This window comes from Trichomycterus rosablanca, unplaced genomic scaffold (assembly GCF_030014385.1).
Source record: "Trichomycterus rosablanca isolate fTriRos1 unplaced genomic scaffold, fTriRos1.hap1 scaffold_173, whole genome shotgun sequence".
NCBI lineage: Eukaryota > Metazoa > Chordata > Actinopteri > Siluriformes > Trichomycteridae > Trichomycterus > Trichomycterus rosablanca.
Genome location: NW_026947001.1, coordinates 1 through 71,697, shown reverse-complemented (window position 1 = coordinate 71,697; position 71,697 = coordinate 1). Strand labels below are relative to the sequence as shown.

At 41.6% G+C, this 71,697-nt stretch overlaps 2 protein-coding genes, 1 long non-coding RNA gene and 12 other non-coding genes across 16 annotated transcripts in view; 5 read left to right on the top strand and 10 right to left on the bottom strand.

Moving 5' to 3' along the window:
• LOC134305961 (uncharacterized) overlaps positions 1-944 on the bottom strand; it is a 4,381-nt gene extending 3,437 nt beyond the window's left edge. For both annotated transcript variants that reach the window (XR_010008870.1, XR_010008873.1), the window contains exon 1: positions 930-944. This is a non-coding gene — a long non-coding RNA (uncharacterized LOC134305961). The remainder of the gene's footprint in view (positions 1-929) is intronic.
• Positions 945-1,094: 150 nt separating this feature from the next.
• Positions 1,095-1,808, bottom strand: LOC134305960 (serine/threonine-protein kinase pim-1-like). Its single transcript, XM_062990247.1, has 2 exons — positions 1,756-1,808; positions 1,095-1,615 (listed from the first exon to the last, which is right to left on the bottom strand). Exon 2 carries the CDS (start codon positions 1,535-1,537, stop codon positions 1,148-1,150), a length of 390 nt encoding a protein of 129 aa, XP_062846317.1. The 5' UTR covers positions 1,538-1,615; positions 1,756-1,808; the 3' UTR covers positions 1,095-1,147.
• On the bottom strand, positions 1,537-4,381 carry LOC134305959 (arf-GAP with coiled-coil, ANK repeat and PH domain-containing protein 2-like). The gene is made up of 9 exons (XM_062990246.1): positions 4,158-4,381; positions 3,834-3,885; positions 3,549-3,646; positions 3,067-3,302; positions 2,788-2,868; positions 2,476-2,574; positions 2,245-2,307; positions 2,015-2,109; positions 1,537-1,548 (listed from the first exon to the last, which is right to left on the bottom strand). Exons 1-9 carry the CDS (start codon positions 4,379-4,381, stop codon positions 1,537-1,539), a joined length of 960 nt encoding a protein of 319 aa, XP_062846316.1.
• Positions 4,382-12,931: 8,550 nt separating this feature from the next.
• On the bottom strand, positions 12,932-13,004 carry trnar-acg (transfer RNA arginine (anticodon ACG)). Its single transcript has one exon. It is a non-coding gene; the product is annotated as a tRNA-Arg (tRNA).
• An 820-nt stretch (positions 13,005-13,824) lies between these two features.
• Positions 13,825-13,907, top strand: trnal-cag (transfer RNA leucine (anticodon CAG)). Its single transcript has one exon. It is a non-coding gene; the product is annotated as a tRNA-Leu (tRNA).
• Positions 13,908-16,437: 2,530 nt separating this feature from the next.
• On the top strand, positions 16,438-16,520 carry trnal-uag (transfer RNA leucine (anticodon UAG)). The gene has a single exon. It is a non-coding gene; the product is annotated as a tRNA-Leu (tRNA).
• Positions 16,521-31,802: 15,282 nt separating this feature from the next.
• Positions 31,803-31,875, bottom strand: trnak-uuu (transfer RNA lysine (anticodon UUU)). Its single transcript has one exon. It is a non-coding gene; the product is annotated as a tRNA-Lys (tRNA).
• Positions 31,876-33,497: 1,622 nt separating this feature from the next.
• trnaa-cgc (transfer RNA alanine (anticodon CGC)) lies at positions 33,498-33,570 on the bottom strand. Its single transcript has one exon. It is a non-coding gene; the product is annotated as a tRNA-Ala (tRNA).
• A 577-nt stretch (positions 33,571-34,147) lies between these two features.
• trnak-uuu (transfer RNA lysine (anticodon UUU)) lies at positions 34,148-34,220 on the bottom strand. The gene has a single exon. It is a non-coding gene; the product is annotated as a tRNA-Lys (tRNA).
• Positions 34,221-39,095: 4,875 nt separating this feature from the next.
• On the bottom strand, positions 39,096-39,168 carry trnaa-agc (transfer RNA alanine (anticodon AGC)). Its single transcript has one exon. It is a non-coding gene; the product is annotated as a tRNA-Ala (tRNA).
• Positions 39,169-40,689: 1,521 nt separating this feature from the next.
• On the top strand, positions 40,690-40,762 carry trnaa-agc (transfer RNA alanine (anticodon AGC)). The gene has a single exon. It is a non-coding gene; the product is annotated as a tRNA-Ala (tRNA).
• A 6,119-nt stretch (positions 40,763-46,881) lies between these two features.
• Positions 46,882-46,954, bottom strand: trnak-uuu (transfer RNA lysine (anticodon UUU)). The gene has a single exon. It is a non-coding gene; the product is annotated as a tRNA-Lys (tRNA).
• A 203-nt stretch (positions 46,955-47,157) lies between these two features.
• trnal-aag (transfer RNA leucine (anticodon AAG)) lies at positions 47,158-47,239 on the top strand. The gene has a single exon. It is a non-coding gene; the product is annotated as a tRNA-Leu (tRNA).
• Positions 47,240-56,195: 8,956 nt separating this feature from the next.
• Positions 56,196-56,278, top strand: trnal-cag (transfer RNA leucine (anticodon CAG)). The gene has a single exon. It is a non-coding gene; the product is annotated as a tRNA-Leu (tRNA).
• Positions 56,279-69,492: 13,214 nt separating this feature from the next.
• Positions 69,493-69,564, bottom strand: trnae-uuc (transfer RNA glutamic acid (anticodon UUC)). Its single transcript has one exon. It is a non-coding gene; the product is annotated as a tRNA-Glu (tRNA).
• Between the last annotated feature and the right edge of the window lie 2,133 nt (positions 69,565-71,697).

Genomic DNA, 71,697 nt, shown 5'->3' with positions numbered 1-71,697 from the left:
GCATAACGGGTTCGCAGGCTGAATTCCCAAAGACCGCTTAAGCGGCAGGGGAGAACAGCTAACCCGTATAGTGCAAGGAACACACCCGGAGCGCTTGCATAACGGGCTCGTGGGCTGAATTCCCAAAGACCGCATAAGCGGCGGGGGAAAACAGCCAACCCGTATAGTGCAAGGAACACGCCGAACTCGCCGTCGCGATGTTCGGGGATACACCGAACTCACCGTCGCGAAGTTCGGGAATCGGGTGGTTTATCACCAAGCCGAAGCTGGAATGAAACCAACCCGTATTGTGCAAAGAACACGCTGAACTCGCCGTCACGAAGTTCGGGGACAGGTGGCCATGTCACCGACCGCGCCTCAGCACGATCGGGAAGCCGCACACCTGTTTAGCACACGGGACACCCCGAAATCGCCGTCGCGAAGTTCGGGGAACCCGTGTGCTAAATCACCAGCCAATCCTTGCTGTGGCTGGGAGTAAAACAAAAACGTCGACTTAAACTAAAAGAAACCAAACCAAACGAAACAGGGACAAAGGCGTGACAACCTGTGGCTGCATGGTGCCTGCTTAAATAAGCAGGTGCAGCTGCAGGTCGTCAGCCTTAATTAGGAGACCTCTAATTTAAGGCCTTTGTTCCAGAGGATCTGTAATTCCTGCAACGCCGGGGACCAAGGTAGGTTAGTCCCAACGCCGCAGGAAACCTTACACCTGGACTTAGTTCCTAAGGATCTCTGAAAACCAGTTGTGCTCCAGGATCATCTCGAGGCTGGGTCGCTTATTCGGATCCTTGGCCAGGCAGCGTCTGATCAGATGACGGCAGGCTGTGCGTGCAGTGATCAGGTCGTTACAACATTGTAATAGAAACTATTTAACATCACTTTAAAAAAAAAACGAAAAGAGACATGCTTCTTATGTTTCTGCATTTTCTTACCCATAGACACACCAGCTTTGAAGATCAGGTGTCCAGCAGCGATCTCCCTCTCATTCCAGAATGGCAGCTCTCCACACACTAGAACAAACAAAAGGACGCCCAGGCTCCACACCGTTGCAGCGCAACCATGATACTTACCTTCCTCGATCCATTCAGGTGGGGCGTATAGTATGGTGCCTGAATAAAAGTGAGAGAAACGGTTCACACACACGGCTTTCCTATGCGATCGCTGTCATCTGTGTTTCATAGCTACTGACCTCCGAGGTACAATTACCTGCAAAACGTCTGTAGGGTGTCGACTTGAGCAAGTCCCCACAGCCAAAGTCTATGAGCTTGACCTCTAACGTGTCGAAACTGACCAGAAGGTTCTGCTCCTTGATATCCCGATGGAGAACGCCACGATCACGGCAATGACGGGCGGCGAGAACCACCTGCCACATGATGACCTGAGCCAGATGTTCGGGAAGTGAGACGTTCCTGCGGTATTCGAAGAGGTCCATGCAGCAGGCGGGTCGCTCCAGGATCAAGACGTAGCACTCGGGCATGTCGAACCATTCCAGGAGCTCCAGGACGTGTTCGCAGCGAGGTGGCTCGGACACCATCAGCATCAACGCCACCTCTACAGGGAGACCGTTCTTCTCACCAGGCTAATATTTGAGCAGACATGGTTAGCATGGGGTTGGAATCTATAGTAAATAGGCAGAGTGGCGGTTACATTCGATGCTATTTTGCATTTTAATGCATCATGTCATTTATAAGATAAGGTTTTTTTTATATGGCTGTTGCATCTTTGCAATATTTCACAAGTGAAACAAATGTTACTTACAATGGTGATGAATCTGTCACAGCCACTCTTCAGCACAATCTTAATAGCAACCTATTAAAACATGCAAAACAAAACGATTAAAATCAGGAACGAATATTACGGGAACGTACTTTTGGCCAACAGTAACCAAAAGGGCCGTTCGCTTTTTAACTACAAGTTTGATGACATGCGTAGTCATTGTGGATCTTAAGATCAAAGCAGCTTTGTAATGATCGACAATTCTCGTGTAACTCTGAGCAGAGCCGAGTAAATATCTCACCTGTTTTCCATCGGCCTTACGAAGTCCTGCAAACACAGAACCGCAGCCTCCTTTGCCCAGAAGCTTTCCGACTCCGTACAGGCTATCGAAGCACTCTGTAAAACAGGACGTGTTGTTATTCTGATAGAAACTCCTCAGTAAAAGTAAAAAACTCAATAAAAAACTCAAGAGCAGCATGATTTAAGCTCTAGATAATATTTGTTCTATGAAAGATGTAAGGCTGGACAGACCTTTGGAAGGAGCGCTGCCTCTCTGGACCGAGTGCTTTCCTGTAGTCGTGCTCTTCTCACCAGCTGTTGTTCACACAAATGTCATTTAATCACTGTTAGTAAATGATCTCTAACACATCAGATGTACAACAAGTGTATAGAGCTTTACAGAGTCATACGTTACAAATGTTTCATCATTAAATCTTACCAGTTCACAATATCATTGAATGGTTCAGTAAAGCTCTGGCTGACCTGTGTGGATGAAGTTGCTGGAGGAGGTGCTGGTGCTCAGTTCCACCGGGCTCTCTTCGATGTGTGAGGTCCCTCCAACTGTACCTTCAATGCTCTCGACTTAACAGATGTGTTTTGTGTTAGTATCAGTGTTTTACATCGACTTTCAAACAATCACAGAGTGAATCTTTCCTAGAAAATTGTTCTAAATCAAACCTGAACTGGATTCTTTTCTAAATCACTGCACTCATTCACTTAAAACCTTTCACCTAGTAAATTTAGCTCTGAATAAAAAAATGGTTTTCTAGATGACTTGCTGTAGTGTGTACTTACCACTGCTCGCTAGAGAAGCATCAGAGAGGGAATCCAACACAGCAGCCGATTCCAGCACAATTTCGCCAAGACTCAGCTCAGCTGTACAGAGGCAAGGTCAGAAGTGGATGGTCAAGGGTACGAGGTTTGGGACGGAGCAGTTATCAATCAGAAAGAGTAGGAAAGTTGAAATGGAATGTGTCTGCATCCATTTAAATGTTAATTTTGGCCATTTGAAACTGGTTTGCTTTATACTTGATGAAATCGAGTGTTCTTGTTAGACTGGAGTTTCAAACACACCTGAGGTTCCAGAAGTGGATGGTGGACGTAGCGAGTCTCTCTCTGTGTGTTGGGATCCTCGTGATTCAGAGGAGCTACTGGATCCTTCCTGTTTTGGGCTCAAATCCACCACCTCATTTGATTGGGAAGTGATGGATTCGTCTGTTCTGTCACCATCGGTGTTAGCAACCATGTTCTGAATGGTTCTGATCCAAGCCTCTCTTCTCTCCTCTGAATCGGCCTGCAATACCCAGATCCTACACACACACACACACACGCACACACACACACACACACACCCTGAACATGGCACGAATCTACAGCACAACAAAGTGCTTATTCCACTCCGGTTTTCATGTCATTTCTATTAGAAAGAGAGTAAAATGTTCCTTTTTTAATTCTTCATCTTTGTATAGCAGAACTGTTGCACGTCCACGCCCTTCAGAGTGTCATAAATAAAGAAATCAAATGAATTTTCATGCCTGATGATACACTAGACTTACTTTGTAGGTGAAACCACCTGGAAGCAGCAACGGCGTCCGATGCTCTTGTAGTGTTTGGCCGTGCACAGGCGTAAATCAGCTATGACCACCATGATATTCTGCTGGGGGCACAAAAGGTTTCTCAAACATTTCTTTACCTCTAATGTTCCAGCAAAAACAACTCAAACTTTAGCAAACAAGTCCTTAAAAGTGATTGTTCAGGAACAGTTGCTCCTTTTTATGTTGATTTTGCAGTAGGCCACTATTGCTACTGATTTTACTTTAGACAAAGGACACGTGACTAACCCCGGATTTCTTCTTGTACATAAGGTGGTTGTTCTGAATCAGGAACCAGCGCCTGAAGGAAAGAAACAGAAACAAAAGGAATCATAGAAATAAAACAACTGCATAGCACTGAAATTCTGCAGGGTTTCACTTGTAAATGAACTTTATATTAAATCATTCAGAGTTGAATCGTTGTGTATTCTGATTTAACACGCCGTTGATCAGTCAGAGTCAGTAAAATGTACAATATTTAGGAAACGATTGCTATGATGATTAGAGGGGTTTAATTTGCCATTCATTTCTACCTAAATGATTGCTCATCGTGTGTTCTAGCTCTCTACAAACCTGTTCCATGTTTTAAAGACATTACTGGCCCTCTTGAACAAGTATCCCTCCATAACTGTCTGGTTCTCTGCGTCCACACTGCCCTCCGGTTCGGTCTCGCCACCACAGACGTCCTGAAAAGACGTCTGAGAACGAACTCGACCGAACGGCCAGCACAGACTACGCCAAAAGCGTCGCATTAGAGAAGGATGGTCGGTAGCACGTCTCTCCTGTTCAGCAGCCATCATGAGAAATGATGTACAAACACTGAAGGTTCAACTAAACTGAGCTCTCATAGAACACTCAGTGTCATCACAATGATGTCACAAAGGCAGAAGGTCTCAGTGCTGCAGTGCTGCAGGTGATGGTGTACATTTAAATTTCACCATTTGTTTATTTTTCATTATTTTACTCAAATGATTTTAACCCCCCCCCCCCCCCCCCCCCCACACACACACACACACACCTAATTTATGAAAAATGTCTTTCTTTGATTTTACTGTGTTAATTATTTCTTTTATTTGTGCTGTTAGTGATAATTACTGTAACCTTACACAACATGTGTATCAAATACATTTACATGAATCATTTTTAGTTAAAGAATAAATAATGAATGGTAGAAAACAGCTGCTGAAGAAACACTTTTTAACTTTTTTAAATGCCCCAATCAATGTTATGAAAGCAGTAGAGAGGAGATGGATATACTGCATATAAGATTAGGGTATTCAACACCAGCTCAGACTGAAGAAGTCATTCGGATTGAGTGACGAAACGTATCTCTACAACAAACTTGTGTCCAGATGAACTGATTCAACTTTGTGGATAATTCAAACAGGGACTTGAACCCTGGACCCTCAGATTAAAAGTCTGATGCTCTACCGACTGAGCTACCCGAGCTCTGCAACCAACTTTAATCCTCACAAGCATGTGACTTAAATTACAAACTTTAACATACGTTGTCCTGTAGAATTAATATAAAACGTTTTATTTCTGTTTCGGATCTCTTGAAGGTGATTATATAAAGTTTTAGGTGAAGTATGTTGCTGCTTACACACACAAAAAAAAAAACATCTCAGGAGAAAAATTTTGCAGGTAGATTACAAACAGATTCCTTTCTTTCACCTTTTTCCTGTATCAATTGCACGATTGTTTTCCAGTCCTTAAATGTTATGTGCATTTATTTGTGGCAAAATAAAAAAGTCCATAAAAATCAAATTGAGATAGCAAAGAACCTTGATTTATACTAAATAGTTCTTCAAGTAGAAACAGTTCTAGCAAGAACACAAAAAACCTAAAGAAACACTTCTTAAGACTTCTTAGTCTTAGTTTTTTATTATTTCAAATGCCATTCATTATTTCAAATGCCATTCATAATTTATAATAAATCACTGATTTGTGAGATATCAGCAGTAGTAGGTCATGTTTAACTGGTTTAATATTGTTTAAGCGCTGATTATCGGCTGTTTTTCGTGAGTATGTTGGGCGGTTTTCCATGCATTTTGGCGGACTTTGAAATGCGCAATCTGGCAACCCTGGCTGAAGCGTTCATTCATATTTTGGAGCGATGTATGTTTGTATGCTACAATATAAATAACATCTTTTACAAACTGCTGTCTATTTACATTGACATTTTCTCTTCTGTCTAAACCTTGAAATTGGGTTTGTAAAAGTAAGCGATACTGTGGATAATATATTTAATGAGCTGAACTAACAGAGAAGCGCTAACGGTGGTGGAAGAGTCTAAAAGGGTTTGGAACATAGTCGTATCATCATAGCAGTACAACACAGTTTTGTCCGTAGCATCTTAAACTTACCTTGTTGAAAAAAGTATGACCACATTTTCTAAACAAACACAGTATCCGCTGCTGCAGTCTCTACACAAACTTTGCTGCACTGAAATCGCAAGGACACATTTTATGGATATTACGGTAATGCACTGAAAACGCGTCCTACAGTCATGCAAGCACATACAGCAGTGTGTGAGTTTACACTAATCAGCCATAACATTAAAACCACCTCCTTGTTTCTACACTCACTGTCCATTTTATCAGCTCCACTTACCATATAGAAGCACTTTGTAGTTCTACAATTACTGACTCTAGACTGCTCACTCTGTTCTTCAATGGTCAGGACCCCCACAGGACCACCACAGAGCAGGTATTATTTAGATAGTGGATGATTCTCAGCACTGAGAATCAATGCAGTGGTTCATTATTCCTGGTTCAATCGATTAAGACTCCCATGAAGTCACCCAAATGTCAAAGCATCCCCACACAATCACACTTCCACCACCTGGTGGTATGATGGATGTTCTTATTGTTTCTTATTATGGAATACATTCATTCATTCACTGCCTGTTTTATCCTGGTAATGATCACTGTGAGTCTTTTTTTCAAAAAAACTTCAAAAAGTAAATAAAAAATATAACAATAATATCATTTCAGTTATATCAATAGCAGCGATCAAACTAAGAAATAAAACTCTGGTGCATTTTAATATTGTAGCATTATAAGTTCATGCATTTCTGTCAAAACAAAACAAAAAAGGTATGTAAATAAAACTGTTTAAGAGTAAATAGGGCGTTAATGACATTGTAACACTGACAGACTGGCCTAAAGATTAATGCTGCAACGAATTTCGCCTTAATTTTATCATTTCAGATTCCGAGTTGCTGCCAAATGATCATAATGTTTCTGCACTGGAGAATGCGGGCATCGATCCCACTACCTCTCGCATGCTAAGCGAGCGCTCTACAATTTGAGTTACTTCCCCTTACGAAAACCCCACCTTTACTAATGTGCTAACAGAGCATTGATGCTGCATTATAAAGTCAGGGTGCAAGTGTTTAAGCTCAGACTCAGCTTTATAGTCATTCTATTATATAATACAATATTAACTGTATTCATATTATTCAATCTTGTGGACGATTGAATAGCCTACAACAAGCACAAACCGGGTTTGAGTTCATAACAAATAATCCAGTCAGTTAAAAAGCCAACAAGAAGGCTGTACCTAATACACTCATACCAGAGAAAACACACCCTAACACGCTAGTGCCGTTACAGTGCTAAGAATGGTCCACCCAAAAAACATTATTTGGTCAGTTGGAGATCTCATATGGGGCTCCCTTTCTATTGATATATGATTTACAGCGTAGTGACAAAGTGTACAGTGCAACAAATGGGTTACAGATTAAGGAGTTAGTACAAATCTGGGTGAGAGTGGTCTTAATCATTCTCTGGCTAGTCAGGATGGCCGAGCGGTCTAAGGCGCTGCATTCAGGTGGCTGTCTCCCTGGAGGCGTGGGTTCGAATCCCATTTCTGACAGCATGTACTTGATATAAATTTATGTCATTAACCCACTACCATACATAATAATATGAAAAGATATAACAGTTCGTACAAATCTTAGTCCTAGTTAGTCTTAGTTTTCTATTACAAAAACTATCCTTTACCCTTTGTAAATTTTAATGGATTAACAGAGTGTTGATGCTGCATTAAGTAGGAGTGCAACGTGTTTAATCTCACATACTCTTTTCTATATTATGCGGTGCTTTTATATCATCACAGACTCAGTTTATTTAAAATGTTCATCCCAGCTTTTAGGACAAACTAAAAAAAATAATAACTGTCTTTGTACCACTGACAGACTGACTTAAGGGTTGATGCTGCATTTAAAGGGGATGTTGTGAGTTTCAGCTGTTCATCTTTTACAAAGCAGTTCACCAGATGAAAAACCAACAAAATGTCACGTACCGCTGCTTTAACCAAAAACATTTCAAAATTGAAAAATTACAAGTTATTGCGTTTGTCAATTTAAAAATAAAAAATGGTAAATTTTGATGCTGCGTTTCAGTGAGCATTGACGCAACAAGTTTCATATTACGTGATGCCTTAAACGATCATAATGTTTCTGCACTGGAGAATGCGGGCATCGATTCCGCTACCTCTCACATGCTAAGCGAGCGCTCTACCATTTGAGCTAATTCCCCCTACTTTGAACCGTCCTTACCCTTTGCAAATTTTAATGTACTGACAGAGCAGAGTGTTAATGCTGCATAACTGTCTTTGTACCACTGACAGACGGACTTAAGGGTTGATGCTGCTTTATGTAAGGGCCAAAATAGTGCAGTTCAAAAAGTCTCAGTCAGCCGACAGTGCCAACATGCAGCCATATTCGGGGATGAGATCTTTTATGAAGTACATTCTCTTTGATTTTGTTGGACTTGTAGGAGATTGTTCTGTTCTTGTTGCAGTGCTGCTGGAGGGTTTTCTTTTTAATGGTGGTGGTGGGGTGTTTGTGATTATACAGTGTATCACAAAAGTGAGTACACCCCTCACATTTCTGCAGATATTTAAGTATATCTTTTCATGGGACAACACTGACAAAATGACACTTTGACACAATGAAAAGTAGTCTGTGTGCAGCTTATATAACAGTGTAAATTTATTCTTCCCTCAAAATAACTCAATATACAGCCATTAATGTCTAAACCACCGGCAACAAAAGTGAGTACACCCCTAAGAGACTACACCCCTAAATGTCCAAATTGAGCACTGCTTGTCATTTTCCCTCCAAAATGTCATGTGATTTGTTAGTGTTACTAGGTCTCAGGTGTGCATAGGGAGCAGGTGTGTTCAATTTAGTAGTACAGCTCTCACACTCTCTCATACTGGTCACTGAAAGTTCCAACATGGCACCTCATGGCAAAGAACTCTCTGAGGATCTTAAAAGATGAATTGTTGCGCTACATGAAGATGGCCAAGGCTACAAGAAGATTGCCAACACCCTGAAACTGAGCTGCAGCACAGTGGCCAAGATCATCCAGCGTTTTAAAAGAGCAGGGTCCACTCAGAACAGACCTCGCGTTGGTCGTCCAAAGAAGCTGAGTGCACGTGCTCAGCGTCACATCCAACTGCTGTCTTTGAAAGATAGGCGCAGGAGTGCTGTCAGCATTGCTGCAGAGATTGAAAAGGTGGGGGGTCAGTCTGTCAGTGCTCAGACCATACGCCGCACACTACATCAAATTGGTCTGCATGGCTGTCACCCCAGAAGGAAGCCTCTTCTGAAGTCTCTACACAAGAAAGCCCGCAAACAGTTTGCTGAAGACATGTCAACAAAGGACATGGATTACTGGAACCATGTCCTATGGTCTGATGAGACCAAGATTAATTTGTTTGGTTCAGATGGTCTCAAGCATGTGTGGCGGCAATCAGGTGAGGAGTACAAAGATAAGTGTGTCATGCCTACAGTCAAGCATGGTGGTGGGAATGCCATGGTCTGGGGCTGCATGAGTGCAGCAGGTGTTGGGGAGTTACATTTCATTGAGGGACACATGAACTCCAATATGTACTGTGAAATACTGAAGCAGAGCATGATCCCCTCCCTCCGGAAACTGGGTCGCAGGACAGTGTTCCAGCATGATAATGACCCCAAACTGATGGACTGGCCAAGCATGTCTCCAGACCTAAACCCAATAGAACATCTTTGGGGCATCCTCAAGCGGAAGGTGGAGGAGCGCAAAGTCTCGAATATCCGCCAGCTCCGTGATGTCGTCATGGAGGAGTGGAAAAGCATTCCAGTGGCAACCTGTGAAGCTCTGGTAAACTCCATGCCCAGGAGAGTTAAGGCAGTTCTGGGAAATAATGGTGGCCACACAAAATATTGACACTTCAGGAACTTTCACTAAGGGGTGTACTCACTTTTGTTGCCGGTGGTTTAGACATTAATGGCTGTATATTGAGTTATTTTGAGGGAAGAATAAATTTACACTGTTATATAAGCTGCACACAGACTACTTTTCATTGTGTCAAAGTGTCATTTTGTCAGTGTTGTCCCATGAAAAGATATACTTAAATATCTGCAGAAATGTGAGGGGTGTACTCACTTTTGTGATACACTGTATGTAACTGTAATACCTTATGTGCATTTGCATCTTTGTTCCCGATTTGAAGGTATAAATCATGAGCTGTCAGAAGGGGAATTTGAACCCACGGCTCCAGGGGAGACTGCGAGCTGAACGACTGCTTGGCCATCCTGACTTACAGTGTATCACAAAAGTGAGTACACCCCTCACATTTCTGCAGATATTTAAGTATATCTTTTCATGGGACAACACTGACAAAATGACACTTTGACACAATGAAAAGTAGTCTGTGTGCAGCTTATATAACAGTGTAAATTTATTCTTCCCTCAAAATAACTCAATATACAGCCATTAATGTCTAAACCACCGGCAACAAAAGTGAGTACACCCCTTAGTGAAAGTTTCTGAAGTGTCAATATTTTGTGTGGCCACCATTATTTCCCAGAACTGCCTTAACTCTCCTGGGCATGAAGTTTACCAGAGCTTCACAGGTTGCCACTGGAATGCTTTTCCACTCCTCCATGACGACATCACGGAGCTGGCGGATATTCGAGACTTTGCGCTCCTCCACCTTCCGCTTAAGGATGCCCCAAAGATGTTCTATTGGGTTTAGGTCTGGAGACATGCTTGGCCAGTCCAACACCTTTACCCTCAGCCTCTTCAATAAAGCAGTGGTCGTCTTAGAGGTGTGTTTGGGGTCATTATCATGCTGGAACACTGCCCTGCGACCCAGTTTCCGGAGGGAGGGGATCATGCTCTGCTTCAGTATTTCACAGTACATATTGGAGTTCATGTGTCCCTCAATGAAATGTAACTCCCCAACACCTGCTGCACTCATGCAGCTCCAGACCATGGCATTCCAACCACCATGCTTGACTGTAGGCATGACACACTTATCTTTGTACTCCTCACCTGATTTCCGCCACACATGCTTGAGACCATCTGGACCAAACAAATTAATCTTGGTCTCATCAGACCATAGGACATGGTTCCAGTAATCCATGTCCTTTGTTGACATGTCTTCAGCAAACTGTTTGCGGGCTTTCTTGTGTAGAGACTTCAGAAGAGGCTTCCTTCTGGAGTGACAGCCATGCAGACCAATTTGATGTAGTGTGCAGCGTATGGTCTGAGCACTGACAGGCTGACCCCCCACCTTTTCAATCTCTGCAGCAATGCTGACAGCACTCCTGCGCCTATCTTTCAAAGACAGCAGTTGGATGTGACGCTGAGCACGTGCACTCAGCTTCTTTGGACGACCAACGCGAGGTCTGTTCTGAGTGGACCCTGCTCTTTTAAAACGCTGGATGATCTTGGCCACTGTGCTGCAGCTCAGTTTCAGGGTGTTGGCAATCTTCTTGTAGCCTTGGCCATCTTCATGTAGCGCAACAATTCGTCTTTTAAGATCCTCAGAGAGTTATTTGCCATGAGGTGCCATGTTGGAACTTTCAGTGACCAGTATGAGAGAGTGTGAGAGCTGTACTACTAAATTGAACACACCTGCTCCCTATGCACACCTGAGACCTAGTAACACTAACAAGTCACATGACATTTTGGAGGGAAAATGACAAGCAGTGCTCAATTTGGACATTTAGGGGTGTAGTCTCTTAGGGGTGTACTCACTTTTGTTGCCGGTGGTTTAGACATTAATGGCTGTATATTGAGTTATTTTGAGGGAAGAATAAATTTACACTGTTATATAAGCTGCACACAGACTACTTTTCATTGTGTCAAAGTGTCATTTTGTCAGTGTTGTCCCATGAAAAAATATACTTAAATATCTGCAGAAATGTGAGGGGTGTACTCACTTTTGTGATACACTGTACTTGCACGTTACCAATGCCAATTTTCCTCAACACCCCCACATGGCCTAAGATTTGAACTGCAAGCTGCTTGAGCTACAGCAACAAGGCGCCGAGGAACTAATACACAGAGTTTTGCTCGAGTCCAATCATAAAGGCCAATTCCCATACCGGAAGTCAAAAACCTGGGTAAAAATCAGGAATCCTGACCGCTAGACCATATGGGAAACTGCAAGGCTCAGCACCGGCTGACGCCAGAATCAGCCACTTCATTCTGCTCTGCCAAGTCTTTGTCACCTTGACAAGACCTGCATTGTTGGATCTGGGGTACAGAGAACCATACACAAGGAGTTAGAGAGACAAAAAAAGAGAGAGAATAGAAACCTTCGAAGCACGGCATACGAAAAGACAGTGCCGTGACACAGATTCGAACCGGGGTTGCTGCGGCCACAACACAGAGTACTAACCACTATACGATCATGGCTTCCCAGCAGTCTGCCACTGGTGGCTCATGTCGGCTGCCCCCTGATAGACTGCAGTCATAGTTCCAACAGAAAAAGCTGCTTGAGCTACAGCAACAAGGCGCAGAGGAAGTAATGGGCAAAGTTTTGCTCAAGTCCAATCATAGAAGGCAATTCCCATACTGGGAGTCAAACCCGGGCCACCTGGGTAAAAACCAGGAAACCTGACCACTAGACCATATGGGAAACTGCAAAGCTCAGTATCGGCTGGTGCCAGCATCAGCCACTTCTTTCCGCTCTACCAAGTCTTTGTCACCTTGACAAGACCTGCATTGTTGGATCTGGGGTACAGAGAACCATACACAAGGAGTTAGAACAAGGTGAGAATAGAAACCTTCGAAGCACGGCATACGACAAGACAGTGCCGTGACCCGGATTGCTGCGGCCACAACGCAGAGTACTAACCACTATACGATCACGGCTTCCCAGCAGTCTGCCACTGGTGGCTCATGTCGGCTGATAGACTGCAGTCATAGTTCCAACAGCATCAGCCACTTCTTTCCACTCTGACAAGTCTTTTTCACTTTGACAAGACCTCCATTGTTGGATGCATTGTTGGTGCTCCATACAAAAGGAGTTAGAGAGACAAAAAAAAGGCATAAGGAAACCGAGCCAGCCAGGAGTCGAATCTAGAATCTTCTGATCCGTAGTCAGACGCGTTCTCCATTGCGCCACTGGCCCCTGTTTGACTATGGTTCTGACGGTCTCTTGCCCGAGGAGAGAATAGAAACCTTTGAAGCACGGCATACAAAAAGACAGTGCCGTGACTTGGATTCGAACCGGGGTTGCTACGGCCACAACGCAGAGTACTAACCACTATATGAGCATGGCTTCCCAATGCTCAGCCACTGCTCCCTGATAGACTATAGTCACAGTTTCAACAGAACAAGCTGCTTGAGCTACAGCAACAAGGCAACGAGGAACTAATAGGCAAACAACGAGCACAACAGGGTTTGAGTTCTTAAAAAATAATAAATAATCTTAATAAATAATCCAGTCAGTTAAAAACCCAACAAGAAGGCTGTACCCAATACACTTATACCAGAGAAAACACACCCTAACATGCTAGTGCCGTTACAGTGCTAACAATGGTCCATCCAAAAAACATTATTTGGTCAGTTGGAGTGCTCATATGGGGCTCCCTTTCTATTGATATATGGTTTACAGCCTAGTGACAAAGTGTACAGTGCAGCAAATGGGTTACAGTCAGTACATTTACTGTACATAATAATGTGAAAAGTTCGTACAAATATTAGTCCGTGTGGGGCGAGGGTGGTGTCGATGGTACCCATGCTAGTCAGGATGCGGTCTAACGAGCTGCGTTCAGGTCACAGTCTCTCATTGAGGCGTGGGTCTGAACTTCTGACTGCTAGTGCTTTATACAAACTTATGTCTTTAACCCTCTAACATACATAATAATGTAAAAAGATTCAGCAGTTCGTACAAATCTGTGGCCATGTGGGGGTGTTGAGGAAAATTGTCTTTCATAACGTGCGTTCAGGTCAGGATGGCCGAGTGGTCTAAGGCGCTGTGTTCAGGTCGCAGTCTCCCCTGGAGGCGTGGGTTCGAATCCCACTTCTGACAGCTCATGATTTATACAAATCTACTTCTTTAGAGGACACAGTCATCAGGGAATACAGTTTTCATCAAAGGGTGAACATGGTCTGCAACAATGCTGAGGTAGGTGCTACGTGTCAAAGTAACATCCACATGGATGCCAGGACCCAGGCTTTTGATCACTGAAAATGTGAGAAACTGAATCATGTATTCATCCTGATCTTGCTCTGTTTATTGTTGCAGCTCTGCTGGAGGGTTATTTTGTTGGTGTTTGTGGTGGTGGTGGTGGGGTCTTTGTTCCCATTTTGGTTTATTTAGTATATGATGTACTTTACATCCATTTAAATATGTAATTAAATATTTAAATATCCATTTAAGTATGTTTATTCAGCGTCCATTTACATTGTTACAGCAGTATTTTACGACAAAAATGGAAATGTTCACAATATTTAAATGGATGTAAAGTACATCATATACTAAATAAACCAAAATGGGAACAAAGACCCCACCACCACCACAAACACCAAGAAAATAACCCTCCAGCAGAGCTGCAACAAGAACAGGACAATCTCCTACAGGTCCAACAAAATCAAAGAAAAAATGCACTTTATAAAAGACTTCACATTGTTCGTCCTAAAGGCTAAGATCAACGTTTTAAATAAACTGAGTCTGTGATGGTTCAAAAACAACGCACAATATAGAAAAGAGTACGTGAGCTCAAAGACGTTGCACCCTCGTTTTATAATGCAGCATAGAATAGAAGAATAGAATAGAATCTTTATTGTCACTATACACAAGTACAATGCAATTTCGAGTGGCATCTCTCCAATAGAGTAGCAGCAGTAGAAGAAAGACAGTAGTAGTAATCACAAAAAAAAGAAAGAACAATAAAAATCCATTGAGCTGTTTTCACTACGCGATGCAGATCCTTACACTCGGCGGCAGTGCAGCTTGAATACCACTCTGTGAAATTGCTGGTCAGAATACTTTCTATTGTGCTCTTGTAAAAGTTTACTAGTAGGTTCTGCCATAGTTTGGCCTTTTTCAGCTTCCTGAGAAAGAAGAGTCTTTGTTGAGCCTTCTTAATCAGGTGTGAGGTGTTAACGGTCCACGTCAGTTGGTCAGACACGTAGACTCTGAGGAATTTCAGGCTTTTCACCATCTCCACCTTGTTTCCATGGATGTGCAGGGGGAGGTGGTTTATCTCCTTTGTTCTTCGAAAGTCAATGACGATCTCCTTTGTCTTAGAGGTGTTAAGAGCCAGGTTGTTTAATGTACACCAATCAGACAAGTAAGCTACCTCCTGCCTGTAGGCCATTTCCTGATTGTTGGAGATCAGTCCAACTATAGTTGTGTCATCTGAAATTGTAATTATTCTGTTGGAATTGTGAATGGTGGTACAGTCCTGTGTAAAAAGTGTGAAAAGCATAGGGCTTATCACACAACCCTGCGGCGTTCCTGTGTTTAGGATGAGGGTGGAGGAGGTGTGGTTGCCAATTTTGACCTTTTGTGGACGTCCAGTGAGAAAATCCATAATCCAGGTGCACATTGAGGAATTCAGGCCCAGGTTCACCAGTTTGCTGACCAGTTTATTGGGGATGATCGTGTTAAATGCGGAGCTGAAGTTCACAAATAAAATCCTTTATCGTTCAGGTCGCAGTCTCCCCTGGAGGCGTGGGTTCGATACAGCTACAGGATGATCAAACCTGAGCTTGTGTCCCATGCCCAATCATGAGAATTGCCTGGTTATTTAAGTGGCGCAGCCCACGGGACTATGCAAGGCAGGGGGTGTCCTCTTCCCCGAGTCAAGCCTAGCACTAATCGTATACCTTGTTCATCCTCCTCCTGGAGGGTTGTGACCTGGGTTCTCTAATGGGATGGGGTGTGGTGGGAATTAGTGAGCGGGTGCTGTCGATGCTCTTTGAGCCCAGCAATGGTCCTTCCGCTTGATCCATATCCACTGGCTGCTTCTTTCGGCCGCTTCAGAGACTGATCTAATTGTTTGTCGTAGAGCCTGTCCATGGATGCCAAGTTCTTTCAGCAGCCAGCAGCATCTGCTGCCAGTTCTGTGTGGCGCAGTTTCTTGCGCTCATAGGCCTCTTCTGTTGAATTCTCCCATGGAACTGTGAGCTCTGTGATGTATACAGACTTCAATGAAGGGGACCAGAGCACCAAGTCTGGCCTAAGGGTGGTGCACAACAGGGTTTGAGCTCTTAAAAAATAATAAATAATCTTAAAAAATAATCCAGTCAGTTAAAAACCCAACAAGAAGGCTGTACCTAATACACTCATACCAGAGAAAACACACCCTAACATGCTAGTGCCGTTACAGTGCTAACAATGGTTCACCCAAAAAACATTATTTGGTCAGTTGGAGTGCTCATATGGGGCTCCCTTTCTATTGATATATGGTTTACAGCGTAGTGACAAAGTGTACAGTGCAGCAAATGGGTTACAGTCAGTAAATTTACCATACATAATAATGTAAAAAGATTAAGGAATTTGTACAAATATTATTCCTTGTGAGGCGAGGATGGTATCTGTGGTACTCTAGCTAGTCAGGATGGCCGAGCGGTCTAAGGCGCTGCGTTTAGGTCGCAGTCTCCCCTGGAGGCGTGGGTTCGAATCCCACTTCTGACATCTCATGCTTTGTACAAATTTACATCTTTAACCCTCTACCATACATAATAATGTGAAAAGAGACATAAGTTAGTACAAATCTTAGTCTTAGTTTTTTATTATTTCAAATGCCATTCATTATTTCAAATGCCATTAATAATTTATAATCACTGATTTGTGAGATATCAGCAGTAGTAGGCCATGTTTAACTGGTTTAATATTGTCCTCGATCAGCTCTGTCCTCGATCAGCTCTGTCCTCTTACCCTTAAACGAGAAAAACCTTCTCACCCTGCTCCTTGGCTTTCAGATGCATTGCGCAGCAACAGAAGAGAATTAAGGGCAGCTGAGAGAAAGTGGAGGAAATCTAAGCTTGGTGTTGATCTCCACTCCTACCACGATCTGCTGTCCAGGTTCTCATCCGATGTGACTGCTTCAAAAACATCTTTTTACAAAGCCAAGCTTGAACAATCTGCTGCTGACCCACGTAAGCTTCATGCTATCTTTTCCTCTCTTCTGAACCCTCTTCCTCCTCCCCCATCTGCCCCTCTTACTGCTACTGACTTTGCAACATTCTTTCAGGACAAGATTGACAAAATCAATCAATCCTTCTCTCCGACTGACCCACTTTCAACTGACCCTCAACCCACCAACACACTCACCAGCTTCACCCCACTCACCATGGATGAGGTTGCACAGCTCCTCTCATCCAGCAATCCCACTACATGCACACTCGACCCTATACCATCCACCATCCTCAAAGACATCTCACAGACCTAATCCCCTTCATCACACCCATCATCAACAACTCCCTGACATTAGGTGTCGTCCCTACTGCTTTTAAGAAGGCTCAGGTCATTCCCCTTCTTAAGAAACCTACACTAGACACTACAGACATTAACAACTACAGACCTGTCTCACTCCTCTCTTTTCTATCCAAAATTCTTGAACGTGCTGTCTATAACCAACTATCTTCCTTTCTTATTTAGAATGACCTCCATGATCCGTACCAGTCTGGCTTCAAGGCAGCGCATTCTACGGAAACAGCACTTGTAGCTGTTACTGAGAAGCTTCATGTAGCCAAAGCAGCCAAACTGTCATCGGTCCTCATTCTTCTTGACCTCTCCGCAGCCTTTGACACAGTGAATCACAGCATTCTCTTGTCCACTCTCTCCAACCTTGGAGTAACAGGTTCAGCATGGCAATGGATGACCTCCTACCTTGAATGGCACTCCTACCAAGTGTCATGGAGGGGATCCATATCTCCCCCATGCACTCTCTCAACCGGTGTTCCTCAGGGCTCTGTACTTGGCCCACTTTTTTTCTCTATCTACACCCGCTCTCTGGGTAAGGTCATAGCCTCCCATGGCTTCTCCTACCACTCCTATGCAGATGACACTCAGCTCAATCTGTCATTTCCTCCTTCAGACACACAAGTCTCAGCTCGCATCTCAGCATGTCTGCGAGATATCTCACAATGGATGTCAGCTCATCATCTAAAACTTTATCCCAGCAAGACAGAGGTGTTGCTTATTCCTGGAGATCAGTCTCCAAACCAGGACCTAGTCATTTCTCTGGATGACTCCCAGATCAGACCATCTGATAAGGTAAGAAGTCTTGGTGCTGTCCTGGATAACCAACTGACCTTCTCTCCTTATATAGCCAACATGACAAGATCGTGCCGGTTCCTCCTGTACAACATCAGGAAGATTCGGCCATTTCTCTCCAGGAAAGCTACCCAGATTCTGGTCCAATCACTTGTAATCTCACGGTTGGACTACTGCAACTCCCTCCTGGCAGGAGCTCCCATGTCCACTATTAAACCCTTGCAGCTCATTCAAAATGCAGCTGCCCGTCTGGTTTTTAACCAGCCCAAACACTGCCACATCACCCCACTGCTGCGTTCTCTTCACTGGCTTCCTGTAGCTGAACGCATTCAGTTTAAAAACTGATGCTCGCCTACAAAGCCAAAAATGGACCAGCCCCAAGCTACCTTCGTGGTCTAATCAAACCCCCGCTCTGTACCACGCAACCTCCGAATCACTAGTCTCGCCCGACTTGATCCTTCACCCAGGACTAAAGGAAGACAAGCATCAAGGCTCTTCTCTGTTCTAGCACCCAAGTGGTGGAATGAACTTCCTCTGTCCGTCCGAACATCTGAGTTTCTTTCTGTCTTTAAAAAACGATTAAAAACCCACCTTTTTACTAAGCACTTAAGCTGACTTGTACATATTTACAAAAAAAACAAAAACCCACTTTTGTTCTAACAGGTTTCAGCAGATTTGTGTTCTTTGACTGTTGTTTACTAAAACTTGAGAAATGAAATGTTTACTATGGAAGCACTTCTGTAAGTCGCTCTGGATGAGAGCGTCTGCTAAATGCAGAAAATGTAAAATGTAAATGTAATTAGAGATTTAAACGGTCCTCTATTTACTACAGTCTGTTTGAAACAGCTGGGCGTACAACTAGTTGGTGTGGAGAACATGTTAACACATACAGTGTGCTATTATTTCAAGCTTATCAAGTACATGCTAGTTTACTTACAAAAAACTCACAAAGTACAAATTCTTCATCATTCTAAACAAACCATGTACAGGACATTACCGCTTACCTAATGCAGTAAGAACCAACTCTCCCGAACAGGGACTTGAACACTGGACCTCAGATTAAAAGTCTGATGCTCTAGCGACTGAGCTATCCGGGCTCTGCAAGACATTTCAATCCTCACAAGGATGTGTCCACAAGGATGTGACTTGAATTACAAACTTTAACATACACTGCCTGGCCAAAAATAAAAGTCACCAAAAAACCCTTAAGAAACACTTCTTAGCACTACATACATCAGTTGTATACCACAGAGGTCAGCATGCGATGAAACTTTGATAGTAGATTCAAGATTCAAAGTAGCTTTATTAATAACAGACATTTATTTATTTATTAGTAACGGACATCGTTTTACTTCCTAACTGTGTTCATATTATGCTATCTAGTGGACGATTTAATAGCCTACAATGAGCACAAACAGGGTTTGAGTTCTTAATAAATAATCTTAATAAATAATCGAGTCAGTTAAAAACCCAACAAGAAGGCTGTACCTAATACACTCATACCAGAGAAAACACACCCTAACACGCTAGTGCCGTTACAGTGCCAAAAACATTATTTGGTCAGTTGGAGTGCTCATATGGGGCTCCCTTTCTATTGATACATGGTTTACAGCCTAGTGACAAAGTGTACAGTGCAGCAAATGGGTTACAGTCAGTAAATTTACCAAACATAATAATTTGTGAAAAGATTAAGCAGTTTGTACAAATATTAGTCTGTGTGGGGTGGGAGTGGCGTCAACAGTGTCCAAGCTAGACAGAATGGTTTTAGCAGTCTAAGGCACTGTGACAGCTCATGCTTTACACAAATGTACATCTTTAACCCTCTACCATACATAATAATGTGAAAAGATTAAGCAGTTTGAGCAAATCTTAGACCATGTGGGGTGAGGGTGGTATCAATGGTACCCCAGCTAGTCAGGATGGTCGAGCGGTCTAAGGCGCTGCGTTCAGGTCGCAGTCTTCCCTGAAGGCGTGGGTTCGAATCCCACTTCTGACAGCTCATGCTTTAAACAAATTTACATATTTAACCCTCTACCATACATAATAATGTGAAAAGATATGCCATTAATAATTTATAATCACTGATTTGTGAGATATCAGCAGTAGTAGGTCATGTTTAACTGGTTTAATATTCTTTAAGCGCTGATTATCGGCTGTTTTTCGTGAGTATGTTTGGGCGGTTTTCCATGCATTTTGGCGGGCTTTTAAATGCGCAATCTGGCAACCCTGGCTGAAGCGTTCATTCATTATTTTGGAGCGATGTATGTTTGTATGCTAGAATATAAATAACATCTTTTACAAATTGCTGTCAATTTACATTGACATTTTCCCTTCTGTCTAAACATTTTTGGAATTGGGTTTGTAAAAGTAAGCGATACTGTGGATAATATATTTAATGAGCTGAACTAACTGAGAGAAGCGCTAACGGTGGTGGAAGAGTCTAAAAGTGTTTGGAACATAGTCGTATCATCATAGCAGTACAACACAGTTTTGTCCGTAGCATCCGAAAATATCCAGAAGCTAATATACACAAACTTTTCTTTAAAAAATAAACTTACCTTGTTAATAAAGTATGACCTCAAAATCTAAACAAACACAGTATCCGCTGCTGCAGTCTCTACACAAACTTTTCTGCACTGAAATCTCAAGGACACATTTTATGGATATTACGGTAATGCACTGAAAACGCGTCCTACAGTCATGCAAGCACATACAGCAGTGTGTGAGTTTACACTAATCAACCATAACATTAAAACCACCTCCTTGTTTCTACACTCACTGTCTATTTTATCAGCTCCACTTACCATAGAGGAGCACTTTGTAGTTCTACAATTATTGACATGACCACTACAGAGCAGGTATTATCTAGGTGGTGGATCATTCTCAGCACTGCAGTGACACTGACATGGTGTTGGTGTGTTAGTGTGTGTTGTGCTGGTATGAGTGGATCAGACACAGCAGCGCTGCTGGAGTTTTTAAATACCGTGTCCACTCACTGTCCACTCTATTAGACACTCTTACCTAGTTGGTCCACCTTGTAGAGACAGTCAGAAACGATCGCTCATCTATTGCTGCTGTTTGAGTTGGTCATCTTCTAGACCTTCATCAGTGGTCATAGGACACTTCCCACAGGGCGCTGTTGGCTGGATGTTTTTGGTTGGTGGACTATTCTCAGTCCAGCAGTGACAGTGAGGTGTTTAAAAACCTGCAGCGCTGCTATGTCTTATCCACTCATACCAGCACAACACAGGAGAGTCCTGACCATTGAAGAACAGCATAAAAGGGGGATAAAAAAGCATGTTGAGAAACAGATGGATTACAGTCAGTAATTGTAGAACTACAAAGTGCTTCTATATGGTGGAGCTGATAAAATGGACAGTGAGTGTAGAAACAAGGAGGTGGTTTTAATGTTATGGCTGATCGGTGTATACTCACCATGTATGCGTGGCTTTCCTCCGGATATGAAAACGTGCCAGTAGGTGTAATTGCTGCTCTAAATTGCACCTGTATGTGTGAGTGAGTGGATAAATTAGTGTGTGATGCTTTGCGATGGTTTGACGCGCCCTGTCCAGGGTGTATTTTTGTCTTGAGCCCAGTGTTCGTGACACTGGACCCACGCTTGCCCTGTAATGCTGAATATCAATACAGGCAAATGAAGCGCATTTAAAAAAGCTTTAAAGCATTCTTGAAAAATGATCAGGCCAACCTTTTTAAAAAGTAGATCCAGATGACCTGTTGACTAAAATAGTAGATCCCAAGCCACAGAAGTGTGGGCACCAGTTTTACATTGGCTACGTTTTAACAAGACGTACCAAGAATGGCCTGTAGATGGCGCACTGTAGTAGTTTTTAAAAGCAAGCCAATTATGCCACCGAACTTAAATATGTATAATACTTTATAATGTATCAATTGTAACAGTATCAAATAATAAAACATTATACAAAATTATAAGTTTATGCGTTTCTGTCAAAACAAAACAAAAAAGGTATGTAAACAAAACTGTTTGAGCGTAAATAGGGCGTTACTGACATTGTAACACGGACAGACTAGCCTTATGGTTAATGCTGCAACGAATTTTACCGTAATTTCATCTTTTCAGATTGCAAAATGATCATAATGTTTGTGTACTGGAGAATGTGGGCATCGATCCCACTACCTCTCGCATGCTAAGCGAGCGCGCTACCATTTGAGCTAATTCCCCTTACACAAAACTTTCCTTTACCCTTTGTAAATTCTAATGTACTAACAGAGTGTTAATGTTGCATTATAAAGTGAGGGTGCAACATGTTTAAGCTCACGTACTCTTTTCTATATTATGCGTTGCTTTTCATTAAAATGTTATGTGCATTTATATGTGGCAAAATAAAAAAATCCATAAAAATCAAATTGAGTTAGCAGAGAACCTTAAATTATACTAAATGGTTCTTCAAGTAGAAACAGTTCTACCAAGAACACCTAAAAGAACCCTTAAGAAACACTTCTTAGTGCTACATACATCAGTTGTATTCCACACAGGTCAGCATGCGATGAAACTTTGCTCGAAACAGACATCGTTTTACTTTGTAACTGTATTCATATTATGTCATCTAGTGGACAATTGAATAGCCTACAACCAGCACAAACAGGGTTTGAGTTCTTAATGAATAATTATTAATCTTAATAAATAATCCAGTCAGTTAAAAACCCAACAAGAAGGCTGTACCTAATACACTCAGACTAGAGAAAACACACCCTAACATGCTAGTGCCGTTACAGTGCTAACAATGATCCACCCAAAAACATTATTTGGTCAGTTGGAGATCTCATATGGGGCTCCCTTTCTATTGATTTTTGGTTTACAGCCTAGTGACAAAGTGTACAGTGCAGCAGATGGGTTACAGTCAGTACATTTACAATACATGATAATGTGAAAAGATTAAGCAGTTTATGGGTTCGAATCCCACTTCTGACAGCTCATGATTTAAACAAATCTACTTCTTTAGAGGACACAGCCATCAGGGAATACAGTTTTCATCAAAGGGTGAACATGGTCTGCAACAATGCTGAGGTAGGTGGTATGTGTCAAAGTAACATCCACATGGATGCCAGGACCCAGGCTGTTGATCTCTGAAAATGTGAGAAACTGAATCATGTATTCATCCTGATCTTGCTCTGTTTATTGTTGCAGCTCTGCTGGAGGGTTATTTTTTTGGTGTTTGTGGTGGTGGTGGTGGGGTCTTTGTTCCCATTTTGGTTTATTTGATGTACTTTACATCCATTTAAATATGTACTTAAATACTTAAATATCCATTTAAGTATGTTTATTCAGCGTCCATTTACATTGTTACAGCAGTATTTTACGACAAAAATGGAAATGTTCACATTATTTAAATGGATGTAAAGTACATCATATACTAAATAAACCAAAATGGGAACAAAGACCCCCCCACCACCACCACCACAAACACCAAGAAAATAACCCTCCAGCAGAGCTGCAACAAGAACAGGACAATCTCCTACAGGTCCAACAAAATAAAATAAAAAATGCACTTCAAAAAAGACCTCACATTGTTCGTCCTAAAGGCTAAGATCAACTTTTTAAATAAACTGAGTCTGTGATGGTTTAAAAACAACGCATAATATAGAAAAGAGTACGTGAGCTTAAACACGATGCACCCTCGTTTTATAATGCAGCATCAACACAATTTACAAATCCTAAAGGAAGGTTCTGTGTAAGGGGAATTAGCTCCAATGGTAGCGCGCTCGTTTAGCATGCGAGAGGTAGTGGGATCGATGTCCACATTCTCCAATGTCGAAACATTGTGATCACTTAAAGGCAACACATAATATAAAAGTCGTTGCTCACTGAAACGCTGCATCAAACATTAGGTCAGTCTGTAAGTTTTACAGTGACAGTTATGCTCTATTTTTACTCAAATCGTTTGGTTTAAAGACCTTTTTTGACTTGTTTAAATTGACAAATGTAGCGCCCCCTAGCACCCCTGGCTGTATTTGGAAAGCGCTTCCCGACTTATTTTATTTGTTTAAGAAATCTCTTTCTTTGTGGTAATGTAAGGATTTAAAAGGGCCACTACTTATCAGTACTTACGATTATTTTATATTTAAGCTATACTCTTATTTAAACTGAAAAAACTACTTCAATTACCCTATATATATATGTGGTACTAACCTTGCACAAAAAAACCTGCGACTAACACCATTTACAGTAGCTGTATTAACATTATCCCTGACTCACATACCAAACTTGTATACGTTAATAATACTTAAACAAATTAACTATTTACTCATTTACACAATCATTAATATGCATTTCAAACCCCAATATATTTTACAAAAATGTCATAATACAGATTCACTCAAATTACCATCAGTAATATTCAAAATATTATCAATCTCTCCTAAGTTAGGTAAATAACTAACTAAAAAAAGGGTACCCAAAATTACCATTGCAGGCCTGATCCAACCTAATAGTCCCAATCAGCACAGATCACGAAGTATATTTGGTCGGTTGTGGTGGAGCTGTCCACGTTCTTTGTTTACATGCATGAAACAGAAAAAATCCACCAGTCTTTTTCCTTTTGATCTTGGATGAAACAATCAGAGTTTATCCGATGCTTTTAATCCACTGTAATCATCACAGCTGCTGAGGAAGCGTACTGCCTTCAATGTCCATGCGCGTAAACTCAAGTTCTCCGGTTCTCCGGTTCTCTGGTTGAGAGTACGCTGTGCGTGATTCCGTCGCTGCCGCTTCTCGCTGGATTTATTCTAATTTCTTTCTACTCTGTGCTACCTAAATCTACTGTTTCCATCTGCACTGGGACCTGTCCGAACTTCTGCTGTCCAGTCTATTGATTGCATGGTTTTCGCTAAACCTGCTATTGCATACATTGCTGTGCCGCTCCCGCTGTTAGCATTTAGCTTCGCCGGCGTTAGCAGTCAGGTTGCGGTACAATCTGCGAGCCTTCTACATACTGCCTGGTCTCTTAGCTTCCAGGAGGTGAGTGAATTTAATTCTGTTCATCTCATGGTTCTGCTGACAGCTATCTAGTGGTTTCTGGTGTTGCTACTTGATTGTCTGGTTTGAGCCTGGTTGTTTGTCGGCTAACGTGGCTCCGTGGCTGCGCTGTCCAATATTGCGCTGATGTCTTGCATCTCGGGCTATAGCAAAATTCCATGCCAACGGCTCATATATTCCTCTGCTGATCTCTGCTCTTTACGCACTACCCGCCGTCTGGATTCTTCCACCTACTGGCTGTGTCAATCACTGGGGATTGCAAGAAAGCGTTACATACATCGCGGTCAAAGACATCGACGCACTCTCTCTGCTTCCCCCGCTGCTTCTTCATACACTGCCTGTTCTCCTGAAGTTCATATTACAACTCTTGGATCCAGGAGACGCCGACGCAGACTGCTTCGTGGAATAGACTTCAGTGTTATACGTGAGATTCCTCGAGTTATGGACTCACAACCTGCTCACCAACCTTCACCATCACCTCGGCTTCTCAACTTTGGACTATTCAACATCCGCTCTCTCACAGACAAAGCCACAATTCTCCAGGACTACATTGTCCACCATCATATCGATCTGTGTTTTTTGACTGAAACCTGGCAGAAACCGGGGGAATTCATCCATGTAAACGCAGCAACCCCACCTGGATTTAAACCATTTACAGCACCTCGAACTTCTGGTCGGGGTGGGGGTTTGGCTGTACTATGTAGTCCAGTGATCAACCTTTCTGTTTGCAACGTCCAAGTTGTCTCTTCATTTGAATGTCTGGCTTTAAAAATTACTGGCCCACGTCCAGTTACTCTACTACTAATATACCGCCCACCTAAAAGCTCAGTACATGATTTTCTATCTGAACTCAGTGAAGTTCTCACAGTCATTAGTTCACTGTCCCCCTCATTAATGGTTCTCGGGGATCTCAATATTCCCCTTGACACTGGGTCTGTTGTTGCATCTGATTTTCTTTCTCTGTTACATTGCTTTGACTTAATTCAATATGTTGATTTTCCAACTCACAAACATGGTCATATTCTAGATGTCATCTGTTCTAATAATGGGATTGTCAGTAAATTCTCTGGGCACTCTACTGGCCTATCTGATCACCTCTTTATTTCCTTCTGTGCCTCCTTACCTGTTCCCAAGTCCCAGCCCAAACTGCTACGTTCATACCGAAATCTCTCTGCTGCTGACCCCTCTTCCCTGTCTACTCTGCTTAGTGTGTCTCATTTCAATGACATCTGTTTACTTCACTCTCTCGATGAGGCTACACTATCATACAACACAACACTGGCAAGGATTTTTGACACCCTGGCACCGATTAAGTCCCGGTTTGTGCCTTCCTCTCACTCTGCACCCTGGTTCAACGGCGAGCTTCGTGCCCTCAAAACGTTGGGTCGGCGCCTAGAGCGGCGTTATAAGAAATCTGGCCTCTCGGTTCATTTTTTGGCATTTACGGACCACGTGGCCGATTATAAAGCGGCCCTAAATAAAGCTCGCTGTTTGTACTACACCGAGGTGTTTAAAAAAGCTGGTCAAAATCCTAAGCGGCTGTTCACCACAGTCAAAAAACTAGTATGCCCCCCCAGTGACCCAGTTGTCCCCTCCCCTGGTTTGTGTGAGGCCTTCCTTAACTTTTTTAGTGACAAGGTGTCAACTATCTATAGGGGGCTTCAGGGTGCACCTGCATATGCCCCATCCCATCTTTCGCTGGTGTCTGGTTCTGAACTTTTCTCTTCCTTCCTACCAGTTGATCTTGCTGAAGTTTCACAAATCATCACTAAGTCAAAGTCTACCACATACGCCCGTCTTGACCCTATCCCTACCTTCCTTCTTCAGTCCTCTGTGCCTGCTTTTGCTGCCCCTATCTGTCACATGGTCAATTTATCACTTTCTTCTGGCTATGTTCCTCCATCATGGAAACTCGCTGCAGTCACTCCCATCATCAAGAAGCCTGATCTTGATATCACTGATCTCAGTAACTTCAGACCTATTTCAAACCTTCCGTTTCTTTCCAAGATTACAGAAAGAGTCGTGGCATCCCAGCTGCTTGATTTCTTAAATTCTAATCACCTGCTCGAAGATTTTCAATCTGGTTTCCGTCCATATCATAGTACAGAGACTGCATTGCTTTGCGTTTTAAATGACCTCCTTTTGTTCGCTGACAAAGGGTTGGTCTCCATGCTTCTACTTCTCGACCTCACTGCTGCATTTGATACTACCAACCACACTATTCTTCTGTCCAGACTGTCCAATATTGGTCTTTCTGGCCTGCCACTTGCATGGTTTAAATCCTACCTCTCTGACAGGCAACATTTTGTGCAGCTAGGGTGCCATGTCTCAAATAATGCACACATACATCAGGGTGTGCCTCAGGGCTCGGTCCTTGGACCACTGCTATTTATTCTATACATCTCTCCCTTGGGTGAAATTTTCCGAAATCACGGGTTAAAATTCCACTGCTACGCGGACGACACACAGATTTACCTTAGCCTCAGGCCCTCTGATCCCTTTCCTCCTACTGCCCTCTCCAGGTGTCTTCAAGATCTCATCCTATGGCTGCGGGAGAATTATCTTCAATTAAATACCGATAAAACTGAGCTTCTGTATATTGGCTCGAAAGCTGCACTTTCCTCTTTCTCTTGCCCTGTTCTTCTCATTGGGAACACCTCTGTTTTTCCTGCTGCTACTGCACGGAACCTTGGTGTGACAGTCGACCCTCTCCTAACTTTTCAGCCCTACATCCGCTCCATCACAAAGTCTGCTTACTTCCACCTACGTAACATTTCTCGTCTTCGCCCCATGATTTCACCTCAGACAGCTGAGCTTTTGGTCCATGCTTTTGTTACTTCTCGGCTGGACTATTGCAACTCACTGCTCTATGGTCTTCCTAACAAGTCGATACGCCCTCTACAGCTTATTCAAAATGCTGCGGCCAGGATCCTCACATCCACTCGAAAACACGACCATATCACCCCGGTTTTGGAGCAATTGCATTGGCTCCCTGTGCATAAACGCCTCCAATTTAAAATACTACTCCTTACTTTTAAAGCCCTTCATGGACTTGCCCCGGTCTACCTCCCATCTGCTGACACCTTACATACCCAGTCGCTCACTCAGGTCCTCCGATGCTGGCCTGCTGGCCACACCTAGATTTAGGCTGTCAACCTTGGGTGGCAGATCATTTAGTGTGGCTGCCCCCACTCTGTGGAACGCTCTCCCTTCTTCTCTTCGCTCTGTCTCTTCACTTCCACAATTTAAATCTCTGTTAAAAACCCATCTCTTCAATTAACTATGCTTTCTTTTTGTACCTCACTGAACTGTTTATTGTTTGATGTAAAGCGACCTTGGGTATCTTGAAAGGCGCTATATAAATTGAAAGTATTATTATTATTATTATTAAGAGACGAAGTTCACGGCTGATACAGCATAAACAATGTCACTAATCGACTGCAAGATGTTAATATAAGACTCACTGTCCATTTGTCTTAACGCATCAAGAGAGATAAATCCTAAACAGGTGTTTTACCCACTTACATGACACTTTTTTCTTCTTTTCCACCCACTTTCTCCCGCTCTTTTCCCGACCTGTGACAGTTCATGCTGATTGGCTTAAAAATAAATCAAGGGAGGGCTATACATACACTTTACTTTAAACAGCATAAAACAACCAGAACATTATTTACAGAACAAATAAGAACAACTTATTTACTAGTTATAAATTAACATAAACAAAATATTAGTTATGCCCAAATTTTTATTGGGCTACACAAACACACAATAACTTATAATTCTCCAATTTTGAAATGTCTCGGAGTTTTATCTGAAATGACTTTTTGTTAAAGTAGAGGTACGTGACTTTTTAATGGTTTTTCTTCTGGTGAAACTGCTTCATAGAAGATGAACAGCTGAAACACACAACATTCCCTTTAAAATGCAGCATCAACCCTTAAGTCAGTCTATCAGTGGTACAAAGACAGTTTTGATTGGGTTTAGATCGTCCTAAAGGCTGTGATAAATAGAGTCTGTGATGGTTTAAAAGCAAGGTATAATACAGAAAAGAGTATGTGAGCTTAAACACTTTGCACCCTCACTTTATAATGCAGCATCAACGCTCTGATAGTACATTACAATTTACAAAAGGCTAAAGGGGGTTTTAAAGGTGCTTTAAAGGTGAAGGCTGTTGCTGTTTACACACAAAGAAAAACATCTCTGGAGGAGAATTTTGCACGATTGTTTTCCAGTCATTAAAATGTAATGTGCATTTATATGTGGCAAGAGAAAAAAAAATCCATAAAAATCAAATTGAGGTAGCAAAGAACCTTGAATTCTACTAAAGGGTTCTTCAAGTAGAAACAGTTCTACCAAGAACACAAAAAGAATCCTTAAGAAACACTTCTTAGTGCTACATACATTAGTTGTATTCTAGAGGTCAGCATGCGATGAAACTGTGATAGAAACAGACATCGTTTTACTTTATACCACAGTTAGTTCCGACCTTACAATCTGATTGGTTGAGAAGCGTTCTAACCGTGCTGATATTCGTGATAACAGCACAGCCTTTTCACACCACAACTGTATTACTCCGCTGACGCGTTGCCAGTAACGACAAGCTTCATGCACACAAACGCGCACGCAGGCGACACAGACCTTTTTCCCGATCGTAGTGTTAAACTTTATATTCTTTGTGGAACTACTTTTTGGCAGAAGGTATTGTCAATATTAAAGCATATTTATTATGAAATTCAGGGCTTCTTTGATTTATTTTCTTTCTTTATTTTGTAAAAACTGTTGTATAAAAGCAATAGAACACTTGAGGTCATGTGTTATCGCGAATAACATCACGGCTGCGACCGAATCACAGCCGTGATGTTATTCACGATAACACACTCCCTCTCGTGTTCTATTGCTTGATTCTAACGCAATATTAACTGTATTCATATTATTCCATCTAATGGAGGATTGAATAGCCTACAACAAGCACAAACAGGGTTTGAGTTCTTAATAAATAATCCAGTCAGTTAAAAACCCAAAAAGAAGGCTGTACCTAATACACTCATACCAGAGAAAACACACCCTAACATGCTAGTGCCGTTACAGTGATAACAATGGTCCACCCAAAAACATTATTTGGTCAGTTGGAGTGCTCATATGGGGCTCCCTTTCTATTGATATATGATTTACAGCCTAGTGACAAAGTGTACAGTGCAGCAAATGGGTTACAATCAGTAAATTTACCATACATAATAATGTGAAAAGATTAAGCAGTTCGTACAAATGGTGGTGTCGATGATACCCAAGCTAGTCAGGATGAGGTCTAAAACGCTAAGTTCAGGTCACAGTGTCCCATGAGGCGTGGGTTTGAATCCCACTTCTGACTGCTAGTGCTTTATACAAATTTATGTCTTTAACCCACTAACATACATAACAATGTGAAAAGATTCAGCACTTTGTACAAATCTTTGGCCATGTGGGGGTGTTGTTGGTAATTGGCATTAGGACCTGGCAAGCATGTCAGGATGGCCGAGTGGTCTAAGGCGCTGTGTTCAGGTTGCAGTCTCCCCTGGAGGCGTGAGTTCGTATCCCACTTCTGACATCTTATGCTTTATGCAAGTTTACTTCTTCAGAGTCAACAGCCATCAGAGAATACAGTTTTCATCAAAGGGTATACATGGTCTGCAACAATGCTGAGGTAGGTGGTACGTGTCAAAGTAACATCCACATGGATGCCAGGACCTTGTTTTTTGATCTCAAAAAATGTGAGAAATTTAAACATGTATTCATCCTGATCATAAACTATGTTTATTCAGCGTCTATTTACATTGTTACAGCAGTATTTTACAATTGAAATGTTCACATTATTTAAATGTATGTAAAGTACATTGTATACTAGCTGTTTACTTTTTTCCCTAAGTAAAAACTGTCATTACCTCAACATGTCATTACCAACACATAACTTCTTGTGATGGTAAAGACACTTAGTGACGGTAATAACAGGTTTTTAGTTTCACCATCACTATCTTATTAACTCTTTAATAATTAAAGCTAAATAAAGCTAAATAAGCATAATGGTTTTATTATACAAGGAAACATTAATTTTCACTGATTAGTCAATATGGCCCACAAGATATCAGCAGAGATCCAGTAAAATATCAGTAATTACATGAAAAAGAAAAGGTAAGTTTAAAGTAATATCACAACCTTCAAAATGGGAACAAGGGAGCATCGTAAGGGGAATTAGCTCAAATGGTAGAGCGCTCGCTTAGCATGTGAGAGGTAGCGGGATCGATGCCCGCATTCTCCAGTGCAGATACATTATGATTATTTAAGGGTATCATGTAATATGAAACTCGTTGCGGCATCGCTTAATGAAACGCAGCATCAAAAATTATGATCAGGATTTAAGTGAGTCTTTAAGGCAACGTAAAATATGTGGGTATTAATATCTAAAACTCAGCGCATTATTAGGCTACACATAAATATAGATTTAAACTGTCCTCTATTTACTACAGTCTGTTTGAAACAACTAGTTGGTGTGGAGAACATGTTACACACACAGAGCGCTATTATTTCAAGCTTATCAAGTACATGGTATTTCACTTAATAACATCTCACAAAGTACAAATTCTTCAACTTTCTAATTAAACCATGTTGTACGGGACATTACCGCTTACCTAATGCAGTAATAAAGAACTTGCCCAAACAGGGACTTGAACCCTGGACCCTCAGATTAAAAGTCTGACGCTCTACCGACTGAGCTACCCGGGCTCTGCAAGTCTCTTTAACCCTCACAAGGACGTGACTTGAATTACAAACTTTAACATACGTTGTCCTGTAGAACAGTTCCAGCAAGAACACCAAAAAAAACCCTTAAGAAACACTTCTTAGTACTACATACATTAGTTGTATTCCACACAGGTCAGCATGCGACATCGTTTTACTTTCTAACTGTATTCATATTATGCCATCTATATTACGGTGGCCCGCTGAGTTAAAACACAATAACATTTACAAAACAAACAAAAGCTGACAACACAACAACAATAAGGAAAAACAAGAATATATTAAGAGACAACACAAATTCTTTAAGGTGGAACGCAATTACATTAAGGGAGAACACAACGAAATTAAGGAAACACGAATACACACTACACTACATCTAGTGGTCGATTGAATAGCCTACAACCAGCACAAACAGGGTTTGAGTTATTAACAAATAATCCAGTCAGTTAAAAACCCAACAAGAAGGCTGTACCTAATACACTCATACCAGAGAAAACACACCCTAACATGCTAGTGCCGTTACAGTGCTAACAATGGTCCACCCAAAATCATTATTTGGTCAGTTGGAGTGCTCATATGGGGCTCCCTTTCTATTGATATATGATGTGGTGTCAACGGTACCCAAGCTAGTCAGGATGCGGTCTAAGGTGCTGCGATCTGTAACCCTCTACCATACATAATAATGTGAAAAGATACAACAGTTCATCCAAAGCTTAGTTCACGTGGGGGTGTTGTGGGATTGGTATTAGACTTTTGCAAGCAGGTCAGGATGGTTGAGTGGTCTAAGGCGCTGTGTTTAGTTCGCAGTCTCCCCTGGAGGCGTAGTTTTAAATTCCACTTTTAACATTTTACATTTTACATTTACATTTTCTGCATTTAGCAGACGCTCTCATCCAGAGCGACTTACAGAAGTGCTTCCATAGTAAACATTTCATTTCTCAAGTTTTAGTAAACAACAGTCAAAGAACACAAATCTGCTGAAACCTGTTAAAAGTGGTTTTTTTTTTTTGGTTTATTTGGAAATGGAAAAAAAATGTTAGTAAATAAGTACAAGTCAGCTTAAGTGCTTAGTAAAAAGGTGGGTTTTTAATCGTTTTTTAAAGACAGCAAGAGACTCAGATGTTCGGACAGACAGAGGAAGTTCATTCCACCACTTGGGTGCTAGAACAGAGAAGAGCCATGATGCTTGTCTTCCTTTAGTCCTGGGTGGGGGCTCAAGTCGAGCGAGACTAGTGGCTCGGAGGTTGCGTGGTACAGAGCGGGGTTTGATTAGACCACGATGGTAGCTTGGGGCTGGTCCATTTTTGGCTTTGTAGGCGAGCATCAGTGTTTTAAACTGAATGCGTGCAGCTACAGCTCATGCTTTATACAAATTTACATCTTTAACCCTCTACCATACATAATAATGTGAAAAGATTTGTTTCAAGATTGTTTCAAAGTTATTGCATGTTTGTCAATTTAAAAAAATTAATAAAGGTCTTTAAACTAAACGATGAATGAAAATAGAGCGTAAACTGACCTCATTTTTGACGCAGCGTTTCAGTGAGCAATGACGAAAGGAGTCTGATGTTACGTGTTGCCTTTAAACGATCATAATGTTTCTGCATTGGAGAATGCGGGCATCGATCCCGCTACCTCTCGCACGCGAAGCAAGCACTCTACCAATTGAGCTAATTCCCCGTATAAAGAACTCGCCTTTACCCTTTGTAAATTGTAATGTACTAACAGATCATTGATGCTGCATTATAAAGTGGGGGTTCAACGTGTTTAAGCTCACGTACTCACGTTTATCGCAGCCTTTAGGACGAACTGAACCAAATCGTAACTTTGTACCACTGACAGACTGACTTAAGGGTTGATGCTGCATTATGTAGGGGCCAAAATAGTGCAGGATATACCAACTGTTTAGTGCAGTGCAATAACAAAGCGGCTCTGTGAAGCAAGAACTAAAATTATGATGCATGTCATTCAACATAAAATATGTGGGTATTAATATCTAAAACTCAGTGCATTATTAGGCTGCACATAAATATAGATTTAAATGGTCCTCTATTTACTACAGTCTGTTTGAAACAGCTGGACGTACAAACAGTCGGTGTGGAGAACATGTTACACATACAGTGTGCTATTATTTCAAGCTGATCAAGTACATGCTATTTCACTTAGAAATATCTCACAAAGTACAAATTCTTCAACTTTCTAAATAAACCATGTAGTACGGGACATTACCGCTTACCTAATGCAGTAAGAAGCAACCCGCCCGAACAGGGACTTGAACCCTGGACCCTCAGATTAAAAGTCTGATGCTCTACCGACTGAGCTATCCGGGCTCTGCAACCAGCTTTAATCCTCACAAGGATGTGACTTGAATTACAAACTTTGTACAACAAAAGTTGTCCTGTAAAACTTCAATTAATATCATTTTTTTTTATTTCTGTTTTGGCTCTCTTGAAGGTGATTATATAAAGTTTTAGGTGAAGTATGTTGCTGCTTACACACACAAAGAAAAACATCTCGGAAGGAGAATTTTGCAGGTAAATTACAAAATGATTCCTTTTTTTCACTTTTTACCTTTTTTACTGTATCAATTGCACGATTGTTTTTCAGTCATTAAAATGTTATGTGCATTTATATGTGGCAAAATAAAAAAATCCATAAAAATCAAATTGAGTTAGCAATAACTATATTCAGATTTTGCCATTTAGTGGACGATTAAATAGCCTACAACGAGCACAAACAGGGTTTAAGTTCTTAAGAAATAATCCAGTCCGTGTGGGGTGGTGTGGGGTGGTGTGGTGTGGTGTGGGGTGGTGGTGGGTGTGGGTGTGGGGGTGGGGGTGTAAGTGTGGGGGTGGGGGTGGGGGTGGGGGTGGGGGTGGGGGTGGGGGTGGGGGTGGTGTTAAGGGTGACTTAGCTAGTCAGGATGGCCGAGCAGTCTAAGGCGCTGCTTTCAGGTCGGAGTCTCCCCTGGAGGTGTGGGTTTGAATTCCACTTCTGACAACTCATGATTCATACAAATTTACATCTTTAACCCTCTACCATACATAATAATGTGAAAAGAATGATACAACAGTTTGTACAAATCTTAGACCTAGTTAGTCTTAGTTTTTAATTACAAAAAACATCCTTTACCCTTTGAAAATTTTAATGTATTAACAGAGCGCTGATGCTGCATTGAATCATGAAACACCGGACGTGATGGTAAACTTGTCCATTGTGCCAGTAAATGGTATGCACATGAGGTTTGCCTTGGTGTTGCGAGAGCTGTATCTCAGATGTGGAAAGATGTAAATTTCAAGACACATCATCAGTAGTGTACCTTCGAATCAAGGGGTGTTTCAGCCTTTCAACACTAAACACCCTCATCAAAGGTGGCCAGCTACATGGTGATCAAACCTGAGCTTGTGTCCCATGTCCAATCATGAGAATTGCCTGGTTATTTAAGTGGCGCAGCCCACGGGACTATGCAAGGCAGGGGGTGTCCTCTTCCTCGAGTCAAGCCTAGCGCTAATCGTATACCTTGTTCATCCTCCTCCTGGAGGGCTGTGACCTGGGTTCTCTAAAGGGATGGGGTGTGGGGGAAATTAGTGAGCGGGTCCTGTCGATGCTTTTTGAGCCCAGCAATGGTCCTTCCGCTTGATCCATATCCACTGGCTGCTTCTTTCGGCCGCTTCAGAGACTGATCTAATTGTTTGTCGCAGAGCCTGTCCATGGATGCCAAGTTCTTTCAGCAGCCTGATGGTGGAAGAAGCCACAAAACCTCTGCATCCCACTTCAACCAGATAGACTTTCGCATTCCATCTGAGCATCTGCTGCCAGTTCTGTGTAGCGCAGTTTCTTGCGCTCATAGGCCTCTTCTGTTGAGTTCTCCCATGGAACTGTGAGCTCTGTGATGTATACAGACTTCAATGAAGGGGACCAGAGTACCAAGTCTGGCCTAAGGGTGGTGGCTGCAATCTCAGGTGGAAAAATTAGTTGCTGGCCAATATCGACTAGCATCTTCCAGTCCCGGGCCATGGCTAGCTGTCCAGCTTCTTGTTTAGTAGGGGGATGGCTAGGCTTTTCCTGTCCCTCCCGAATGAAGATTGGGGCTGTAATGGAACTGGTTGCTCTCTTGGGCAAGGAGTTGATGGCATTCCTCTTGCTCTCATGAGCTGCTGCCAGACTCTTGAGGACCTGGTTGTGCCTCCATGTGTAGCGGTCTTGTGTGAGGCTGGTCTTACAGCCGGTCAAGATGTGTTTGAGTTGCTGGAGTTGGGCAGAGGGCACAGGTTGGAGCCTCGCCATCCCACTGGTGGAGGTTTTTTGGAGATGGGAGCACATCATACGTGGCTCTGATAATGAAGCTGATGTTGCTTGCCTCCATCTCCCAGAGCTCCCTCCAGCTGAGCTTTCTTCTCTCCAAGCCTTCCCACCTCATCCATTGTCCCTGCTTGGCAAGCGAGACAGCTTTTGTCCTTCTTTCTGCCTCCTCCTGACGGCACACCTCCTCAACCACCATTTTCCTCCTCTCCGATGCTGTGGCCCTATGCCAGGTTGGCTTACTTGCCGTAAGGCCAAAGCCTCCCCTTCCCAACTGGACATGCCCTACAATATCGCTGTGCCTCAGGGCTGACGTAGCATGCTGCACCGCGTCGGATGGTGTCCATTTCCGTCCAGTTATCAGGGGTGGAGCAGTATTGCTAATGGTCTGGTCTCTGGAGTCCTTCAAAGTCATCTGGAGTCTTACTTTAGCGCACTTGTACTCTTCGGTGAGGCTCGTGATAGGCAGTTCCAGGACCCCTTTGCCATAGAGGCTCATGTAAGTCATACAGCGTGGGACACCGAGCCATTTCTTCTTGCCTTACCTGCTGCACTTGGTCTTTGTCCTTGAGGCTTGCGTTGTACCATCTGCCCAGGCTTTTGACAGGTTGCTCAAACACTGTTGGTATTGGGTCGTCACCAATGTAGAACTTCATGTTTTTTAGCTGTCCCTTGACTATTGAAATACTTCGTGACTTGTTCGGCTTGATTTTCATCCGGGCCCACTTTATGTTCTCCTGCAGTTTACCAAGTAACCGCCTGGTACATGCTGCAGTAGTGGTCAGAGTGGTCATGTCGTCCATGTATGCTCGGATAGGTGGAAGGCGGATCCCGTTCTTAGCTCGCTCACTCCCCACCACCCATCTTGAGGCCCTGATGATGACCTCCATAGCCATTATGAAGGCCAGGGGTGCAAGAGTGTAAGAGTGCAATGTTTTAAAGCTCACGTAGTCTTTTCTATATTATGTGTTGCTTTTAAGCGGTTACAGACTCGGTTTATTTGAAACGTTTATCGCAGCCTTCAGGACGAACTGAAACAAATCATAACTGTCTTTGTACCACTGACAGACTGACTTAATTAAAAGCCCAGGGCATACTCTATAAAGTACAGTAGTACTCAAATGGATTGCATTAATGGTGCTTGAGTTAGAGATCTCGGACATGTGTCCCCACAGGTGACAAAAATGAATTGCTCGGTCTCGGGAGGATATGTTAATTAAAGCTCATAATGTCACTCATTACAGTTTGCTGTTGTTATACACCAGGGCTGCCCAGTACGTCGACCACGATCTACCAGTCGATCGCGCAGTGCATATTGGTACATTGCACCTCATTCTAACAGGTCAGCGAGATTGACATGAAATGTGGTCACTGTTTTTGTAATTTGCGATTTGCCTCCACCTAGTGGACATTTTGAGAAATGCAATTTATTACAGGTTAGAACATAACATTAAAACCACCTCCTTGTTTCTACACTCACTGTCTATTTTATCAGCTCCACTCACCATATAGGAACACCTTGAATTTCTACAATTATTGACAGGACCACCACAGAGCAGGTATTATTTAGGTGGTGGATCATTCTCAGCACTGCAGAGACACTGACATGGTGGTGGTGTGTTAGTGTGTGTTGTGCTGGTATGAGTGGATCAGACACAGCAGCGCTGCTGGAGTTTTTAAATACCGTGTCCACTCACTGTCCACTCTATTAGACACTCCTACCTAGTTGGTCCACCTTGTAGAGACAGTCAGAGACGATCGTTCATCTATTGCTGCTGTTTGAGTTTGTCATCTTCTAGACCTTCATCAGTGGTCATAGGACACTTCCCACAGGGCGCTGTTGGCTGGATGTTTTTGGTTGGTGGACTATTCTCAGTCCAGCAGTGACAATGAGGTGTTTAAAAACCTGCAGCGCTGCTATGTCTTATCCACTCATACCAGCACAACACATTAAGACACCACCACCATGTCAGTGTCACTGCAGTGTTGAGAATGATCCACCACACAAATAATACCTGCTCTGTAGTGGTCCTGGGAGAGTCCTGACCATTGAAGAACAGCATAAAAGGGGAATAAAAAAGCATGTAGAGAAACAGATGGATTACAGTCAGTAATTGTAGAACTACAAAGTGCTTCTATATGGTGGAGCTGATAAAATGGACAGTGAGTGTAGAAACAAGGAGGTGGTTTTAATGTTATGGCTGATCGGTGTATACTCACCATGTATGCGTGGCTTTCCTCCGGGTATGAAAACGTGCCAGTAGGTGTAATTGCTGCTAATTTGCACCTGTATGTGTGAGTGAGTGGATAAATTAGTGTGTGATGCTTTGCGATGGTTTGACGCGCCCTGTCCAGGGTGTATTTTTGTCTTGAGCCCGGTGTTCGTGACACTGGACCCACGCTTGCCCTGTAATGCTGAATATCAATACAGGCAAATGAAGCGCATTTAAAAAAGCTTTAAAGCATTCTTGAAAAATGATGAGACCAACCTTTTTAAAAAGTAGATCCCGATGACCTGTTGAATGAAATAGTAGATCCCAAGCCACAGAAGTGTGGGCACCAGTTTTCCATTGGCTACGTTTTAACAAGACGTACCAAGAATGGCCTGTAGATGGCGCACTGTGGTCGTTTTTAAAAGCAAGCCAATTATGCCACCGAACTTAAATATGTACAATACTTTATAATGTATCAATTGTAACAGTGTCAAATAATAAAACATTATAAAAAATTATAAGTTTCTGTCAAAACAAAACAAAAAAGGTATGTAAACAAAACTGTTTGAGCGTAAATAGGGCGTTACTGACATTGTAACACGGACAGACTAGCCTTATGGTTGATGCTGCAACGAATTTTACCCTAATTTCATCTTTTCAGATTGCAAAATGATCATAATGTTTGTGTACTGGAGAATGTGGGCATCGATCCCACTACCTCTCGCATGCTAAGCGAGCGCTCTACCATTTGAGCTAATTCCCCTTACACAAAACTTTCCTTTACCCTTTGTAAATTGTAATGTACTAACAGTGTTAATGCTGCATTATAAAGTGAGGGTGCAACATGTTTAAGCTCACGTACTCTTTTCTATATTATGCGTTGCTTTTCATTAAAATGTTATGTGCATTTATATGTGGCAAAATAAAAAAATCCATAAAAATCAAATTGAGTTAGCAGAGAACCTTCAATTATTCTAAATGGTTCTTCAAGTAGAAACAGTTCTACCAAGAACACCTAAGAGAACCCTTAAGAAACACTTCTTAGTGCTACATACATCAGTTGTATTCCACACAGGTCAGCATGCGATGAAACTTTGCTCGAAACAGACATCGTTTTACTTTGTAACTGTATTCATATTATGCCATCTAGTGGACAATTGAATAGCCTACAACGAGCACAAATAGGGTTTGAGTTCTTAATGAATAATAATTAATCTTAATAAATAATCCAGTCAGTTAAAAACCCAACAAGAAGGCTGTACCTAATACACTCAGACTAGAGAAAACACACCCTAACATGCTAGTGCTGTTACAGTGCTAAGAATGGTCCACCCAAAAACATTATTTGGTCAGTTGGAGATCTCATATGGGGCTCCCTTTCTATTGATTTTTGGTTTACAGCCTAGTGACAAAGTGTACAGTGCAGCAGATGGGTTACAGTCAGTACATTTACAATACATAATAATGTGAAAAGATTAAGCAGTTTATGGGTTCGAATCCCACTTCTGACAGCTCATGATTTAAACAAATCTACTTCTTTAGAGGACACAGCCATCAGGGAATACAGTTTTCATCAAAGGGTGTACATGGTCTGCAACAATGCTGAGGTAGGTGGTATGTGTCAAAGTAACATCCACATGGATGCCAGGACCCAGGCTTTTGATCTCTGAGAAACTGAATCATGTATTCATCCTGATCTTGCTCTGTTTATTGTTGCAGCTCTGCTGGAGGGTTATTTTTTTGGTGTTTGTGGTGGTGGGGTCTTTGTTCCCATTTTGGTTTATTTAGTATATGATGTACTTTAAATCCATTTAAATATGTACTTAAATACTTAAATATCCATTTAAGTATGTTTATTCAGCGTCCATTTACATTGTTACAGCAGTATTTTATGACAAAAATGGAAATGTTCACATTATTTAAATGGATGTAAAGTACATCATTTACTAAATAAACCAAAATGGGAACAAAGACCCCACCACCACCACCACCACAAACACCAAGAAAATAACCCTCCAGCAGAGCTGCAACAAGAACAGGACAATCTCCTACAGGTCCAACAAAATCAAAGAAAAAATGCACTTCATAAAAGACCTCACATTGTTCGTCCTAAAGGCTAAGATCAAGGTTTTAAATAAACTGAGTCTGTGATGGTTTAAAAACAACGCATAATACAGAAAAGAGTACGTGAGCTTAAACACGTTGCACTCTCACTTTATAATGCAGCATCAACACTCTGTTAGTACATTACAATTTACAAATCCTAAAAGAAGGTTTTGTGTAAGGGGAATTAGCTCAAATGGTAGAGCGCTCGCTTAGCATGCGAGAGGTAGTGGGATCGATGCCCACATTCTCCAATGCTGAAACATTATGATCATTTAAAGGCAACACATAATATGAAAGTCGTTGCTCACTGAAACGCTGCATCAAACATTAGGTCAGTCTGTAAGTTCTACAGTGACAGTTATGCTCTATTTTTACTCAAATCGTTTGGTTTAAAGACATTTTTTGACTTGTTTAAATTGACAAATGTAGCGCCCCCTAGCACCCCTGGCTGTATTTGGAAAGCGCTCCCTGACTTCTTTTATTTGTTTAAGAAATCTCTTTCTTTGTGGTAATGTAAGGATTTAAAAGGGCCACTACTTATCAGTACTTACGATTATTTTATATTTAAGCTATACTCTTATTTAAACTGAAAAAACTACTTCAATTACCCTATATATATGTGGTACTAACCTTGCACAAAAAAAAACACCATTTACTAACACCATTTACAGTAGCTGTATTAACATTATCCCTGACTCACATACCAAACTTGTATACGTTAATAATACTTAAACAAATTAACTATTTACTCATTTACACAATCATTAATATGCATTTCAAACCCCAATATATTTTACAAAAATGTTAAAATACAGATTCACTCAAATTACCATCAGTAATATTCAAAACATTATCAATCTCTCCTAAGTTAGGTAAATAACTAACTAAAAAAAGGGTACCCAAAATTACCGTTGCAGGCCTGATCCAACCTAATAGTCCCAATCAGCACAGATCATGAAGTATATTTGGTCGGTTGTGGTGGAGCTGTCCACGTTCTTTGTTTACATGGATGAAACAGAAAAAATCCACCAGTCTTTTTCCTTTTGATCTTGGATGAAACAATCAGAGTTTATCCGATGCTTTTAATCCACTGTAATCATCACAGTTGCTGAGGAAGCGTACTGCCTTCAATGTCCATGCGCGAAACTCAAGAGACGAAGTTCACGGCTGATACAGCATAAACAATGTCACTAATCGACTGCAAGATGTTAATATAAGACTCACTGTCCGTTTGTCTTAATGCATCAAGAAAGATAAATCCTAAACAGGTGTTTTACCCGCTTACATGACACTTTTTTCTTCTTTTCCACCCACTTTCTCCCGCTCTTTTCCCGACCTGTGACAGTTCATGCTGATTGGCTTAAAAATAAATCAAGGGAGGGCTATACATACACTTTACTTTAAACAGCATAAAACAACCAGAACATTATTTACAGAACAAATAAGAACAACTTATTTACTAGTTATAAATTAACATAAACAAAATATTAGTTATGCCCAAATTTTAATTGGGCTACACAAACACACAATAACTTATAATTCTCCAATTTTGAAATGTCTCGGAGTTTTATCTGAAATGACTTTTTGTTAAAGTAGAGGTACGTGACTTTTTAATGGTTTTTCTTCTGGTGAAACTGCTTCATAGAAGATGAACAGCTGAAACTCACGACATTCCCTTTAAAATGCAGCATCAACCCTTAAGTCAGTCTATCAGTGGTACAAAGACAGTTTTGATTGGGTTTAGATCGTCCTAAAGGCTGCGATAAATAGAGTCTGTGATGGTTTAAAAGCAAGGTATAATACAGAAAAGAGTATGTGAGCTTAAACACTTTGCACTCTCACTTTATAATGCAGCATCAACGCTCTGATAGTACATTACAATTTACAAAAGGCTAAAGGGGGTTTTAAAGGTGCTTTAAAGGTGAAGGCTGTTGCTGTTTACACACAAAGAAAAACATCTCTGGAGGAGAATTTTGCACGATTGTTTTCCAGTCATTAAAATGTTATGTGCATTTATATGTGGCAAGAGAAAAAAAAATCCATAAAAATCAAATTGAGTTAGCAAAGAACCTTGAATTCTACTAAAGGGTTCTTCAAGTAGCAACAGTTCTACCAAGAACACAAAAAGAACCCTTAAGAAACACTTCTTAGTGCTACATACATCAGTTGTATTCTAGAGGTCAGCATGCGATGAAACTGTGATAGAAACAGACATCGTTTTACTTTATACCACAGTTAGTTCCGACCTTACAATCTGATTGGTTGAGAAGCGTTCTAACCGTGCTGATATTCGTGATAACAGCACAGCCTTTTCACACCACAACTGTATTACTCCGCTGACGCGTTGCCAGTAACGACAAGCTTCATGCACACAAACGCGCACGCAGGCGACACAGACCTTTTTCCCGATCGTAGTGTTAAACTTTATATTCGTTGTGGAACTACTTTTTGGCGGAAGGTATTGTCAATATTAAAGCATATTTATTATGAAATTCAGGGCTTCTTTGATTTATTTTCTTTCTTTATTTTGTAAAAACTGTTGTATAAAAGCAATAGAACACTTGAGGTCATGTGTTATCGCGAATAACATCACGGCTGCGACCGAATCACAGCCGTGATGTTATTCGCGATAACACACTCCCTCTCGTGTTCTATTGCTTGATTCTAACGCAATATTAACTGTATTCATATTATTCCATCTAATGGACGATTGAATAGCCTACAACAAGCACAAACAGGGTTTGAGTTCTTAATAAATAATCCAGTCAGTTAAAAACCCAAAAAGAAGGCTGTACCTAATACACATATACCAGGGAAAACACACCCTAACATGCTAGTGCCGTTACAGTGCTAACAATGGTCCACCCAAAAACATTATTTGGTCAGTTGGAGATCTCATATGGGGCTCCCTTTCTATTGATATATGGTTTACAGCCTAGTGACAAAGTGTACAGTGCAGCAAATGGGTTACAATCAGTATATTTACCATACATAATGATGTGAAAAGATTAAGCAGTTCGTACAAATGGTGGTGTCGATGGTACCCAAGCTAGTCAGGATGAGGTCTAAAACGCTAAGTTCAGGTCACAGTGTCCCATGAGGCGTGGGTTTGAATCCCACTTCTGACTGCTAGTGCTTTATACAAATTTATGTCTTTAACCCTCTAACATACATAACAATGTGAAAAGATTCAGCACTTTGTACAAATCTTTGGCCATGTGGGGGTGTTGTTGGTAATTGGCATTAGGACCTCGTAAGCATGTTAGGATGGCCGAGCGGTCTAAGGTGCTGCGTTCAGGTCGCAGTCTCCCCTGGAGGTGTGAGTTCGTATCCCACTTCTGACATCTCAAGCTTTATACAAAGTTACTTCTTCAGAGTCAACAGCCATCAGATAATACAGTTTGCATGAAAGGGTGTACATGGTCTGCAACAATGCTGAGGTAGGTGGTACGTGTCAAAGTAACATCCACATGGATGCCAGGACCTTGGTTTTTGATCTCTAAAAATGTGAGAAATTTAAACATGTATTCATCCTGATCATAAAGTATGTTTATTCAGCGTCTATTTACATTGTTACAGCTGTATTTTACAATTGAAATGTTCACATTATTTAAATGTATGTAAAGTACATTGTATACTAGCTGTTTACTTTTTTCCCTAAGTAAAAACTGTTATTACCTCAACATGTCATTACCGACACATAACTTCTTGTGATGGTAAAGACACTTAGTGATGGTAATAACAGGTTTTTAGTTTCACCATCACTATCTTATTAACTCTTTAATAATTAAAGCTAATTAAAGCTAAATAAGCATAATGGTTTTATTATACAAGGAAACATTAATTTTCACTGATTAGTCAATATGGCCCACAAGATATCAGCAGAGATCCAGTAAAATATCAGTAATTACATGAAAAAGAAAAGGTAAGTTTAAAGTAATATCACAACCTTCAAAATGGGAACAAGGGAGCATCGTAAGGGGAATTAGCTCAAATGGTAGAGCGCTCGCTTAGCATGTGAGAGGTAGCGGGATCGATGCCCGCATTCTCCAGTGCAGATACATTATGATTATTTAAGGGTATCATGTAATATGAAACTCGTTGCGGCATCGCTTAATGAAACGCAGCATCAAAAATTATGATCAGGATTTAAGTGAGTCTTTAAGGCAACAAAAAATATGTGGGTATTAATATCTAAAACTCAGTGCATTATTAGGCTACACATAAATATAGATTTAAACTGTCCTCTATTTACTACAGTCTGTTTGAAACAACTAGTTGGTGTGGAGAACATGTTACACACACAGAGCGCTATTATTTCAAGCTTATCAAGTACATGCTATTTCACTTAATAACATCTCACAAAGTACAAATTCTTCAACTTTCTAATTAAACCATGTTGTACGGGACATTTCCGCTCACCTAATGCAGTAATAAACAACTCTCCCAAACAGGGACTTGAACCCTGGACCCTCAGATTAAAAGTCTGATGCTCTACACTACACTACATCTAGTGTTCGATTGAATATCCTACAACCAGCACAAACAGGGTTTGAGTTATTAACAAATAATCCAGTCAGTTAAAAACCCAACAAGAAGGCTGTACCTAATACATTCATACCAGATAAAACACACCCTAACATGCTAGTGCCGTTACAGTGCTAAGAATGGTCCACCCAAAATCATTATTTGGTCAGTTGGAGTGCTCATATGGGGCTCCTTTTCTATTGATATATGATGTGGTGTCAACGGTACCCAAGCTAGTCAGGATGCGGTCTAAGGTGCTGCGATCTGTAACCCTCTACCATACATAATAATGTGAAAAGATACAACAGTTCATCCAAAGCTTAGTTCACGTGGGGGTGTTGTGGGATTGGTATTAGACCTTTGCAAGCAGGTCAGGATGGTTGAGTGGTCTAAGGTGCTGTGTTTAGTTTGCAGTCTCCCCTGGAGGTGTAGGTTTAAATTCCACTTTTAACATTTTACATTTACATTTTCTGCATTTAGCAGACGCTCTCATCCAGAGCGACTTACAGAAGTGCTTCCATAGTAAACATTTCATTTCTCAAGTTTTAGTAAACAACAGTCAAAGAACACAAATCTGCTGAAACCTGTTAGAAGTGTTTTTTTGTTAGTTTTTTTGGAAATGGAAAAAAAAATGTTAGTAAATAAGTACAAGTCAGCTTAAGTGTTTAGTAAAAAGGTGGGTTTTTAATCGTTTTTTAAAGACAGCAAGAGACTCAGATGTTCGGACAGACAGAGGAAGTTCATTCCACCACTTGGGTGCTAGAACAGAGAAGAGCCTTGATGCTTGTCTTCCTTTAGTCCTGGGTGGGGGCTCAAGTCGAGCGAGACTAGTGGCTCGGAGGTTGCGTGGTACAGAGCGGGGTTTGATTAGACCACGATGGTAGCTTGGGGCTGGTCCATTTTTGGCTTTGTAGGCAAGCATCAGTGTTTTAAACTGAATGTGTGCAGCTACAGCTCATGCTTTATACAAATTTACATCTTTAACCCTCTACCATACATAATAATGTGAAAAGATTTGTTTCAAGATTGTTTCAAAGTTATTGCATGTTTGTCAATTTAAAAAAATTAATAAAGGTCTTTAAACTAAACGATGAATGAAAATAGAGCGAAAACTGACCTCATTTTTGACGCAGCGTTTCAGTGAGCAATGACGAAACGATTCTTACATTACGTGTTGCCTTTAAACGATCATAATGTTTCTGCATTGGAGAATGCGGGCATCGATACCGCTATCTCTCACACGCGAAGCAAGCGCTCTACCAATTGAGCTAATTGCTCGTATAAAGAACTCGCCTTTACCCTTTGTAAATTGTAATGTACTAACAGATCATTGATGCTGCATTATAAAGTGGGGGTTCAACGTGTTTAAGCTCACGTACTCACGTTTATCGCAGCCTTTAGGACGAACTGAACCAAATTGTAACTTTGTACCACTGACAGACTGACTTAAGGGTTGATGCTGCATTATGTAAGAGCCAAAATAGTGCAGGATATACCAACTGTTTAGTGCAGAGCAATAACAAAGCAGCTCTGTGAAGCAAGAACTAAAATTATGATGGATGTCATTCAACATAAAATATGTAGGTATTAATATCTAAAACTCAGTGCATTATTAGGCTGCACATAAATATAGATTTAAACGGTCCTCTATTTACTACAGTCTGTTTAAAACAACTAGTTGGTGTGGAGAACATGTTACACATGCAGTGTGCAATTATTTCAAGCTTATCAAGTACATGCTATTTTACTTAGAAATATCTCACAAAGTACAAATTCTTCATCATTCTAAACAAAGCATGTAGTACGGGACATTACCGCTCACCTAATGCAGTAAGAAACAACTCACCCGAACAGGGACTTGAACCCTGGACCCTCAGATTAAAAGTCTGATGCTCTACCGACTGAGCTATCCGGGTTCCTGCCTTCTCTTTGACTTTCATTTAAAAACCAGTCTGAAGAAGAAAGTTCATCACCAACTCATGATGTTTACCAGTTTGGTGTAGCTTGTGCTCCATCACAAGTGTGGTGACTGCACTTGCAAACCTCTTTGACTTCTATTGGAAAATGCAGGTAGAAATTGCATACGTAGTTGCTCGTTTCGATCTGCCCCTTAAACAGTGGTAGCGTGGCCGAGCGGTCTAAGGCGCTGGATTAAGGATCCAGTCCCTTCGGGGGCGTGGGTTTGAATCCCACCACTGCCAACTCATGCTTTTCAACGCCGGCTCCATGTTTACCCACCCAATGCAACGTATACTCAATCACAATCCCAAGTGTGGCACATGCCCTTTTTGACCCATAACCTTCTTTTATGTAACTGTGCACACAAACCTTAACTTGGTGTACCTTTGTATTGTTGCTGTTATCTCTAGCATCACTCTGACTACATGCAACTATGATATAATAGGAAAAAAATTTACTCACCCAATAACTGTGTTTATATCTAAAATGGAACGCAGACACTGTGAAAACAGCATACGTTCTAAAGCCAATGAGCTTTTGAACAAGCTCAAACACACCGATGCACCACGAAGTCTTAAATTAAGCATACAGCACGATGGTTTAGCAGAAGAAATGTTGTAAGAAAGGAAGCCCTTAAATACTGACCGTCTTGTTGCTCTGCTTGCAAGCTTACTGTAACAAAAGAATGGTCGTGTATCTGATGGGTTAAGATTAGTCGCTACTCCAACAGTTCTTCACTGTGGCTGGTTAAATGCTGGAAATTACCGCTTACCTAATGCAATAGGAAGCAACTCACTCGAACAGGGACTTGAACCCTGGACCCTCAGATTAAATGTCTGATGCTCTACCGACTGACCTATCCGGGCTCTGCAACCTGCTTTAATCCTCACAAGAATGTGACTTAAATTACAAACTTTAACATATGTTGTCCTGTAGAACTTCAATTAATATACAATTTTTTTATTTCTGTTTTGGCTGTCTTGAAGGCGATTATATCAAGTTTTAGGTGAAGTATGTTGCTGCTTACACACACTAAAAAAAACATCTCAGGAGGAGAATTTTGCAGGTAGATTACAAACAGATTCCTTTCTTTCACCTTTTTCCGTTTTTCCTGTATCAATTGCACGATTGTTTTCCAGTCCTTAAATGTTATGTGCATTTATATGTGGCAAGAAAAAAAAATCCATAAAAATCTAATTGAGTTAGCAAAGAACCTTGAATTATACTAAAGAGTTCTTCAAGTAGAAACAGTTCTAGCAAAAACACAAAAAACCCTTAAGACTTCTTAGTCTTAGTTTTTTATTATTTCAAATGACATTAATAATTTGTAATCACTGATTTGTGAGATATCAGCAGTAGTAGATCATGTTTAACTGGTTTAATATTGTTTAAGCGCTGATTATCGGCTGTTTTTCCTGAGTATGTTGGGCGGTTTTCCATGCATTTTGGCGGACTTTGAGATGCGAAATCTGGCAACCCTGGTTGAAGCATTCATTCATATTTTGGAGCGATGTATGTTTGTATGCTAGTAGTTTGTATGCTAGCAAACTGCTGTATATTTACATTGACATTTTCTCTTCTGTCTAAACATTTTTGGAATTGGGTTTGTAAAAGTAAGCGATATTGTGGATAATATATTTAATGAGCTAAACTAACTGAGAGAAGCGCTAACGGTGGTGGAAGAGTCTAAAAGGGTTTGGAACATAGTCGTATCATCATAGCAGTACAACACAGTTTTGTCCGTAGCATCCGAAAATATCCAGAAGCTAATATACAAAAAACGTTTATTTTAATAAACTTACCTTAAACTTGTTAATAAAGTATGACTATAAAATCTAAACAAACACAGTATCCGCTGCTGCAGTCTCTACACAAACTTTTCTGCACTGAAATCTCAAGGACACATTTTATGGATATTACGGTAATGCACTGAAAACGCGTCCTACAGTCATGCAAGCACATACAACAGTGTGAGTTTACACTAATCAACCATAACATTAAAACCACCTCCTTGTTTCTACACTCACTGTCTATTTTATCAGCTCCACTTACCATATAGAAGCACTTTAAAGTTCTACAATTATTGACAGGACCACCACAGAGCAGGTATTATTTAGGTGGAGGATCATTCTCAGCACTGCAGTGACACTGACATGGTGGTGGTGTGTTAGTGTGTGTTGTGCTGGCATGAGTGGATCTGACACAGCAGCGCTGCTGGAGTTTTTAAATACCGTGTCCACTCACTGTCCACTCTATTAGACACTCCTACCTAGTTGGTCCACCTTGTAGATGTAAAGTCCGAAACGATCAGTCATCTATCGCTGCTGTTTGAGTTGGTCATCTTCTAGACCTTCATCAGTGGTCATAGGACGCTTCCCACTGGGTGCTGATGGCTGGATGTTTTTGGTTGGTGGACTATTCTCAGTCCAGCAGCGCTGCTGTGTCTTATCCAGTCATTCCAGCACAACACACACTAACACACCACCACCTGAATTTCCTGCATAAATTTGTAATAAAATATTTTCTGCCTTACTCAGCTCTCTGCTTCCTTGTATAGAAATAGGCTAAAAACAGGGGGCAGTTAGTCCTGCTTGCCACAACAAAGGACATTGGATAAATGTTTTGTTTAGAAAGGGTTAAAATTGCTGTACATTTCTGTAATCTTTATAAACTGAAGTTACGACTCATATTGAACAAAACTGATCTCTTACTTTGCTTATTTCCATAAAACGTGAAATATGACATGGCAGCCATTTTTAAAAGAAAGTTCATGAGCTGCTTGCCACACACCCACAAATGTGACATTACTAAAAAGCTCAGGATGTACTCTATAAAATACAGTAGTACTCAAATGGATTGCATAAACGGTGCTTGAGTTAGAGATCTCAGACACGTCAAGTCAAATTTATTTATATAGCGCTTTTTACAATGAACATTGTCTCAAAGCAACTTTACAAAATCCAGGACCAACAGACCAAAAACCCCTATTGAGCAAGCCGAGGGCGACTGTGGCAGGGAAAAACTCAGGAAGAAACCTTGATAGGAACCAGACTCAGCAGGGACCCGTCCTTCTTGGGTGGCCTGGAGGATATTTTAAATAAATAGGATTTACACAAATCATACAAACACAAAATAAAATTGAACTGAAAGTTGTAACTAGCAAAAAAATAATGTAAGTTCTTCATTGTTCAGTCCAGTCTGTGATAAAGTCCGTTTTAAGTTCTGGACATTTTTGGTGCAAACACGCCAGGTTACCGTCACATCTAGTAGGAGCAGCATTATTGGCACTGCAGTCTCGACTTGCAGTCTTTAACTTCGAGAGGGTGAACAGGTTTCCGTCAGAGCCACCTCGGGTTAAAACAACAGAAGATGTTGTTACAATGTGAAATCGTTAAGAGTAAAATATCAGAGAGTTTTACAGGTTTAGACTCCAGCACCCCTAACTATTACAGCATAACTAGGTTTGCTTGTTTAGTTTGAAAAGACCAATCAAAAGCCTGAGTAAATAAATATGTTTTCAATCTAGACTTGAACATAGAGACTGTGTCCGAGTTCTGACAGCGGATCTCCCTAAGTTTGAAGCAGATCTGTGATGGAAATGTTGTGTTTCAATAAACAATAGTCATCAGGAGCAATTTTGTAAATTTGGGGTTTGCCTCCACCTAGTGGACATTTTCAGAAATGCAATTTATTACAGGTTAGAACATAACATTAAAACAACCTCCTTGTTTCTAGACTCACTGTCCATTTTATCAGCTCCGCTTACCATATTGAAGCACTTTGTAGTTCTACAATTACTGACTGTAGTCCATCTGTTTCTCTACATAATTTTAAAACCTGGAGAACGCGGGCATCGATCTCACTACCTCTCACATGCTAAGCGAGCGCTCCACAATTTGAGCTAATTCCCCTTATGAAGGGGAATTACCATTTACCATTTGTAAATTGTAATGTACTAACAGAGCATTGATGCTGCATTATGTAAGGGCCACAATAGTGCAGGATATACCAACTGTTTAGTGCAGTGCAATAACAAAGCAGCTCTGTGAAGCAAGAACTGAAATTATAATGCATGTTATTCAACATAAAATATGTGGGTATTAATATCTAAAACTCAGTGCATTATTAGGCTGCACATACATATATATTTAAACTGTCCTCTTTTTACTACAATCTGTTTGAAACAGCTGGACGTACAACTAGATGGTGTGGAGAACATGTTACACATACAGTGTGCTATTATTTCAAGCTGATCAAGTACATGCTATTTCACTTACAAACGTCTCACAAAGTACAAATTCCTTCATCATTCTAAACAAACCACGTAGTACGGGACATTAACGCTTACCTAATGCAGTAGGAAGCAACTTGCCTGAACAGGGACTTGAACCCTGGACCAACAGATTAAAAGTCTGAGGCTTTACCGACTGAGCTATCCGGGCTCTGCAACCTGCTTTAATCCTCACAAGGACGTGACTTGAATTACAAACTTTAACATACGTTGTCCTGTAAAACTTCAATTCATATAAAAAGGTTTTATACCTGTTTCGACTCTTTTGAAGTCACTTAATACACTATATTGCCAAAAGTACTCACTAGTCAGCATGGCCGAGCTGTCTAATGTGCTGTGTTCAGGTCACAGTCTCCCTTGGAGGTGTGGGTTCGAATCCCACTTCTGACAGCGCATGCTATATACAAATTTACAACTTTAACTCCCTACCATACATAACAATCTGAAAAGATATAGTTTCAGTGAGCAATGACGCATTGACTTTCGTATTACGTGATGCCATTAAATTATCACAATGTCTGTACACTAGAGAATGCGGGCATAGATCCCTCTACCTCTCGCGTGTTAAGCAAGCGCTCTACCATTTAAGCTAATTCCCCTTACGAAGGACCCTTTGTAAATGGTCATGTACTAACAGAGTGTTGATGCTGCATTATGTAAGGGCCACAATAGTGCAGGATATACCAACTGTTTAATGTAGTGCAATTACTACAGTCTGTTTGAAACAGCTTGGCATACAACAAGTTGGGGTGGAGAACATGTTGCACATACAGTGTATCACAAAAGTGAGTACACCCCTCACATTTCTGCAGATATTTAAGTATATCTTTTTATGGGACAACACTGACAAAATGACACTTTGACACAATGAAAAGTAGTCTGTGTGCAGCTTATATAACAGTGTAAATTTATTCTTCCCTCAAAATAACTCAATATAGCTGCTCAGGTGGCGCAGCGGTAAAAAGAAACGCGCTACAACCAGGGCTGTATTCTGAGAGCGTGGTATCGAATCCAGCCTTGCTTTACTGGTTCGAAGCTGAGTGGCTATATGAGCAACGATTGGCCGGTTGCTCATGTGGGGGGTGGGACAAAGAACCGGATGTGGGTCTCTCTCTGTCAGAATGCGATTGCGTTCTCTGCCGGCTGATTGGAGGCGCTTACACGGAGATGAGAGAGGGTGCCCTTAGAGTATGTCTCTCCGCATGCAACGCTAGGTGGCGCCAAACTCATCAATGTGTGGGTGGCAAAGATGCATCTGGCTGCTGCTCGTGTTTCGGAGGGGATACGGGTTAGCTTCAATCACCTCCATCAGGGCAGGGTTCGGCATAGACAGAGAGGAAGCACGATGCTAATTGAACAATTGGATGCGCTAAAAGGGGAGAAAAAGGGGTAAAAATTTAAGAAAAATAATAATAATAACTTAATATACAGCCATTAATGTCTAAACCACCGGCAACAAAAGTGAGTACACCCCTAAGAGACTACACCCCTAAATGTCCAAATTGAGCACTGCTTGTCATTTTCCCTCCAAAATGTCATGTGATTTGTTAGTGTTACTAGGTCTCAGGTGTGCATAGGGAGCAGGTGTGTTCAATTTAGTAGTACAGCTCTCACACTCTCTCATACTGGTCACTGAAAGTTCCAACATGGCACCTCATGGCAAAGAACTCTCTGAGGATCTTAAAAGACGAATTGTTGCGCTACATGAAGATGGCCAAGGCTACAAGAAGATTGCCAACACCCTGAAACTGAGCTGCAGCACAGTGGCCAAGATCATCCAGCGTTTTAAAAGAGCAGGGTCCACTCAGAACAGACCTCGCGTTGGTCGTCCAAAGAAGCTGAGTGCACGTGCTCAGCATCACATCCAACTGCTGTCTTTGAAAGATAGGTGCAGGAGTGCTGTCAGCATTGCTGCAGAGATTGAAAAGGTGGGGGGTCAGCCTGTCAGTGCTCAGACCATACGCCGCACACTACATCAAATTGGTCTGCATGGCTGTCACCCCAGAAGGAAGCCTCTTCTGAAGTCTCTACACAAGAAAGCCCGCAAACAGTTTGCTGAAGACATGTCAACAAAGGACATGGATTACTGGAACCATGTCTTATGGTCTGATGAGACCAAGATTAATTTGTTTGGTTCAGATGGTCTCAAGCATGTGTGGCGGCAATCAGGTGAGGAGTACAAAGATACGTGTGTCATGCCTACAGTCAAGCATGGTGGTGGGAATGCCATGGTCTGGGGCTGCATGAGTGCAGCAGGTGTTGGGGAGTTACATTTCATTGAGGGACACATGAACTCCAATATGTACTGTGAAATACTGAAGCAGAGCATGATCCCCTCCCTCCGGAAACTGGGTAACAGGGCAGTGTTCCAGCATGATAATGACCCCAAACACACCTCTAAGACGACCACTGCTTTATTGAAGAAGCTGAGGGTAAAGGTGATGGACTGGCCAAGCATGTCTCCAGACCTAAACCCAATAGAACATCTTTGGGGCATCCTCAAGCGGAAGGTGGAGGAGCGCAAAGTCTCGAATATCCGCCAGCTCCGTGATGTCGTCATGGAGCAGTGGAAAAGCATTCCAGTGGCAACCTGTGAAGCTCTGGTAAACTCCATGCCCAGAAGAGTTAAGGCAGTTTTGGGAAATAATGGTGGCCACACAAAATATTGACACTTCAGGAACTTTCACTAAGGGGTGTACTCACTTTTGTTGCCGGTGGTTTAGACATTAATGGCTGTATATTGAGTTATTTTGAGGGAAGAATACATTTACACTGTTATATAAGCTGCACACAGACTACTTTTCATTGTGTCAAAGTGTCATTTTGTCAGTGTTGTCCCATGAAAAGATATACTTAAATATCTGCAGAAATGTGAGGGGTGTACTCACTTTTGTGATACACTGTACAAGGTGCTATTATTTCAAGCTGATCAAGTACATGCTATTTCACTTAGAAATATCTCACAAAGTACAAATTCTTCAACTTTCTGAATAAACCATGTAGTAAAGGAAATTACCACTTACCTAATGCAGTAAGAAACAACTCGCCCGAACATGAACCCTGGACCCTCAGATTAAAGTCTGATGCTCTACCGACTGAGCTATCCGGGCTGTAGAGATCCGTGCTATCTCTCTTGAAGGCGATTATATAAAGTTTTAGGTGAAGTATGTTGCTGCTTACACACACAAAGAAAAACATCTCGGGAGGAGAATTTTGCAGGTAAATTACAAACAGATTCCTTTCTTTCACTTTTTTCCTTTTTTCCTGTATCAATTGCACGATTGTTTTCCAGTCATTAAAATGTTATGTGCATTTATATGTGGCAAGAGAAAAAAAAATCCATAAAACTCAAATTGAGTTAGCAAAGAACCTTAAATTATACTAAAGAGTTCTTCAAGTAGAAACAGTTCTACCAAGAACACAAAAAGAACCCTTAAGAAACACTTCTTAGTGCTACATACATTAGTTGTATTCTAGAGGTCAGCATGCGATGAAACTGTGATAGAAACAGACATCGTTTTACTTTATACAACAGTTAGTTCCGACCTTACAATCTGATTGGTTGAGAAGTGATATTCGTGATAACAGCACAGCCTTTTCACACCACAACTGTATTACTTCGCTGACGCGTTGCCAGTAACAACAAGCTTCATGCACACAAACGCGCACGCAGGCGACACAGACCTTTTTCCCGATCGCGTTTTAAATCCGTTATCTGATATACAATCTAGCGCACTGTGTAGGGAACATAAATCAGTTGTCTAATTCACTGTCTAGTGCACTATGTAGGGAACATGAATCCGTGATCTGATACACAATCTAGTGCACTATGTAGGGAACATTAATGTGTTTGTAACGCGAACAGTTAGTTTAATAGCCCAGTTAGCAGCTCCTAAAAGTTCTGTTATCACCAATATCCTTTGGTGTGTGCAAGAGGTTTTTTATTTATTTTTTTCCTTCGGAGGTTCTTGCCTTTTTCTTCTTGTTGTTCTTACCTCCCTGAAATGAGTTTTTGCAACTTGGGATGTCTGCTTTGTAGTGTTAAACTTTATATTCGTTGTGGAACTACTTTTTGGCAGAAGGTATTGTCAATATTAAAGCATATTTATTATGAAATTCAGGGCTTCTTTGATTTATTTTTTTTCTTTATTTTGTAAAAACTGTTGTATAAAAGCAATAGAACACTTGAGGTCATGTGTTATCGCAAATAACATCACGGCTGCGACCGAATCACAGCCGTGATGTTATTCGCGATAACACACTCCCTCTCGTGTTCTATTGCTTGATTCTAACGCAAAATTAACTGTATTCATAATATGCCATCTGATGGACGATTGAATAGCCTACAACAAGCACAAACAGGGTTTGAGTTCTTAATAAATAATCCAGTCAGTTAAAAACCCAAAAAGAAGGCTGTACCTAATACACTCATACCAGAGAAAACACACCCTAACATGCTAGTGCCGTTACAGTGCTAACAATAGTCCACCCAAAAACATTATTTGGTCAGTTGGAGATCTCATATGGGGCTCCCTTTCTATTGATATATGATTTACAACCTAGTGACAAAGTGTACAGTGCAGCAAATGGGTTACAATCAGTACATTTACCATACATAATAATGTGAAAAGATTAAGCAGTTCGTACAAATGGTGGTGTCGATGGTACCCAAGCTAGTCAGGATGAGGTCTAAAACGCTAAGTTCAGGTCACAGTGTCCCATGAGGCGTGGGTTTGAATCCCACTTCTGACTGCTAGTGCTTTATACAAATTTATGTCTTTAACCTTCTAACATACTGTATATATATATATACTGTACATAATAATGTGAAAAGATTCAGCACTTTGTACAAATCTTTGGCCATGTGGGGGTGTTGTTGGTAATTGGCATTAGGACCTTACAAGCGTGTCAGGATGGCCGAGCGGTCTAAGGCGCTGTGTTCAGGTCGCAGTCTCCCCTGGAGGTGTGGGTTCGAATCCCACTTCTGACATCTCATGCTTTATGCAAGTTTACTTCTTCAGAGGACACAGCCATCAGGGAATACAGTTTGCATGAACTGGGTGTACATGGTCTGCAACAATGCTGAGGTAGGTGGTACGTGTCAAAGTAACATCCGCATGGATGCCAGGACCCAGGCTTTTGATCTCTAAAAGTGTGAGAAATTTAAACATGTATTCATCCTGATCATAAAGTATGTTTATCAGCGTCTATTTACATTGTTACAGCAGTATTTTACAACTGAAATGTTAACATTATTTAAATGTATGTAAAGTACATTGTATACTAGCTGTTTACTTTTTTCCTAAGTAAAAACTGTCATTACCTCAACATGTCATTACCAACACATAACTTCTTGTGATGGTAAAGACACTTAGTGACGGTAATAACAGGTTTTTAGTTTCACCATCACTATCTTATTAACTCTTTAATAATTAAAGCTAAATAAAGCTAAATAAGCATAATGGTTTTATTATACAAGGAAACATTAATTTTCACTGATTAGTCAATATGGCCCACAAGATATCAGCAGAGATCCAGTAAAATATCAGTAATTACATGAAAATTTACCCCTTTTTCAGCGCATCCAATTGTTCAATTAGCATCGTGCTTCCTCTCTGTCTATGCCGAACCCTGCTCTGACGGAGGTGATTGAAGCTAACCCGTATCCCCTCCGAAACACGAGCAGCAGCCAGATGCATCTTTGCCACCCACACATTGCGGAGAGACACACCCTAAGGGCACCCCCTCCCATCTTTGTGTAAGCGCCTCCAATCAGCCGGCAGAGAACGCAATCGCATTCTGACAGAGAGAGACCCACATCCGGTTCTTTGTCCCACCCCCCACATGAGCAACCGGCCAATTGTTGCTCATATAGCCACTCAGCTTCGAACCAGTAAAGCAAGGCTGGATTCGATACGACGCTTCTCAGAATCCAGCCCTGGTTGCAGCGCGTTTCTTTTTACCGCTGCGCCACCTGAGCGGCAAGAAAAGGTAAGTTTAAAGTAATATCACAACCTCCAAAATGGGAACAAAGGTGCATCGTAAGGGGAATTAGCTCAAATGGTAGAGCGCTCGCTTAGCATGTGAGAGGTAGTGGGGTCGATGCCTGCATTCTCCAGTGCAGATACATTATGATTATTTAAGGGTTTCATGTAATATGAAACTCGTTGCGGCATCGCTTAATCGCAGCTTCAAAAATTAGATCAGGATTTAAGTGAGTCTTTAAGGCAACAAAAAATATGTGGGTATTAATATCTAAAACTCAGCGCATTATTAGGCTACACATAAATTTACATTTTCAGCATTTAGCAGACACTTTTATCCAAAGCAACTTACACAATGAGCAATTGAGGGTTAAGGGCCTTGCTCAGGGACCCAACAGTAGCAACTTGGTGGTGGCGGGGCTTGAACCGGCAACCTTCTGTTTACTAGTCCAGTACCTTAATCACTGAGCTATCACTGGCCCAGTGATAAATATAAGTATAGATAAATATATAAATATAAATATAGATTTAAACTGTCCTCTATTTACTACAGTCTGTTTGAAACAACTAGTTGGTGTGGAGAACATGTTACACACACAGAGTGCTATTATTTCAAGCTTATCAAGTACATGGTATTTCACTTAATAACATCTCACAAAGTACAAATTCTTCAACTTTCTAATTAAACCATGAAGTGCGGGACATTACCGCTCACCTAATGCAGTAATAAACAACTCGCCCAAAGAGGGACTTGAACCCTGGACCCTCAGATTAAAAGTCTGATGCTCTACCGACTGAGCTACCCGGGATCTGCAAATTGCTTTAACCCTCACAAGGATGTGACTTGAATTACAAACTTTAACATACGTTGTCCTGTAGAACAGTTCCAGCAAGAACACAAAAAAAAAAACCCTTAAGAAACACTTCTTAGTACTACATACATTAGTTGTATTCCACACAGGTCAGCATGCGACATCGTTTTACTTTCTAACTGTATTCATATTATGCCATCTATATTACGGTGGCCCGCTGAGTTAAAACACAATAACATTTACAAAACAAACAAAAGCTGACATGTCAACAACAATAAGGAAAAACGCGAATATATTAAGAGACAACACAAATTCTTTAAAGTGGAACGCAATTACATTAAGGGAGAACACAACGAAATTAAGGAAACACGAATACACACTACACTACATCTAGTGGTCGATTGAATAGCCTACAACCAGCACAAACAGGGTTTGAGTTATTAACACATAATCCAGTCAGTTAAAAACCCAACAAGAAGGCTGTACCTAATACACTCATACCAGAGAAAACACACCCTAACATGCTAGTGCCGTTACAGTGCTAAGAATGGTCCACCCAAAATCATTATTTGGTCAGTTGGAGTGCTCATATGGGGCTCCCTTTCTATTGATATATGATGTGGTGTCAACGGTACCCAAGCAAGTCAGGATGCGGTCTAAGGTGCTGCGTTCAGGTCACAGTCTCTCATTGAGGCGTGGGTTTGAATCTCACTTCTGACAGCTCATGCTTTATACAAATTTACATCTTTAACCCTCTACCATACATAATAATATGAAAAGATACTTCTAACATTTTACATTTACATTTTCTGCATTTAGCAGACGCTCTCATCCAGAGCGACTTACAGAAGTGCTTCCATAGTAAACATTTCATTTCTCAAGTTTTAGTAAACAACAGTCAAAGAACACAAATCTGCTGAAACATGTTAGAACCAAAGTGTTTTTTTTGGGGGGTTTTTTTGGAAATGGAAAAAAAATGTTAGTAAATAAGTACAAGTCAGCTTAAGTGCTTAGTAAAAAGGTGGGTTTTTAATCATTTTTTAAAGACAGCAAGAGACTCAGATGTTCGGACAGACAGAGGAAGTTCATTCCACCACTTGGGTGCTAGAACAGAGAAGAGCCTTGATGCTTGTCTTCCTTTAGTCCTGGGTGGGGGCTCAAGTCGAGTGAGACTAGTGGCTCGGAGGTTGCGTGGTACAGAGCGGGGTTTGATTAGACCGCGATGGTAGCTTGGGGCTGGTCCATTTTTGGCTTTGTAGGCGAGCATCAGTGTTTTAAACTGAATGCGTGCAGCTACAGCTCATGCTTTATACAAATTTACATCTTTAACCCTCTACCATACATAATAATGTGAAAAGATTTGTTTCAAGATTGTTTCAAAGTTATTGCATGTTTGTCAATTAAAAAAATTAATAAAGGTCTTTAAACTAAACGATGAATAAAAATAGAGCGTAAACTGACCGCATTTTTGACGCAGCGTTTCAGTGAGCAATGACGAAACAAGTCTTACATTACGTGTTGCCTTTAAACGATCATAATGTTTCTGCATTGGAGAATGCGGGCATCGATCCCAATACCTCTCGCACGCGAAGCAAGCGCTCTACCAATTGAGCTAATTCCCCTTATAACGAATTCTCCTTTACCCTTTGTAAATTGTAATGTACTAACAGATCATTGATGCTGCATTATAAAGTGGGGGTTCAACGTGTTTAAGCTCACGTACTCACATTTATCGCAGCCTTTAGGACGAACTGAACCAAATCGTAACTTTGTACCACTGACAGACTGTCTTAAGGGTTGATGCTGCATTATGTAGGGGCCAAAATAGTGCAGGATATACCAACTGTTTAGTGCAGTGCAATAACAGAGCAGCTCTGTGAAGCAAGAACTAAAATTATGATGCATGTCATTCAACATAAAATACGTGGGTATTAATATCTAAAACTCAGTGCATTATTAGGCTGCACATAAATATAGATTTAAACGGTCCTCTATTTACTACAGTCTGTTTAAAACAACTAGTTGGTATGGAGAACATGTTACACACACAGAGTGCTATTATTTCAAGCTTATCAAGTACATGCTATTTTACTTAGAAATATCTCACAAAGTACAAATTCTTCATCATTCTAAACAAAGCACGTAGTACGGGACATTACCGCTCACCTAATGCAGTAAGAAACAACTCGCCCGAACAGGGACTTGAACGCTGGACCCTCAGATTAAAAGTCTGATGCTCTACCGACTGAGCTATCACAAGTGTGGCAATTGCACTTGCAACCTCTTTGACTTCTATTGGAAAATGCAGGTAGAAATTGCATACGTAGTTGCTCGTTTCGATCGGCATCTTAACTAGTGGTAGCGTGGCCGAGTGGTCTAAGGCGCTGGGGGGCGTGGGTTCGAGTCCCACCACTGCCAACTCATGCTTTTCATCTTTAAAAGAAAGTTCGTGAGCTGCAATCAAATGGATTGCATAAACGGTGCTTGAGTTAGAGATCTCAGACACATGTCAAGTCAAATTTATTTATATAGCGCTTTTTACAATGAACATTGTCTCAAAGCAACTTTACAAAATCCAGGACCAACGGACCAAAAACCCCTATTGAGCAAGCCGAGGGCGACTGTGGCAGGGAAAAACTCAGGAAGAAACCTTGAGAGGAACCAGACTCACCAGGGTCCCGTCCTTCTTGGGTGGCTTGGAGGATACTTTAAATTAATAGGATTTACACAAATCATACAAACACAAAATTAAATTGAACTGAAAGTTGTAACTAGCAAAAAAATAATGTAAGTTCTTCATTGTTCAGTTCAGTCTGTGATAAAGTCCGTTTTAAGTTCTGGACATTTTTGGTGCAAACACGCCAGGTGGTTTCCGTCACATCTAGTAGGAGCAGCATTGTTGGCACTGCAGTCTCGACTTGCAGTCTTTAACCTCGAGAGGGTGAACAGGTTTCCGTCAGAGCCACCTCGGGTTAAAACAACAGAAGATGTTGTTACAATGTGAAATCGTTAAGAGTAAAATATCAGAGAGTTTTACAGGTTTAGACTCCAGCACTTTAACAGGTCAACGTGATTGACATGAAATGTGGCCACTGTTTTTGTAAATTTGCGGATTGCCTCCACCTAGTGGACATTTTAAGAAATGCAATATATTACAGGTTAGAACAGGTGTGGGGAACCTCCGGCCCGTGGGCCGTATACGGCCCCCCCGCTCAATCAAATGTGGCCCGCCATATATTTCCTAGATTTTATTGTCTGGGCTTTATGCAATTAATTAAACTTTAGACGATACAACAGACATAACAAATACGAGTTATGTTGCCACATACTGGTTGCGTGTTGCCACGACATCATTGCCCCAAGATATTCCACAGCTGGTCAAGACCAAACATTCACAACCGTCACATTGAAATTATGATAAGGTAAGTCTGAGATCAAATATAAACACTACATACCATCAGCATCATGTATTTATAAAGCCTATATTAATTTGGCTCTATGTTGCGTCATTGTAGTCTGTAGCCCGTGACCATATATGTAATTATTAATCTGGCCCTCAGTGGGTAGAAGGTTCCCCACCCCTGGGTTAGAACATGACATTAAAACAACCTCTTTGTTTCTAAACTCAACTGTCCATTTTATCAGCTCCACTTACCATATTGAAGCACTTTGTAGTTCTACAATTACTGACTGTAGTCCATCTGTTTCTCTACATAATTTTAAAACCTGGAGAACGAGGGCATTGATCTCACTACCTCTTGCATGCTAAGCGAGCACTCTACCATTTGAGCTAATTCCCCTTACAAAGAGCCGAGTAGGCAAATTTTTGCTCAAGTCCAATCATAAAGACCAATTCCAATACCAGGAGTCGAACTCCGCCGCCTGGGTGAAAACCAGGAATCCTGACCGCTAGACCATATGGGAAATTGCAAGGCTCTGCACCGGCTGACACCAGCATCAGCCACTTCTTTTCGCTCTGCCAAGCCTTTGTCACCTTAACAAGACCTGCATTGTTGGATCTGGGGTACAGAGAACCACACACAAGGAGTTAGAGAGAAAAAAAGGCATAAGGTAACCGAGCCAGCCAAGAGTCGAACCTAGAATCTTCTGACCCGTAGTCAGACGCGTTATCCATTGCGCCACTGACCCCTGCATGAGTGTGGTCATGACCTCCCTGAAGCTCCAGCCACATTTCTGTCTCTTGACCGAGGAGAGAAGCACGGCATACAAAAAGACAGTGCCATGACCTGGATTCGAAACGGGGTTGCTGCGGCCACAACGCAGAGTACTAACCACTATACAATCAAGCTTCCCAGTGGTCAGCCACTGGGGGCTCATGTTGACTGCTCCTTGATAGACTCCCTCATATACCGGGAGTCGAATGCAGGCCACCTGGCTAAAAGCAGTTTAGAGTCAAGTGTATTATGCTAGCAGGGGCCCCCAAGGGGGATAGGTCTCAACTGAGGTGCCAGACTAAACGTACAGCCCAATGTCGGCAGCAGGACGTTGCGTGATGGAAGCAAATTATCAATCTCTTATCAATCTCGTATTGACAATGGCTACAACACTGATCCAGTGTGGCTCCTCACAGGTACCACATTACTGCGCAGGAGAAAGGCCTGGCAATCTACTTCCGTACTATGCCAAGAAAACTTGATGTAGCGTACAACTAAAGGAATGCGATACAGTGCTGGAAGATGCGCCCCTAGGTCGAAAGGCACTCAACAAGCTACTGGGGAAGAGCCGATGGTCGTCTTGAGTAGGATCAATGCTTATGATGCGCCAGAATCAAAGCCGCAAGGTCGTCTTGGTGCTGATGTCGCTTGGTCGAAAGGGAAGATCAAATCAGATATATCATCAGACTAGGAACTTGGAATGTACGAACCATGAACCAAGGCAAACTCGACATTGTCAAAGCCAAAATGGACAGAACAGGACTTGATTTACTCAGAATTAGTGAACTAAAGTGGACTCAATACGGACATTTCCAGTCAAACGAACATTGGGTCTACTATTCTGGAAATGATAACCAAAGACGAAATGGCGTTGCCTTTATTCTTAATCGAAGACTGGCCAATACTGTCCTGAAGTACAACACAGTCAGTGATAGAGTCATCTCGATACGACTACAAGGAGCACCAATCCATGTCACAGTCTACTCACCAACAACAGATGCCAAGGAGGAGGACGTTGAACTATTCTATGAACAAGTTCAAGAGGAAATTGACAGGACGCAAAATCAAGACTTATTCATTATCATGGGAGATTTTAATGCCAAAGTGGGCCATGGCAACGAGGAACTGTTGTTGGAAAGTTTGGACTTAGCAAACGAAATGAAGCTGGAGAAAGATTAATTTACTTTTGTACAAAAAATCAACTGTCCATCATGAACACTTTCTTTCAACATCACAAAAGGAGACTCTACACATGGACATCACCAAATGGGGCCTATAAGAATCAGATTGACTACATATGTGTTTGCCAAAGATGGAGGTCGTCTATCATTACCGTGAAAACACAGCCAGGAGCTGACTGTGGAACTGATCATGAACTTTTAACATCAAAAATTAGAGTCAAGCTGCACAAACGGACTAGACAACAGGCTGTTCCTAACTTTGACTTGACCAAAATACCTGAAGTTTTCTGGAATAGTCTGCACAACCGGTTCACATCTCTGGACACGGATGAAAATAACCCTGAGGAACACATATAAAGACTATTATTACCGAAGAAGCTAGCAAGTCAATAAACAAGAGACAGAAAAGACCCCAGCAGCCGTGGATAACAGAAGAGACTCTAAAGATCATTGAAGAAAGACGAAGGGCAAAGGCAAAGGTAACAAGCAGGCCAGGGACAACATCAGTAAGAGACTAAAGAGAGCCATTCGAACAGACAAAGAACTTTATTACCAAAAGATATGTACAGAGACAGAAAGGGAACATCTGAAGGGAAAGACCAGGAAGGTATACCTAAAGATCAAAAAGATACGACGAAAGTTTCAACCAAGAGTGGGCATGCTAAAAGACGCCAATGGGAACAAACTAACTGAGCCAGAACAGATCAAGAAAAGATGGAAAGAGTACACGGAGCACCTCTATAAGAACGACTCAGTGATATGGGAAGAAATGGAGACTGGCAATGATAGAGAGCCAAACATCCTGAAAGATGAAGTCATCGCTGCGATTACACTTCTGTCAAACAACAAAGCGCCTGGATGTGACAATATTCCACTGGAGCTAATAAAGTCTTCTGAAGCAGCAATTGATGTAATCACATGCCTGTGTCAACAGATATGGACAACTGGTAAATGGCCCAAGGACTGGACAAGATCAGTGTTTATTCCTATTCCGAAGAAGGGAGATGTTACTGACTGTGGAAACTATCGTACTATTGCGCTCATACTTCATGCCAGCAAAATACTACTGAAGATCTTACAAAGACGGTTGCAGCCTTACTTTGACAGAGAGCTGCCGGAGGAACAAGCAGGATTCAGGAGGGGCAGAGGTACAAGAGATGTGATTGCTAACATTAGGTGGATAATGGAAAAGGCCAAAGAATACAACAAGGAGATTTATTTTTGCTTCATTGATTACAGTAAAGCCTTTGACTGTGTTGATCACCAGAAACTTTGGATTACCATGAAGGATATGGGTGGGCCGAGCCATCTGATTAGCCTCATTAGGAACCTTTATACCGACCAAGAAGCAACAGTCTGAACAGAACACGGCGACACGGAATGGTTCAAAGTAGAGCAGGGCGTCAGACAAGGATGCATCCTGTCGCCATTTCTCTTCAATTTGTACGCAGAAGCCATTTTCAGGAAGGCTGGACTAACTGAAAAAGAAGAAGGAATTAAAATTGCTGGACGAATCATCAACAATCTTAGATATGCAGATGATACAACTCTGATAACAACAAGTGCAGATGGAATGAAGGACTTATTACGGAGCATCAAGCTGGAAAGCTCGAACATGAAGCTGTTACTCAACACAAAGAAGACAAAGATATTGACTACTGCCAGATACGACCGGGACACATTTGAGATGGATGGCGACGAACTGGAATTTGTAAAGGACTACAACCTACTCGGAGCGTTGATCACTCAAGATGCGGAAACGACACCGGAAATCAGACGGAGAATAGGTATGGGGAAATCAACAATGAAGTCACTGGACAAGGTCTTCAAATCGAGGAACATTTCACAATTGACGAAAATACGCCTTGTACATAGTTTAGTCTTCTCTGTGGTAACGTACGGATGTGAAACCTGGACAATAAAGAAACAAGACAGAAGAAGAATCAACGCCTTCGAAATGTGGTGTTGGAGAAGGATGTTATCAATACCTTGGACGGTCAGAAGAACAAACAAATCAATTTTGGAACAAATCAAGCCAGACATGTCACTTGAATCAAGGATCACTAAGCTACGACTTGCCTACTTTGGACACATCATACGAAGAGAGCGATCACTGGAGAAGGACATCATGGTCGGAAGAATAGAAGGAACAAGGCGAAGAGGAAGACCAGCAACTCGATGGCTCGACACAATCACAGTAACGGCAGAGAAGACCCTGGCGGACCTATCTAGACTTGCACAGGATCGATATTCCTACAGATCGTTCATCCATCAAGTCGCCATGGATCGAGATCGAGCCGAAGGCCAATAAAAATAAAAAAAGACCATATGGGAAACAGCAAGGCTCAGCACCAGCTGACGCCAGCATCAGCCACTTCTTTCCACTCTGACAAGCCTTTGTCACCTTGACCAGAGCTGCATTGTTGGATCTGGGGTACAGAGAACCACACACAAGGAGTTAGAGAGACAAAAAAAAAGGCACAAGGTAACCAAGCCAGCCAGGAGTAAAACCTAGAATCCCCTGATCCGTAGTCAGACGCGTTATCCATTGCACCACTGGCCCTTGTGGAACCGCGGTCATGACTTTCCTGAAGCTTCGGCCCCATTTCTGTCTCTTGCCTGAGGAGAGCATAGAAACCTTCCAAGCATGGCATACAAAAGGACAGTGCTGCGACCCGGATTCGAATCGGGGTTGCTGCGGCCACAACGCAGAGTACTAACCACTATACGATCACGGCTTCCCAGCGGTCAGTCACTGGTGGCTCATGTCGGCTGCTCCCTGGTAGACTGCAGTCATAGTTCCAACAGAACAAGACGCTTGAGCAACAGCAACAAGGCGCCGAGGAACTAATAGGCAAAGTTTTGCTCAAGTCCAATTCCCATACCTGGAGTCAAACCCGGGCTGCCTGGGTGAAAACCAGGAATCCTGACCGCTGGACCATATGGGAAACTGCAAGCACAGCACTGGCAAAGACAAAGAAAGGGAAGCGCTTCAGTCCGATTTGAACAACTTTGAACCAACGGTCGCTGTGTCGCAGAGCCTGGGATTAGTTCTGCTGGCAGACAAAGCTATTTGTTCATGAATCAGGGCCTGAACAGAGAAACCGACCGACGTTGAGGTGATTCGGCTCCGGACCCTCCCCTGCAGTTTTCCTTCAGCGGACAGGTACACGTTTTTCAGGTGCTCACGATGAATTGTTGGCTTCGCTACCCTGTTTAATTTGTTTCTACTAATAATTGATAGTGTAGCACCTACGCTTGCTAATAACAGTAACAAAAAGGCAGATTGGATTGGAATGTTTGTTGGGTTGATTGGAATGAGACGTCGTTTCTAAAGAAGATAAAAAAGTTTCACCCTTATCTTTAGAGTCTTTTATGTCGTCTTCTTCCTCCACTTCTTGTGTTCCACAAGACGACGGAAAAGACTCTAAAGATAAGGGTGAAACTTTTTTATCTTCTTTAGAAAATGTATCAAATACAGGGACACAGGAACACCCTACAGTTATGCAGCCTAAAAAAAGACGTAAAAGTACAGAATTGTCAGAAAAAAGTGTAAATAAAAAAGCGAAAAGTAAAAGGTCACAAAAAAAAAAAAAAAAATGTTTATTAAATTAACAAAACATAACATATAATACAACACAACATATAACATATAATACAACACATATACCTGGTGTTCATGTGAATTGCATATATAACATTGCTGCGATTGTCCTTGATATGTTATTTTGCCGTTGTAGGGTCCCATTGATATCGAGTTTGGAATCTGCATTAAACTTCCATTCGGGTTCAATTTCAGTTTAACTTTGTATCGCCGTATCCCATACCAAAGTCCGAACTGGTCAAGTGGTTTAAAGACAGGTTGTATGATTACACAAAACCTTGAGATATACTGTTCAATGTCTTCATCGGAAACTCTCCCTGTCCAGAACTTAACATATATATTTTAATGTTCAGTGGGGTTGCACAATCCAGCTCCCAATCCTTCCAAAATCCTTGGCTTCCTCCATTGTTAAAGATTTAAACAAAGTGTTGTAGAGCACACTCTTGGTGAAAGATCAACTCGTAGTCTTTTTTATTGGGAAGTGAGATAAATGAATAAATGTCTGTGACGTTTAGCCATTGACTTTGCATTAGATGAGCACCGATAGTTGATCTGTTTGGAGCTTCAACTTAGCCTACATACCGGATTATGGCCCAATATTTTCCCGTTTGAGAAGTAAAAGTTCCAGTTGATCCCATAGTGGCCTTTATTTAGGTATTTCTCACAGTTTTGACGAAAAGGTGTCAAAGAAACAGCATAATGCCACCTTGCCTCTTCCTGACATTGTTACTGCTCTCGTCGAGATGAAGCAAGTCAATCTAAAGCATGTGCTGTCAGAAGTGAGATTTGAACCCACACCTCCAGTGGACTATGAACTGAACACAGCACCTTAGACCGCTCGGCCATCCTGACTCAGTACATTTACCATACATAATAATGTGAAAATTTTAAGCGGGTCGTACAAATATTAGTCCGTGTGGAGTGAGGGTGGTGTTGATTGTAACTCAGCTAGTCAGGATGGCTGAGCGGTCTAAGGCGCTGTGTTCAGGTCATAGTCTCCACTGGAGGAGTGGGTTCAAATCCCACTTCTGACAGTACTTGCTTTATACAAATTCATGTCTTTAACCCATCATGTCAATTGAAAAAAATAAAAACTTTGGATGCTGTGTTTCAGTGAGCAATGAGTTTCGTGTTACGCGATGCCCTTAAATGATCACAATATTTCTGCACTGGAGAATGCGGGCATCGACCCGGCACGCTAAGCGAGCGCTCTATTATTTCAGCTAATTCCCCTTACAAAGAACCCAACTGGCAAATTTTTGCTCAAGTCCAATCATAAAGACCAATTCCAATACCAGGAGCCGAACTCTGGCAGCCTGGGTGAAAACCAGGAATCCTGACCGCTAGACGATATGGGAAACCGCAAGGCTCTGCACCGGCTGACACCAGCATCAGCCACTTCTTTCTGCTCTGCCAAGTCTTTGTCACCTTAACAAGACCTGCATTGTTGGATCTGGGGTACAGAGAACCACACACAAGGAGTTAGAGAGAAAAAAAGGCATAAGGTAACCAAGCCAGCCAGGAGTCAAACCTAGAATCTTCTAATCCGTAGTCAGATGCGTTATCCATTGCACCACTGGTCCCTGCATGATCACGGTCGTGACCTCCCTAAAGCTCCAGCCCCATTTCTCTTGACCGAGGAGAGAAGCACAGCATACAAAAAGACAGTGCCATGACCTGGATTCGAACCGGGGTTGCTGCGGCCACAACGCAGAGTACTAACCACCATACAATCACAGCTTTCCAGCAGTCAGCCACTGGTGGCTCACGTTGGCTGCTCCCTGATAGACTCCCTCATACACCAGGAGTCAGGCGCAGGCTACCTGGCTAAAAACGAGGAATCCTAACCGCTAGACCATATGGGAAACCGCAAGGCTCAGCACCCGCTGACACCAGCATCAGCCACTTCTTTCCGCTCTGACAATGTGTGGTACAGAGAATCCTACACTCATCCAACTTCTTTCCTCTGACAAGCCTTTGTCACCTTGACAAGACCTGCATTGTTGAATCTGGGGTACAGAGAACCATACACAAAGAGTTAGAGAGACAAAAAAAGGCACAAGGTAACCAAGCCAGCCAGGAGTCAAACCTAGAACCCTCTGACCCGTAGTCAGACGCATTATCCATTGCGCCACTGGCCCCTGTGGAACCACGGTCATGACTTTCCTGAAGCTTCAGCCTCATTTCTGTCTCTTGCCTGAGAAGAGCATAGAAACCTTCCAAACATGGCATACAAAAGGACAGTGCCATGACCGTGGTTGCTGCGGCCACAACGTAGAGTACTATACGACCACGGCTTCCCAGTGGTCAGTCACTGGTGGCTCACGTCGGCTGCTCCCTGGTAGACTGCAGTCATAGTTCCAACAGAACAAGACACTTGAGCAACAGCAACAAGGCGCCGAGGAACTAATAGGCAAAGTTTTGCTCAAGTCCAATCATAAAGACCAATTCCCATACCGGGAGTTGAACCCGGGCCGCCTGGGTGAAAACCAGGAATCCTGACCGCTAGACCACATGGGAAACTGCAAGCACAGCACTGGCAAAGACAAAGAAAGGGAAGCGCTTCAGTCCGATTTGAACAACTTTGAACCAACGGTCGCTGTGTCGCGGAGCCTGGGATTAGTTCTGCTGGCAGACAAAGCCATTTGTTCATGAATCAGGGCCTGAACAGAGAAACCGACCGACGTTGAGGTGATTCGGCTCCGGACCCTCCCCTGCAGTTTTCCTTCAGCGGACAGGTACACGTTTTTCAGGTGCTCACGGTGAATTGTTGGCTTCGCTACCCTGTTTAATTTGTTTCTACTAATAATTGATAGTGTAGCACCTACGCTTGCTAATAACATTAACAAAAAGGCACTAACATTTAACTAGGTTCGAACAGCGGTATACTTTGAAATCATAAGAGGAGTTAAGGTGAAGTTAAACAGCTAACACATTTATTGCCACACAAGCAATGAAATATCACATACAGTGCTGCAAAAAAAACCTTAGAAATAAAGAAATAAAATAGCTCTTACAAATAGGAATTATGTTAAGTGCAAGAGATCTTCAATTCAATACCACTCCTTATATTTAAAGAGGTATAGATTCAAAAATTAAGTTCTAGTCCTTGAATGTGTGTATTAAAGGTATTTTCCTATGGCTGTTTTACCCAGGTAGAGTAAATAGTGTGAGTAGGTTCTTATCTGGTCCTGGGCAAAAACTCTGATATATCCGGAGTCTTCTGTAAACGGTAGGCCACACCGCTTCTACGACCATCAACAGTTTCACAGGGCTGGGCTCGCCATCACAATTCTCTACGTCTTTCTGTTCGTCTAAGAAAAACCAATCTACACAGATAGTGCAGAACAATGAATGCTCCTATTATTTTATGTTCCCTAAAATGAGCTCTCATTAAGTTCTTTTCTTCATTTCAGAACATCTTATAACATGTACAAAAACTAAGGATGCACCTTGACTACAAATGATTAATTAACATTCATACATCACAGCAACATTGACATTTAACATGAACATCCCTTCAGTATTGGTATTTTAGCACTGACCAATGAATTACTACTCTTTTCCAACTTTTTAGCTGTAACGTGCAATTATCCCTTTAACATGAATTTGAATTGAACCATCACTAAACTCCATTAATATGTACATTATGATAACCAAAATATGTTCAATCATAGCATAGTTGTGCTGTAAATAATTAAGATGTATCAATCTAACCAAACTGAATGACTTAACAGAATATGTGCACTGTGCCTTTGAGGCTCCACCACGCTATTAGTAATTCTACTTGCTAACTAGCCACTAGCAAGCGATTAGCATAGCTATACTTTTAAATCATTTCGACAAGCATTAAAGAACATTCTCATAACTCCAATTGGTTTTTTATTCCTTCCATTTCTAATGAAAAGCGTATGAACTCAAAAGAAAGGTGTACTCTCCTTTTACAGTGGCTAGCTAGGCTATCAGAACAAACTCACGGAAGTTTCAAACATTTATTACTTGACAGAAAACCGCCTCCCTCACGTTCATAGCTGGAACTCTGGTAAAAAAAAAAAAAAAAAAACAGTTTATCAGCTCTAATATATGCTAAAAGTCAATATTTTAAACCATTATGTATTATTTTGTAGCGAATATTGCTCAGCTGGTCTGCAGCAACCTCTCAAGATCTCTCAAGCCAAAAAGGGAAAAACTAACAAAGGTAAAGTCTTTTTCTACCACTGCGCCCTGTTTTGGGGACGACAAGTAATTACACCTCTTAAATGACTTTTGAGGTTTTAGTAGCTCCATATTTCATATGGGTTACAATAGCATACGTTTCAATCAGGCTCTAAATCTTGTTATAATCTAAATTATTATTGGGCATTACAATATTGGTCTAAAACATTTTGGTATTCAAGGAATGTGATCGGAGTTGTGCCAAACCGCCACGTGGCATAAAACCGGTTAGAACTGGCTGAGTGGAAGCCTGGAACAAAAGGCATACCTTATATGGAGTAGTACTACACCTGGCCACTAGGGGGTGGTGGTAAACTATAAATAACAACTGTGCGCTCTACTAGAGGTCTGTTGTATTCTTCACTTAGACGGAGAGGCTTCAGAACGCAGCTGCTTGTGACCTGGAAGACGAACCAACCTTTTCTGAATAAAACTTTT

Excerpts from the sequence above, each read along its gene's own strand:
- LOC134305960 (XM_062990247.1), bottom strand. The coding sequence starts at position 1,537 with ATGCTGATGGTGTCCGAGCCACCTCGCTGCGAACACGTCCTGGAGCTC.
- LOC134305959 (XM_062990246.1), bottom strand. The coding sequence starts at position 4,381 with ATGGCTGCTGAACAGGAGAGACGTGCTACCGACCATCCTTCTCTAATG. Across the intron at positions 3,886-4,157 it reads GTCTTTAAAACATGGAACAG|GCGCTGGTTCCTGATTCAGA; the intron begins GTTTGTAGAGAG and ends TCTTTCCTTCAG. Across the intron at positions 2,110-2,244 it reads AGGCAGCGCTCCTTCCAAAG|AGTGCTTCGATAGCCTGTAC; the intron begins GTCTGTCCAGCC and ends CCTGTTTTACAG.